At 33.1% G+C, this 72,089-nt stretch overlaps 5 protein-coding genes and 1 long non-coding RNA gene across 6 annotated transcripts; 3 read left to right on the forward strand and 3 right to left on the reverse strand.

Moving 5' to 3' along the window:
* Window positions 1-9,521: 9,521 nt before the first annotated feature.
* LOC110998306 (ERC protein 2-like) lies at window positions 9,522-12,857 on the forward strand. Its single transcript, XM_022266863.2, has 6 exons — window positions 9,522-9,664; window positions 9,767-9,884; window positions 11,569-11,704; window positions 11,875-11,938; window positions 12,151-12,305; window positions 12,725-12,857. Exons 1-6 carry the CDS (start codon window positions 9,581-9,583, stop codon window positions 12,855-12,857), a joined length of 690 nt encoding a protein of 229 aa, XP_022122555.2. The 5' UTR covers window positions 9,522-9,580.
* An 809-nt stretch (window positions 12,858-13,666) lies between these two features.
* Window positions 13,667-14,731, reverse strand: LOC123690704. The gene is made up of 2 exons (XR_006751308.1): window positions 14,595-14,731; window positions 13,667-13,765 (listed from the first exon to the last, which is right to left on the reverse strand). It is a non-coding gene; the product is annotated as an uncharacterized LOC123690704 (long non-coding RNA).
* An 11,295-nt stretch (window positions 14,732-26,026) lies between these two features.
* LOC123690696 (virescein-like) lies at window positions 26,027-26,622 on the forward strand. Its single transcript, XM_045634580.1, has 2 exons — window positions 26,027-26,206; window positions 26,468-26,622. Exons 1-2 carry the CDS (start codon window positions 26,090-26,092, stop codon window positions 26,546-26,548), a joined length of 198 nt encoding a protein of 65 aa, XP_045490536.1. The 5' UTR covers window positions 26,027-26,089; the 3' UTR covers window positions 26,549-26,622.
* Window positions 26,623-30,662: 4,040 nt separating this feature from the next.
* On the reverse strand, window positions 30,663-33,638 carry LOC110998300 (virescein). The gene is made up of 2 exons (XM_045634582.1): window positions 33,454-33,638; window positions 30,663-30,827 (listed from the first exon to the last, which is right to left on the reverse strand). The coding sequence occupies exons 1-2, from the start codon at window positions 33,565-33,567 to the stop codon at window positions 30,744-30,746; spliced, it is 198 nt and encodes a 65-aa protein (XP_045490538.1). The 5' UTR covers window positions 33,568-33,638; the 3' UTR covers window positions 30,663-30,743.
* A 6,034-nt stretch (window positions 33,639-39,672) lies between these two features.
* Window positions 39,673-42,041, forward strand: LOC110998298 (asparagine synthetase [glutamine-hydrolyzing]). The gene is made up of 2 exons (XM_022266854.2): window positions 39,673-39,931; window positions 40,319-42,041. The coding sequence occupies exon 2, from the start codon at window positions 40,323-40,325 to the stop codon at window positions 41,976-41,978; it is 1,656 nt and encodes a 551-aa protein (XP_022122546.2). The 5' UTR covers window positions 39,673-39,931; window positions 40,319-40,322; the 3' UTR covers window positions 41,979-42,041.
* Window positions 42,042-45,893: 3,852 nt separating this feature from the next.
* On the reverse strand, window positions 45,894-49,232 carry LOC110998297 (protein farnesyltransferase/geranylgeranyltransferase type-1 subunit alpha). Its single transcript, XM_022266853.2, has 5 exons — window positions 48,828-49,232; window positions 48,402-48,525; window positions 47,887-47,977; window positions 47,412-47,551; window positions 45,894-46,403 (listed from the first exon to the last, which is right to left on the reverse strand). The coding sequence occupies exons 1-5, from the start codon at window positions 48,955-48,957 to the stop codon at window positions 45,911-45,913; spliced, it is 978 nt and encodes a 325-aa protein (XP_022122545.1). The 5' UTR covers window positions 48,958-49,232; the 3' UTR covers window positions 45,894-45,910.
* Between the last annotated feature and the right edge of the window lie 22,857 nt (window positions 49,233-72,089).

Raw genomic sequence — 72,089 nt, forward strand, 5'->3', positions numbered from 1 at the left:
GCATGTGAATGTATATTATTTCAATATAACCTAATCAATTAAAGAATTTTGTTTGTGACGAATGAAGATATTGCGAATTTTACGAAACTCTCTTTTACATTTCTGCCATTTCCAATTCCTAATGTGGAATAAAATAATAAATCAGTGGCGCTACAACCTCTTTAGGTCTTGCCCTCAGATTTCAGAATCTGTTTCATGATCATTTTTTCAAATCTAATAGGCAAGGAGGTGAGCAGCCTCCAGTGCCTATGTGGAATAACTCATTATATTATGATTCTGTTGATTAATCTCTCATCTGCTCACAAATCTACCAGTCTGGTAGGTAAAATCCATAGATCTTATACTTAATGTGAGATTACAGATTTAACAAATGCGAGTAATACTTGGTTAAAACAGTCTAAATTTGGATTAGCGATTGGGCAGTATGGTTCAAGTTCACTTAAATTAAAAATTTAATTTGGCGCGTGTACATACAGGTGACTCCGGAACAGTCAAACATTTTTTAAATATTTCTATTAATGTATTTTTATTTATTTAATTTATATGTAAATATATGTGACCTAATATTTGAAACATTATGTATGCTGGAAAGACTGAGATTCTATTGATGGACTTAAAAGTAGAAATATCTGCCTAATACATTACCTAAACCTAACCTTAATATTACTATGAATTATAATAAAAATATTATTGATCATAGTAATATCAATTTTGCTGGAACGCTTTATTTCACTATAATATTGTATTTTAGTATAATAATGAGGTCTGTTAGATGTCTGTGATAATAATGAAAATGTCCGCTTCAGTAAAAGAGGACTTTGACATTTAAAATGTAATTTGTTACTTGGAAGATAGTGTAAGTATTTTGTATGTAAAATAAATTTCTTAACCCTTTACCCTTAAAAGGTTTATGTAGTTTAATTAAGTATCATTGTCGCCTGGTCCTATATATAACTTCTATGTATTCACATCTAAGTATATAACTGAAGACTCATAAGGGCTTTACTATTCAGCCAGTTGTGCAACTAGGTTTAAGCTTTGGTTCTAAAACTTTAGGACTAGTGTTTGTGTAGTTTATGAGTTATTAGTTTTCTATATTATAGAGGTTAATCGCCACAGCCAAAACTGGTGTATCGTCAGGGTCCCGTCTTAAACCCCTTTTGAAGAACGCATTAAATTTCTTAAATAATAATTATCCTATCAGAAATAGGTAGTAGGATAGGTCTGCGTCTACCATGCAAGCATGTGGAACTGGGAGCCAAAGAACAATAGGCTCCTACCCAGCCAGTTTTGACACTTTGACAGCTCTGCGAACCTGTGGGTAAGATAGGTAGAAGGTATAGTGGAAGAAGGTTTCTTCAACCTAAAGTCTTTAAGTTTATTCATAAGAGCAAAAGGGGATTATCATTCGGTATCTAAAGGTTTTCAGATATGATATTTATTTATTACCGATATACATACATTATCTTTATAGACTATGACATGATGACAAGATAATGTCAAGAAAAGTATCATAGTGTATATAATGTTAAATATATTACACAATATCGCTACTGTGAATTTACTTTGCGAACATATATATCGATAGTGTCAGAAACAGTATTCAGTACGCGCAATGTCTACGTCAACAGGTTCGCTAAGTCTAAATTAACATCTATGTTATCAAGGTCAACTTGCCAAATTGATTATCATTTTCCAGAAAACAATTGTAATTCTCCTTTAAACTGTGGAAATCCGCGCACATTACGGGAACATAAAACTTAGCACGGACGTGTACTAGAGCACTACGGTTTTATAGTTCTTCGAAATTTGTCTCTTTTCAACTATTAACGAACCGAATAGTAGGTTTCGTGTTCCGCAGTTTTCGACAAGTGCACTCAAGTGCGTTTAAAATATATGTAGGAATTTTCTAAAGCGACAGTGGAATTAAAACTATACAATATTACAATGTACTACTATTTGTGAAGATTTATAATTGGCCCATATTGTTATGTATATATTCATCTATTTTTGTATTGTGCTGTGAATCTTCTGAAAATATAAATAAATTGTTTCGTTACACTTGAATGATGCCTCGGATTCTTATTACGAATAGTTAATATAAAAACTGTATTTTTATTTAATGTAAAAATAACGAATTATTCGACAAATAATTGATATACGGTAATTAATTACATATTATTTGTCGTGTCGTGTATTAATACAACAATACAACCAACTAATAAAATGACCGCAAAACTTGAAGATGCCTGGATCAAATTGATAATTTATTTCCAGTGCTCTACCAAATGTTTATTTTTTTTGTCGTCCTTCAAGGAAAAAGCGTACCAATTCTTAAAAGGCCGTCAGCGCGCTTGCGAGCCTTCTGGCATTACGAATATCCTTGGGCAGCACTTAACATCAGGTAAACCTCCTGCCCATCTACCTCCTGTAATAAAAAAAGATTCACTATTTATTCTACTGAAGAGCTCAGATGAGCTTCTGTTGGGATTATTGAGAAAACAATTGGAAACACTACTACACTACACTACTGGAGTACAAATTTTTATTTCGTTTTACCTACTTAGGTATTCCGGAAAAGCGAACAGTCTGTATGAGGTAGCAATGCAAAGTAGACCATATGCTGGTATGCGACTACTAAAAAGAAGGATAATATAAAAATCACAAATAGACGAAACGAACTTTGCATTGGCGGCTTGAATTAAATAAAAAAAAACAATTTTTTCTTCCTAATTGTAAACAGAATATCCATCAGACAGACGGATATAGAATGTCCTGTATTTAGAACCTCCAGGTGCGATCTCTAAAAATATCTGCAATTTACTTTTTTACACATGTAACCCACATATTGTCTTTGTTTGAAAACGAAATGCAAAGAGAATTTCTACAAAATATTAATACGTTTATATACTATAATTTTCGAGAGCTTTGCTTTCTCTTGCTGACGTGGGGAAGGGGGAGGATAAATTGCAGTTAATCTGCTCACAGAATACTTGAACATCCCCTTTCCGCCGTAAAAGCCCAGAGCCTCACAAATTCACGATCCGCCCATGGGATTAAGCAATTTATAATCTACTTTGCAATAAACAGAACCTTTTTAATTTTATTAGCATCCCTTGAACACCCATAACACACTAGGTAATTCTACGTATAGTGCCTAACCACATACTGCGGCAACCACTAATTTTGTTTCACCCGTATTTAAATTGTTTTACTGAAAACCAATTTGAGAACAAATTACGATAGAAATGATATGATCATTAGTTCGCTAGTTTTATTTATAGATTTTAAAATTTGTAACACTTAAGCTTCATACTTAGCTAGGTAAGCCATTAAGTGAAACTTTTTTGTAAATTAATTATTACTAAGGTAAAAGCCCCAATAGATGATCATGTACCACTTTATGATCACTCCATGAATTTGTATATCTATATTCACACTATATATATATATAATATTAATAAGTTAAAGTTTACTGCAAAAGAGGTTATAGGACAGAATTCCTAATCTAAAGTTCTCATTAGTTAAAATAGCGTGTATTTTCTCTCGATCGCCCTTCTCTATATAGCTATATCTCTTTTCTTCTACAAAAACGCTGCACATCTTCGTGACGCTCTGTAATTTTTTTATCCTCATGCGCCTTAAGACGTTTCACTTCAATGAACTTTAACTATGAAAAATGCGAAGTGATGTCTCTCCAGTATAAAATACTTAAGATATGAAACTAAACTAGTCAGTAGTAGTTTGAGTATAGCCAAACTCCGCATAGGTTTCCTGTTTGTTCCGAAACTCTAGTTTGCGCAGCATATTGAGACGATTACAGATCCTGATTTAGGCGGTTAGGGTTTGTCCGGATTTAGGACAAAACCTCATTTTTAATATAAATTCTTGAAACCAGTTGCATAAATTGTTCTCATGGAAAAAACTTATTCGGAGAGTATTTAATTGAAATATCAAAATAGTATAAAATCAATTTTTAGCTTTAGCTTTAATCATAATTGATTTTAAAGATGAAAGGCGTATAGAAGGCATAACATATTTCCGATAATTATCGGCGCTGCCGGAAATGTTATATAAACAATTAGCTATGTATTTTACCCGTACAGCCCAGAGTCTGCAAGCCAATTTCCCAATTGCTCTCGAAGTTAAATAGTTTTCTCGACTCTTCGCCGGCTAGCGAACTTATTATTAATACGCTTAAAGGGGATCTAAAAACGTTCTAGAGAAGATTAATTTATACCAAGAAGTTTTCTGCTAACTGTATAAAATTTTATTTAACTGTAAAAAAAAATTTTGAATAATTTTTCTTAAAATTGTGTCAAAACTTTAATAATTCTCCAACGTTTTCTAAATCAAGTAAGAAGAGGTTGGCGTTTATTTTCTTACTTTCCTCTCGTTGACCTCTAGGGACTCGCCACAAAAAGAAAATAGAATTAAAAGTGATAAGACAGTTCCCGACGTTCTGTGTGATTTAAGCTGGTTTCAGATTGTTGTGTCGTGATGTGTTAGGGCGCTATGTGTCGTGACGCGTAGTGTTCATACTGGTGTGTCGTGGTGTGTTGCAATATGGCACAATTTTATACAACTAGTCATAATAAATCTTGAGACTGATTGCATTCTGTCGCGCCGCGACACACCCCGACACAGTAATACCTAGCTTTACGGCTAGCCGCAGCTGAATTTGGTCGTTAAGTCATTGCTATTAGGAAGTTTTAAAACGCGCAATTGTTTGATACCACCGCACCATCTTAACTAATATTAATAATTCAATATGAACGTTAGATTTAATATCTAAAACAATAACCGATGAATGATGAACGAATGATTAAGAATCTAAGAAAATGCTATTAATTTTCAATTAGTACACTGATTAGTTTGCAATATAACAATCGTGGAAGTAACAAAACTATTATTAAAACTGCTTACAGAAAATATCTAAGTTTTTGTAAACAACATAATAATGTTGTTTATATTAGCAGAATACAAATAAAAAGTTAATTAAGTTATGATTTTATAAAATCGTTTGCGTCTTTGTCTGTATGAGCTCAATTGAAATCAGTAACTTAGTCTTTCGAATTCCTCATATTTTATTTAAGACCAGTTTATATACCAAAAATACTAAGAAAACGCATGCAAAAATATTGATGGTAATCAGAATCCTTGTGTATCCGGTTTAAGCTATACTTTTTTCTTGAACAAGAGTGAATCTGGGTTTAAGATAATAATGATAATATATTTATTTATTTCTCACAAAAACTTACAAAACTTCATAACATGATATGTTGTGTGATAAATATCAATCTAACTAAACGATACATTTCCTAAACTTAGTTTATTTATGAACTAACTAACACATATAATGAAATTAATTATGTGCATTTGATACGAGATTGTTGATGTTAGGCAATCGTCTAAAATATTTAATGTTGTGAAACCATAACCTCAATTTGCACTATCGGTGGTGATTTAAAACTTTTTTGTAATTTTTCCACACCATTTTACCCTCTAAAACCTCATTCTAGCTTCCTCAGTCATAAACCCGGGCTCCGGAAGCGTTCGTTATAAATTAAAAGCATTGTTGATGTGCATAACGCGTTTTTCGTGTGCCAGAATAAAAGGACCGCTTTTATAAATGCGATTTCACTGTCGTGTTTTTATGATCAAAATATATTATTCCCCTACTAATATTTTTTAAGAGAAAAAACGAACAAGGCGCCTGCGCAGATCAGACGAAAAATAATAAACCGCTCAAATATAAGAGTCATTCCAACTTTTATTTTGTTCCCTTTGAGTAGAGACTCTTGGGCCATGGAGTTCAGGTACACGGGCGCTAATAAAAGATTTACTCACTAACTTCCTCGCTCCTCCTTGTAGAGGAAATCCTGCCAGCATTAAAGGTATACAAAATAAAACAGGGAGAAACTTTTAAAATTTGTGTATATTTAATATTTATTTACCTTATAAGTTAGTCAGTTAGGTAGTTATAGAGATTGTAAATAGTGTATATTTGTGAATTAGCAAATAGCTTTTTAAACAAACCATGTAAAATTATGTTATGTAAGCATAATATGTTTCGTCAGGAACTCAAACCACACGCAGCCTAATACGGCATATGTAAGAACATAGATTTTCCTTGTGTTTTTTGTTTAACTCATGCGGAGAAGAAAAACAACGTGTAGAAACTACCAAATTTCAAAACTCGAAGATGGGTGTCAATTTACTTAATAAATAGGGAAAGGACAAAATAGTCCTGGCAATGAAGCATCATAGCAGATGCAAGCAAAGCGGAATGATGTGAAGTGAAATTAAGAGAGCTGCGCAGTACCGATCGGGCTCGTTTTCTCCGCTGAATACCATCATTAATGATTTACTATGACTTTGTCTACGTTTGACACGTCCGTGGGTGGACAAAGATATGCTACGGATTCGTGGACAAAAAAAGAACGAGTGACACTTTTTATCAACTTATTATATTTATTCATTTGTTTTTATTATATATATATATTTATAGATATTAATTCAATCTACCACTCTAACACACTAGACTAACACGCCTATATATTCTCACTCTAACGTCTCCTCTAACCGGCAGCACCGGCCGCGCTTACGCCACGTCACCGATCTCACCAGAAAGAGATGTGAATACGCAGTATGCGTTCTGTCCCACTCTAACGCACATGCACTACGTCACCGATCACGCCAGACTGATGTGAGACGCAGTATGCGTTCAACGGTCCGTCAGATCTTGTATCAGCTGATGCAAACAATGGCAATATCAGCGAAAATGAGAAATCGCTCTGCAAAAGAAGCAATCAGCAATATTCAATCAATATTACCTGATTTAACAAATATCTACTATATTGTTAGTTAAAATAATTCAAACTTTTCTTGTTATTATTATTAATAAAATTTGTATCTATGGACATATTTTTTTATTAAATTATTAACCTATTAAATTTATTAGAATATTAAGCTACATTGGGTGCATAACTAATGTAAAAATAACTTTTTATACAATTTTTTTTCAAGGGACCTTTTTGTTTAATAGTAACACTGTACAAAATAATGAAGTTGTAAAGTGAAAATCACAAAATCGTTTTCCTGTTTCTTTTCTACCGCCCGTTACATTTAGAAAGTTCAGTGATTGAATTAACGTAAAAAGTTCTTGTTGAAAAGAGAGCTACTAGAAGCTAATTTAACTGTGAAATCATCAATTACGAAGAGACTCCAGTGTTGCTTTTGTGTTGTGATATCAACATTATTAATTTAATTAGTGTAGTTTAATAAAGTTGTAACACATGTACTCTCCTTGTTTTATTTCACAAAATGAAATAACTCCTTAAAATTCTATACTTGCATACTATTTTAAATTCTCGCACCATACGATAGTACCGATGCAGATGGCATTAACTGGAGCGCTGATGTAAACATTTTTTTACTGTATATACTATGTTGTTGCTCTTCTTCGCTAGAAGTAATAGTGTTCTGTGATGCGTTCTGTACCTCTCTAATGTATTGGCCGCATATATATTACTATTAAAATGTATGCAATAGCTTAAAAGTTCGGATGAGTTTAAAAAATATTTTAGCTTATATGGTTAAGTAAGTATTTCATCATAACCCTGCGCTAGTTTCAAAAACCTCACCATACATATAGTTTTAAATTAAAAAGACCGGATCTATTTCAATTTGTAGGTTGCATCTGAAAATGGCGATTTCAATTATAGATACACACTTGAAATGTGTTTGACATACACTGATAGCTCTTGTAAAAGAATTTCAAGTTTTGCAGCGTTTCAGTGCTTAAAAAGTACAGGATTAAATGTTAATTTCATGAGTTCATTAAAATATATCAGATGATCAGTCCAACAATATTTTAAATATCAAGCTTCATACTTCAATATATAATTAGTCGATTTAAAAAATACGTAGTAGACATACTGTACAAAAATTACCCTAACCGTAGCTGACACACCACAATTTTTAAACTGCATTTTTCTTCTAAAAAAAAAAAGGATAGTATTTAATTTTGTTTTTATGGAATTTCGCTGTTGGAGCCAAGGGACTTTACAACTCAGCTCAGCCGAAATGGGGTTTTTCTAGTGACTAGCGAAAACACAAAGCAAAACTTGGACTCTTACTAAAAAGAGAGACAAAAACTTTAAAAATATCTGCGCCAACTGATATTTTAATGCAATATCATCACTTTACCTTTTAAACTGGTTATATTACCCTAGGAATCAAACATATGTCCCATTAGAACCATTGAACACAGCACTTGACGTAATCCAGGATAATAATCACGCACAAAACATAATTTTAAAGCAACACATTGTGCTTTAAATCTCCTTTATTAAAAATATGCAAATTCCGTTTCATTATGAGCGTATTTCGTTGAATATTAATTTTCTAATTTTGGAAAATGTGTACTAGTTTAGTCATATATAGTGTTCATTTACTCCCTAGTTTTTTCATGGTTTTTAAGGCAGCGAGAAACGATAAAGATACACCCACGTTTGAGCACATCGTTTAATGGTCCTATTATCAGATTATGATGGGTGTACAATTAAACTGTGATGAGAAATGACTCGTGGGCATTTTCAACACCTCCAATATTCAGAAATCGGCAACGGCGTAAATAAATGTAAATTTATACATAATATAATATCTTAAAATTATAAGGCATGCAAAGCACACTTTTATCAATATTTGGATTAAGATCTCTCAGATGGTCAAAAATGGATTGAGATATGTTATAGGGTTTGGGCGTTAGTTTTGCGCGTCACCGACGTACGTATGTTTCAACAGATATAAGCGTAACAGTACATACATAGTACAATAGTATTACAGTTCTAACTTTTTGAAGTTACTAGTGGTAATATTTCATTAAGTTCCGAGACCAGCTTTTGCGTCGTATAGTCTGTGTAACTTGGATACTGATAGTTTCATTATTCATTAAACTAATAGTGTCTGATGCAAACTAAAACTACGAACATAATTTCTATTTAATAGTTGCCCAATTTATTGGCTCTACTTAATGTTAACAACTAGGGATCATTCACGTAGAAGTTTATAATTTATATGTATTACAAATACCAATGAATAAATTTCTAACTATTGTATACTTTTTAATACTTACTTGATATTTAATTTTATTTCGCTATATGCTATGATATATATATATATATCATAAGTTTCAACAAAAAAAAAATGTAAAAAAATCTCCACGACCAATTAGGTACTTTTGTGACATGAAACTTAATTTGAGAGTATGTATTTTAATTTTTTAATTATCATTCCTAGTTTTAGCCATGGGTACAATTTATTACAGATAATAATACCAGGGCATACAATTTTCAAAAAAACTGCAGACAACTCTACTCAATAATTATGTAAAGTATTGCCATAATTAAAAAAAATATTATGTCAAACAAAGAAAAAGAAAGATAAAAGGCGGGAAAGGTTCGACGGCCATGTTTGATTGTCATTTGTCAAACTAAAACATTTAAATTGAACGTAGTTAAAGACAACTGAATTTTTACTTCACTAACACGTTTCATTATATAAAAACTAATTAAACATGCTTTCTCCAGAGGATCAACAGTTTAAAATATACATGTTAAAAGCGGGCTTGGATGAAACTAAAAATGCGTTACTGTCGCAGGTACGCAAACCGAATATTATCATTTTTAATTTTATACGTGCACTTGTATAAGTAATTATTACTTCGTGTTTTTTTCGTAAGTAAAATGATATGCTTATTTAGACAGACGTTCTCCTTTCCATTGAGGAAGATAGTGAGCAACTGAGTGAAGAGAACAAAAAAGTTTTACGAGAATTGCATACCTTAAATGCTAAACTGGAAAGTATGAAACTAGAAAACGGTACGTATTATGGATTACATATAAACATGTACGCATTTATTATATTTTGTAGATAAAATGTAATAAATACTTTACAATTATTTTAGATACTGTTTATAAATGGTAACTTAACTCTTGTATGGTCACATTATCTGTCTAAGAGTGACGCGACACTAATTAAAATTTTATTTTTTTAATTTAATTTATTTTGAAGTACGATTTAAATAGCAGCCGTATTACGTATATATTATACTTTTTATTGCGAATAAAAACATGTTTTAAGTAGTTAAAGATAAACGCATAGGTGTATTTTATAATTGGACATGTTAGGTTTTCGTAGCTTCTTTTAATATGTAGTCGAGCTCAGAAGGTTTCGGTTTATTAACCGGAAAATAACAAGAATTATGAAAGTTATTTCATCTTCTTACGCTATATAAAACCGATCAAGTATGAAATAGCGTTTCTATACTGAAACAGATTATTTTGTCATTTATTTTCTAAGGCGGCCATTTAGGAAGAGCTAAGATAAATAGAAAATCCCCAGAATAAATGATATGTTTTCTTTTAGCACTATTATACAAAGCCTTACGATTAGTTCTATTTTTCTTGTTGTATTGTTACGTCATTTAAGTACGATATATATAATCTCGATATTAAATATGATTTTTTGTATATATAAATAAAATTACTCCAAACAAATAATACTTACATTAGATGGGTACACCGGTTCTCTTTTCGCTTACCTTTTCCACTTACCTTTATGTCGTGTTATATGTATTTAAAATGTGAAAGCTGTAGTTTTGCTGTTATATCCATATTTTAACAATGACAAACTTGTTGCCTTATTCCGTAAAGACAGATTCACGCAGGTCAAACTCGAGCCAGCAAACAATAAAATAATTATTATAGATAAGGTATACAAATTTACATTTTATTGCGAAGGCGTTTCATTTTCTAAAGTGATACTAAAGTATGTAATATCGCTAGTTGTTGTAAAGTTATGAAGGCAACATCAAACGGTGTTTGTATATTACAAAATAAACATATTTTTATTTCCTTTACTGGCCGTCCGCGCCGTATTAAAATGCAAACGCATCCAAATGTGCGTCATTATAGTGTAGTGGTAACTTTGATTTTCACTTGAATAAAAGTACAAACGCTTGTATCAGTAATTACTAATTACTAGTGAGACAGATTTCAAACGACTTTAATTTAGAGATAAACTTAGCTGGGTTAAAACTATTATACATAAGTTTATTATTTTATCATAGTGATGATGACGTCATATGGACCATAGTTTCAGTTCCTAACAGAGTGTCTTACGCTTTATATACGATTTATTTTTTAGCGTAAAATTATGCTCAAAATTTGTTCTTGTTACATATAAAGCAGAAATATTGGATTCATTAGCAGTATTTACACTGTAGCTTTTACGTGTAGCTTGTTTATTATGAGTCTACCATAAACAGATTATTTCGTATTCGACGTCTTATAATTAAATTACAAAGTACCCGTACAGGGGATGCTTAAATTACGTAACAATTAACTAAATAATTTTATCAAAATCAATGCTAATGAATGCTAATTATTATATTATAATAATATGACGCTTATTTTCAATTAAAAATTTCAACGACAATTTCTTATTTTTTTAAATCTAATCAATGTTGTTTGTACTATTAATTTTTAATTTATTTTGCTAAAGTCCGTCTCTCGGCCAAGAGGATCATAATTATGAAAGAGTGCGAAGAAGCTACAACTTGTCTGGAACGAACAAAAGAAAAGCGAGATTTGTTACTTCAACAGATAAAAGATGAGCTAACTAATTCGGAAATTATGTTGTAAGTGTCGATAACAGCGTAAAGGTTCTTGATTGCTTGATGCTTATTTGATAATACTTTAGTTTCTACTTGATGATACTTATTTACGATACTATACATATAGTGTTACTTCACTATATGTATAGTATCGTAAAACATTGTATTAATACTGATTTGTACACGGTTTTAAGACGCCAATATGAGGATCAACTCTTTGAGATTGCAGAGAAATACAGAAAGACCCCGGTATTTGGTGTAAGTATTAGAATTATAATTTAGGAACTTAATTTTTTTTTCATTACTTTGGTACTAAATTAAATATTTAAAGATTTATTGCTAGTATATTTACTAAATACATTTTGGAATTGTTATTATAAATTGTATCATAATGTGAAGGATAAAATTATCATGGCATATCACTATTGTGTAAACAAGTAGAACATGTATGTATAAATACAATATTACAGAATGAAGAAGCCATAAAAACAGAAACGGAGAAGATGAAAATAACTATATCTGAACTCGAGAACGAGGAAGCTAAGCATCAGAACATAGTCCAACTCTTGCAGCGTGAATTGGACAGTTTTGGGACTACTATACCTGAAGATATATTTGATATTGTGTAATTATATTTTTTTTCACAAAGATTTTGTCTATTGAAGTAATTATACACGCCTATTTCCCTGTCTTAGTCCCTATTCCTTTGGTTTGCCTAAGATCGTTACCTGGTAATTTATTATACATTTTCAGCATGATCATCCAGAATGCTACCGTGATTATTTTTCAACGCACGCCTGATCACCTACTTAAAAATATATATATATAAAAACAGACTTTATGCACTTATATTTCATGAAAATTGTTTGAACCTGATTTTAACCTGATTTTTAAACAGCATTTAAAGTGTAGTGATTTAATAAACTTCTAAAACATACTATTTAGCGATTTATGTACAACAAATTTTAATGTTTCCATAATTTATGAAATTGTATAAGAACTACATTGTTTATATTTTTATCTTAATTATTTATTTTTGTTTAGCGGCAAACGTGATTTGGAGGAGAAAATTAACGCATTAAACGCTGAAGTCGAGGCCTTGACAAAGAAGAATGATAATCTCTTACCTTGCCACGGCAACATTGCTCTATTCCTTGAACAAAACACCAATCAATAATAATATCGAAATTCAACTTTAATTAACGTTTCTTGGTATATTGTAGTTGTTAGAAAATAAAGTTATGAGCTACCTTGTTGTTTGTATTTCATTGAAACTATGTAATAACTAATACTCTAAGTGGTCTACATGTTCATTATTAATCAACACACTGGCTTTCAGTCAGGCAGATAATTGAAAGTTTTCGACGCTTCTTTATTTAAATCAAAATGCTAACAACTTGAATGAATCTTTAGTTACCTTTCTCGAGATTCAATTAACACTCTGATTTAAATACTTTACTGCGACATGACGTATATGTAGCCAAATGAATCCCAAAGTCAAAAATATTCATAAATTTTGAAACACATTCTTGTTTTCTCTTTGCGTGAGCCTATTAAAGGTATTAGAAGTAAAATAAAGACTTAAAGATCTTAGGAAATGTCATTTTCAACTATAGGCATGACCAAGTACTTGCCTATAAAGATCTGTAAGGCGCAAAAATGTGACCATCATACTATAAGTAGCTATGGATGCTTTTAAAACAATTTTAAAAAATCTGAATACAGACAAATACATAATACAGTTTCCAGATAGATCAGTTAATCATAAATGCAGTTTAAATAAAAAATCACATTGCTAGTTGGCAATATTTCAAAGTACATATCTTATTTCTACAAGTAGTGAATATGTCTGGCTTTACGCTAGGATATTCATTTTTCTGTTCACTGTCGCTGTTTCTGTTTCTGTGGCGCTCCTGCATTATTATTTCTCCAAAAATAGGGATAAATCAAGCATTTTATGTTTACACATATGTATATAAAACAAAAAATCATGCAAGTATTTATTGTCTTAAACTAATTATGTTTATGATTTTCGTAAAAGTCATGAGCTTGAGTCAAAAGGCCGACTGCACCAAGGCCGCGTTTCTAAAATGAAATAGAAAAGATTTATTATAAAATAATAAGTGCCAGAAATCCTACAAAAACATTGTAACTAATAATTCAACGAAACTAAATTCTTATTATGATATCCTTTTGTGTATTGTAAAAACAACTTTTCTGTTTATATATATTCGGTTTTCGCAACCTGTTGGTAAGAAAATATTTATAGTCCTAATTATCCGCTCTGTAAACATGGTCTATTTTGGAAATTCAACTAACTTAAACTTTAATTATATGACCAATTAATCCGCTGTACCCAACCGTGCCACGGTTAACTTTTAAAATAAGTTTATTTGCGAAGTTTCATTCAGAACGGCAAGACGTTCATTAACTAATGGTGTTTAATATACTAAAGACCGTTACATTTCATCTAAATAATCATCTATAGAGTATATACAGTCATACCATCAAACCGAACGAAGACAGATTTGGCTTGTACATGCAGATATTATTATTTACACAGATAAAGAAAGGAAAGTTACACACAGACAAATATCGAGAAGGAAAAGTGACGAACAACTGTACAAAGTATTTTGAAACCTTTTTTAAAAGAGTAAGTGTGGAATTTCTTGCTCATTCTTCTCCAAACAAAAGTACCGTTTGAAAGGGGCAACTAGAATCATTTTTATACTTTATTTAACGTCCAAAAATGCCATTTTAGGCAGTCTAATTGGAATAAATGATTTGAATTTTACTTAGATATAAATAAGTTTTTTAATCTACGCCATCTCGTTTCTTTGATAATAATTTTGCTTTCTTTTAAATATTTTGTATCGTAAAATAAAAACATAACCTTTTTTTATTTAATACTTACTGCATATTTCCCGCCTTTTTTGACTGCATTCCAATTTATTTTGGGATTTCCTTCACTGTGTCCAAAAATAAATACTAATACAATTAATGATAGTATATAGTTTAACAGTCTCATTTTAAGGTCGTCCTCTTGATGCAATATTCTATCAGAATAATGTAAAATTCAATAAAATCATGATATTTATAGGCAATATTGGGATTTCACCTCATTATAATTAATTGGTTGTTAAGTGGGTTTCAGAAAATATTAATAGCATTTATTAGAATAATATTTAATATATAACTTTGAAAATAAATACTCAATAGTTTTGACCTAGATTAATATATTTATTAATTTGATATAAGATACTTTGAACCAACTGTACAACAATGGAACCAATTGTAAATTGCCAGCTATTTTGGTATGATTTTGTATGAAGACACTTTTTATCTGTTCGATAGGATTTATGTACCAAACGTAGACCTTATTTCAACAAGATAAAGACTACAATTCTATATGGGGTGTCAGATAGCCTCTATTTTCTGAATGTCTATAAAAGAGAAGACTTCTGTCTGAAACATGTTGTCGATAAAAATTGTGTTTTCACACGATGTTTGCGTTCACTGTGGGATCAAGTGTTAATAGACCAGTGCCGAAGCCTTCAAAAATAGTAAAAAACGAAAAAAAATTACAGTAGGATGAAACCCATTAGAAATGCAGGGGAATATGATCAAAATGAAAGGAAAAATAAATTACGGTCGATCCGAGTTCGGGAAGTGGGAGGGGGGTGACTTTTAAGGGGGAAAAATTGTTTATCTTGATTTCCGGCAAAACTACCAGTCCTATGGAAAAAAGTTAAATGGCAAAGTTGTAGGTCATAAAAAGATCTACAACTTTGGTATTTACAATTTTTTCACATAACCTCAAAATTTAGGTGAAAAATTCAAAAAACCAAGTTTTTAGTTTTTTATTTATATCTTTTTTAAAAAGTTTTTTTTTTCTACGAAATTTGGTGAAAACTTACCTTATTATGTCCCAAATATACTGTAATTTATTTGATTAAAAATATTTATTTTTTCGCCTCATTTTAACTTAATATCAAAAAAGCACCCTAATTTTCAATCGAAAATTCTGACGTCAAAATTTCAGCTTTTTTCAAAAAGTTTGGGGGCTTTTTGTTCGTTGAAATATCTACTTTCTGATGGTGTAAAAAAAATATACATTACTATAGGAAATATTATTAGAAAATGCAAAAAATTGAAAAAACCTCAAATTCGAAAATTGTCTTTTAATTATGTACAATTTTGAGGTATTTATTAAAATTTACACTTTAATTACTCAAAAAACGTAAGATTTCATGCTTCATTGATAAACGAAAAAATTGCAAATTAAAATATACTTCTAACCTAAGGTCACTCAGGTATATAAATTATCTTAAAACAGCAATAAATAGGCATCTACAAATATTATTTACAGAAGATTCTACAACTTTTTCAAAATATTGTAGATGTCTTATTAAATATTAACTTTATTAACTTATTTGTTTGTTAATTATAGAAGTATATTTTAATTTGCATTTTTTTCGTTTATCAATGAAGCATGAAATCTTACGTTTTTTGAGTAATTAAAGTGTAAATTTTAATAAATACCTCAAAATTGTACATAATTAAAAGAACATTTTCGAATTTGAGGTTTTTTCAATTTTTTGCATTTTTTAATAATATTTCCTATAGTAATGTATATTTTTTTTTACACCATCAGAAAGTAGATATTTCAACGAACAAAAAGCCTCCAAACTTTTTGAAAAAAGCTGAAATTTTGACGTCAGAATTTTCGATTGAAAAGTAGGGTGCTTTTTTGATATTAAGTTAAAATGAGGCGAAAAAATAAATATTTTTAATCAAATAAATTACAGTATATTTGGGACATAATAAGGTAAGTTTTCACCAAATTTCGTAGAAAAAAAAAACTTTTTAAAAAAGATATAAATAAAAAACTAAAAACTTGGTTTTTTGAATTTTTCACCTAAATTTTGAGGTTATGTGAAAAAATTGTAAATACCAAAGTTGTAGATCTTTTTATGACCTACAACTTTGCCATTTAACTTTTTTCCATAGGACTGGTAGTTTCGCCGGAAATCAAGATAAACAATTTTTCCCCCTTAAAAGTCACCCCCCTCCCACTTCCCGAACTCGGATCGACCGTAATTTATTTTTCCTTTCATTTTGATCATATTCCCCTGCATTTCTAATGGGTTTCATCCTACTGTAATTTTTTTTGGTTTCAAAAATTATCGACACTGGTCTATAATTGGGTACACAGAAATAAAATTTATATGTTTGAAACGGTTAGGAATTTCAAACTTAAAATACTAGGCTAGCACTGCTCTTAAATTAAAATACTCATTCTGAATTTTCAGACAAATTGACCATTGACCATTTCCCATTCAGTGCTCAATTACTTCGACTCCTAACAATTTGTCTGTCACGTCCATGGTCACATCAGTTCAAATAGTGTTGCGTTACTATCATTTCTAAAGGACTATAATTTACTAAATTACTGATGTTTTGTTAACTTCCTTGTTGTTGTGTGTACGAGTGTAAGTGAAACTTCTTTATGACCTTATTATCAGTTTTTTTCTGATAAGATCAAATTTAACAATAGGCTTTTATTATCATAGACATACGAGGTTTAACAGCAGGCCGAGACTACTAATAGTATTTTAATTTGAACTAATTAACGATTCAAACCACATACTTCTATGTACCTATACATTTATCAATTTATATCCGCTTGAAGTCGAGAAATTCGCTCCATTAGGTACAGGGAACGTGAGCTGCATAACGAGACGCCATGAAGATGAAAATATTTAACATACTCTAAAGCCACTCTATTTTACTTTTTAGTATTTTATTGGGCTTCCATTGCCGGCGAAACAATTATTATGTTGTGGTAGGCTTAGAAGGTTTAATGGTTATTGCTAAATTATGTTTGGAAAAAAATATAAAATAAAACTAACTGACATTTACATCTACAGCACATGGACAAAAATAAACTATGCGATACATGCGCGATGCGAATGCTAGGTCCACACACACACACACACAGGTTGTACATATGTATGTTAAAAGGTAGGGATGTGAAAGCAATTTAAACTTCGGCGGAGTCCAGACGCTCCTAAAGCATTTCCTCTGTGATACTAGTGCATATAGCCGATCCGAACTACTACGTGTTTCTATAAGGATTTAGTTATGTTGGAGATGTAATAAAAATAAAATTAATGCACGCACAAATCAACTTGGCATCTGATTTGGCGATAATAACACTTGGTGTGGTGTTATGCGTATAGTTATGTTATTGGTGACATATTATATACTGCTCAAAACAATTAGCGGAACAAAACTTTAAAGTAGAACTAAACTTTTTACTTAAGGTTTTAATTATTACTGACCACTAGATACTGTTAAGGCATTGTCGAAGAAAATAAAAAACAAAAGAGCATCGGTGTTTTGGTTAGTAGTCCTATAATAAAGTGGCAGTGTGTCTAGAAACACCTAAAAACAAAGTGACGTCTTTGAATTTTCATTACTTTCTAATCACAGAAAACACATTTTAAGTAGTTTTTTCAATCTTTTGAGTATTAGTAGAAATTGAAGTGAGCCTTTTGAGTATTGTTATTCATTGAAGTGAGTGAGTTTAGGTCATAATGCCAGATCTGACTGAATTGCATGTCTCCCGAGCTATCGCTTTGCTTGAAGAGGGTCGAACTATGCGTTATGTAGGAAATGATCTAGGAGTAGCCCCTTCTGTTATCTACAGACTTTGGAAGCGATACCGTGAGACGGGAGAATACTCACGAAGGCGTGGTCAAGGTCGAAAGAGAAAAACTACACGTTTGCAAGATCGCTACATCGTCAACTGTGCTTTACGTAACCGCACCACACCTGCAAGAGATCTACAAAATACACTAAGGACGGCTACTGATGTAGAAATTGCCGGCCAGACGGTAAGAAATAGGTTGTTGGAAGCCAATTTGAGATCACGCCGACCAGTTCGGGCTGTGGGTCTAACAATTCAACATTGACAAGCTCGCCGACAGTTCGCGCAAAATCACGCTAATTGGCAACTTCGACATTGAAGGCCAGTGCTTTTTACTGTCGAATCACGATTCCGTCTAACACGTTGCGATGGTCGTCTGCGTGTTTACAGACGCCCAGGCGAGCGATACAGTGCAGCAGCAGTCCAGGAATATGACAAATTTGGATGTGGCTCTGTGATGGTTCGGGGCGGAGTTAGTTTGGACGAGCGCACAGATCTCGTCGTTGTTCCCGGGCGCTTGTGTCCTCAAACTTAAATTGAAAATGTGCTCGAAGATCGTGTTTAGTCCGCAGCATATGGTATGGGCCCAGATTTTCTTTTAATGCAAGATAATGCCAGGCCGCATACTGCAGCCATCAGATTACTTACGACAGCAGGAAATCCGTGTAATGGAGTGGCCTTCCATGAGCCCTGACCTAAATCCAATTGAACACATTTGGGACTTGCTTGACAGTCGCATCCGGAAGCGTCCGATTGCACCTCAAACACTGCAGCAGCTCACTGAAGCGTTGATTGAAGAATGGAAGCGAATTCCACAAGAAGATATTCGGAGGATCATACGAAGCATGCCGCGTCGTTGTCAAGCCGTGATTAGGGCTCATGGAGGCCACACACGTTACTGAAAGTCGCTAAAGACGAATATTCAAACGATATAAGAATATTTCTATGATGGACCTTTTTTATCACCAATTAGTTTTTCGTCTACAATGCACATTTTAATTTTTTTTTAATAAAAAAAATACAAATTGAATTTTTTTATTAATTGTAGTAATTAACAAGTTAACAAGGTAAAAAATAGCGTACAAGTTAATTTAAATCTAATTTTAGTTTAAGCAATAGAAAGGAAAAAAATCTTGTTCCGCTAATTGTTTTGAGCAGTATATTACGAGTCTAACAGGGTTCAGAATCGTTAATGACGGCTGTTAGAGAAATAAAAGCGTTTTAAACAAATCGAATTATAAAGGTAAGGTCATAGGTTCACGCTACTAATTTCTGTGTAACGACTTCAGACACAGGTGATCTAATTAATATAATGGGTCGTTCACCTTTTTGGTAACGAACCAAAAGTCAACCATAGAGTACAATCTTTTAAGAGAAAAATACACGCTTAGTACATCTGAATATTAGCAACTATTTAAATGTGAATTTTAAACAAATTTATTTATTTGATTTTGACATGAAGATAGAGTAGGTGACATTTAATATAACACTTTTGAGTCTGTGCGTGCACAAGTAATAGACAATTTCGATATAGAGTAATGTGCTTAGTTTTAAGAACTCTCAAACCATCCCTTAAGTCGTAGTTTCAAGCCCCGGCTGTGCACTATCTTTATCTGGATTCTCAATGTGCACATCTAACACTTGCGTACACATGAAAGTCACTATTGTAAGTAAACCGGCATGTTCAAATCCAAAAATCGGAGCCGTCCCTTAATCCGTCTAATACAGAAAATATTGATAATGTTAATAAAAGTAAATAAAAAGTAAAATGAAACTCCCGCACGTAGGCCAACACGGTTCTAATGTTAATTATACATATGATATTTTGATATGATATTTCATCCGGCATAATAAACATTAATTACGACCAATAATCTGTACGTCGGCATCAATTGGTTGTTTGCTATGTAATTTGTACCAGGGCTGAAAAGAAATGGGGTATAGGAATGAAGTTTCATCATGAATATATTAGAAAAAGTATTACCCAGTAGTAAGGTTATATTCTTATATACGTATGAATCAAATAGGCATTTACTGGTGAAGAAGGATCTAGAGTGTATGCGGTACATTTTTAAATATAAATATTTATTTATATTGTAACATAACCAGTTAAAAAATACTATTTAGGTTTTATATTTGATTCGAAATATTTTTTATTAGTTAGCCTTTCATGCGCCAGTGTTGAATCCGCTTGAATTCGCATAAAGAAACAAAAGTCTTTTAGTTCACAGTCGGTGTTCGAACCTGGAACCCCATGGGTCGAACGCTCAAGGCTGACACTGCTCTCTCATTTCATCGTCATTTATTGTACTTCGTTAGAAACTTCCTTGATCGGTTTTGCCAGCGTTCCTCTAAAAGGGACACCGGATATTAAATGGGCAATATAGAGAGAACGCGACCCTTTGGGGGGCTTCGAGTTTGTTTTAAAAGATTCGCAGTCTGTTGAAAAATAATAAATACAATACTATTTTACTTAACTTTTTTTTGTGGGTCGCGACATAAAAATGGTTGAGAAACGATACCCAACAGATATTATTGATCCAACTAAACCTATGTTTAATGTACTATAATATGTATTATTGTATTAAGACTAAGAAGGTTGATTATAGGGTTACGTCATAAGACATTACAGTATGGTATTAAACCGTTACTCGACAAAATAGTTTAATGAAAATCCAAAATCACTCGTTACCCTCGCATCATAATCGTTTTGGCATCTAATATCGTAACTACTTAGTGGGCGAGGCAGTTAAAAAATGATAATTGCGCCTAGCTAGGCATTTAACAAGTTCTCTCGTTATCAATGCAACAGATAGAAAAATATAACTCGGGTTTTCAGACTTTATACAAACACCAACAAAACATTTGTTAAACGAAGTATATTCAGTAAATCATTCATCTTTCTGTCATTTATTTCATCTGTTCCACCCATCTGGCTTGATTGGAGATAAATTTATTGGACATTGATAGATGTCAGTGTACAGATGCTGATTTAAAACCGACACCATAATGGCAAGAGTAGCGGAAATAATTATGAGCCTTATTTTTTAATACATTCATTATTTTAAATAAATTAAAATAAATAAAATAAAAAATCTACGGCATATTGAAAAAAACGATTTTCATATGTATGTAAATCTAATTCATTTTCATTCCATGAACTATAAATATGGAATGAAAGGGATTGAATAAGATCCTTAATATTTATGATGAATATTTTTGTAAGTCCATGGTAGAATCTTAGAAATTGTATTAAAATGACCAGCTTAAAGATGCCTAATTATAATTCAATCAACGCCACGTCGTAAAATGTATTTGGTGATTGTTGTAAATTGTCCTTTTGTCTTTTTCTATTACGATAAGGATAAAATGGGGGAGTAGTTAAGGAAACCAAGCTATGATCAGATTTCACCTTCGTTTTATTTTCTCGCAGACATGACAATACTTTTTTATTTTTATTTACTGACGCTAAGTAACGCCTACAATACAAGATCCAATGTGAAAAGCACTTATAGGAAAACAACCAAACACAAAAATCACAACATCTATTCATAAATAACCTAGCTCGTTTGTTGCTGAATCTTCAATCTGAATATAAGAGAGGCAAATGGGATTCCTATATATAAATCCCTATCCCTATCTAGAGAGTTCAAAAGGTTGTGGCAAACAACTTAATTCTAATAGGTATATTATAACGCTTCATGCACAGGCCCTATCATATAGCCCTATTATATCATCAAACGACATATATACTATTTTGTGTTTTCTTTAAACTAGGGATTTTTCTGTGCGATACAAAGCAATTCAAAGCTCACAGTTTACTTTAACTTATGGTAAAAAGTTTTTAAATCATTACTTAATGGATTTATTCTCCAAAGTAGAATTAATGTGACAGAAACAGGGAGTTGGCAAAAGTTTGCTTTTCCCAATGTAATTTAATGTTTACCTGTCTTCCGATATTACGTTTTATTGGTCAGATTTATAGATATACCCTATAGGTTATAGGAGGACTGAAAGCGTAAAAGCTCTTATTTACAAGTATTTTCGTAATTTTAGATTTCCTACTGATAATTATTTAAAAGATTACTTATACATGAATATATCAAGCGAAACACCTATTGTAATATATTGAACTAATATTACAATTGGTTCTATGGTCTCCGCCTACCCCTTTGATAAACAGGTGTGGATTATATAAAAAATATATTAATTTGATATGCATATTGTAATAATAGGCTCTATACGTCTTTAAGTAATTTTTCAGGCTATTGCAGTTTCAGAACTAATAAAATAAGGCTTTTACGAGAGTAAGCCTCGACGAACGTTATTACATAATTTTATCATCAACCTGTTAACACATAAAAACAAACAAAACAGTACATAGTAAACTTAATTATACAACTAATATAAATTACACTATTTTTTTACTTTCTTTATCTATACAATATAGTACTTAGATTATATGTCGGACCACCGTACATATAAATGTTGATGCGTATCAGTCGCAGTTCCTAGATTGGATTCGAATATCTAGTTTAAATGAAGTGATGCTTTTTATTATTTTAGTTCACATTTATTCACAATATCATATCACAGTTTAAGAGAGAATGAAGGTACTTTTACGGGAAATATAAAAATAAATTGTCTATATATAGACAGAAGAATGCTAAACATAATAATTGCGAAAACGTGGTGATTTGTTTAAAAACATTTAGATTTACTGTAAGCCTTACTTGAACATTGTGAAAATAATGTTCAAAGTTAATACACGAATAATGAGGATGCTTACCTTGTTTGAAAGTTTATAATTATGCTACTTATCTCAAGTGAAGGTTAGAATGCTTTTATAATTCAAAAAGGAAATTTTATTTATAGCCGCACCAACAAGACTACAAAACATAAAAAGAAAAGGACAATGGTAAAAGTTATAAAATTTATTACCTATGGCCTCGTATAAGGCGGTACGGGGTGCAGTATAACACAATACCGTAAATCTGTAACTATTCTGTACTGCTTTTTTTTATAGAACAGGGGGCATACGGGCAGGGGGCTCACCTGATGTTAAGTGATACCGCCGCCCATGGATACTCTCAATACCAGAGGGCTCGCGAGTGCGTTGCCGGCCTTTTAAGAATTGGTAAAATTGGTGGGTGGAGTCCCGTAGATAGACGATATTAGAAAATACTTCCATTGAAATAAACAAAAACGAACTCAATTCTTATAAAACCCGTGCTAATAAACAATTGGTATCCATTTAAATTACAAAAACTTGAACTTTTTCTATTTAACCACAGGAAAATGGAGGGGGCAAGAAGTTTTACTTGGGAGGAGGAGAATCAAGGAGTTTAACGAAATCGTGCAGTTCACCTGGGGATGTCAACAACGTAGAGATGAAACTTTAGCGTGCTTCTAGGTGAGCGATGTTAGAAAAGGGATGACGGTATCAGATTATGTCAAGTCATGATTGGCGAGTGGAGGTTGAAAGAAAATGTTAACAGCAGTTCCTCGCTCATCAGCTTCAAAGATTATGATAATATTAGAAACATAAAGTATTTACATCTGGGACCTCTTTTGAACTGACATGTGTCATTGCCCTAATTAATGACACACCCCGAACCCCGAATGGATAGTTTAGCAACTCCAAGTATGAAGAAGAAATTTGACTTCAACTGCAGTTAGAAAATAAAAGTACAAACATGTCTATAATACAGTCAGTTCTCTTCAGTGTAACGGTAGAGTTACAAGTAAATTAAGAAAAAAATCTCCAATAAATACTATTTGTATCATATTTAGACACTAATCACTTTTGGTTACTGTTGCCAGACTGAATGACTTGTGTGTTGTAAATCCTTTTGAATCACTGGCAACGATCCAACTCTACAATACGAGGAAAGAAGCGGGCGCGTTTCCACTAGTCATTAAATGAAATATGTTAACATATTTTTCCCTATAAAACGTAATGCTAGATCCTTCGCGTTATTGCGAGTCATCGCGATGCACTCACAGTTCGACCCTACGATCTCCAGGATGAAAGACGAACGTTCAAATTACGTATACAAGTAGTAAATTTGTAGTCCCTTGAAAATTTTTGTCTTTGTAAGTGACGGAAAGACTGCAACATACAGACATAAGATATAGCTTATTAAAAATATACAACTTGCAGCAATTACTGTAAAAACTGGACGTAAGGTAACACAGCACCAACAAGATTACAGCTACATTGCCGCGGGAACCAAACTTTTTAAATTTGTTTTAGTTTTCCATTTATCCATTTGTAATTATTATTATACTAGATTAAGAATATTGTAAATACTCTGGGTGTTCTCATTTACGTATATTATTTTATACATTTTTGTTAAGAAAAAATTCTTTATACAGAAGATTGAGTATTCAACATTTAAAAATAATTATGGGAGATTTTGCAGTTGTATAGCAGCTTTATTATAAAAGCACCAGCTTTTAAATCGGCTTTATGTTCGCAGGATGATTGCAATTAACAATATTGTTTCTCGATAATATGCATCTTTTTACTTATCAAGAGCTTTGTTATAAAATCGTTAATTATACGCCCCAGCATAAATACAGGTGACGCAATAGTGCATTTAGTGAGTTATTAACTATAGCCTAAAAAATTACAAAAGTATATTTTTTTAAATAAACTACATTTAAAAACCTTATCATCCTGATAACATAGAATTACATAATTAATTCCAGTTCTGAGAATTGTTTATATTTCATGATCAAAAAATCTTTTAAAACAAACAAGTACCTACTTTATAGTATGTATGTAGGAAAACTAATATGGGTGTGCAGTTATAAAATGAGATACATAATAAATGCAAATGATATCAAAGGACCGTACATCTGATTATAAGAAATATTTTTCTTTGCAATTTTCTTATTTACATTTTAATATCGCTATTTTATAAAAATGAGTCATTTATGACATCAAAATATTTAAAGTGCAGAAACTGTTTCGGTTTGGGAGATGCCAAAGGTGGAAAAACTGTCTGCTTTTTGGTGATAAGTAATACCAAATCTTCAGATGTGCCTGCACAGTTTTAGGCCGTATGACGTGTACTGGACATAGGTTGCTGTTCAGTACAGACTAGATCCTGTCAGGTCAGTTCATAATTAAAAGGATTTTTCAATATGGACCGTCATCGTTAGAGAATATATTCCCATGTTACTCTTTTACTCTTTTTACATCGATTAAAAAGAAATTTATTTTTGCCTACGAGCACCTTCTAAGACTGTAAAGCAAATTATCTTTTCGCTGTAATTCTTAGCTCTTTCTCTTAGCACGGGTTTGTAAGAGTTTGGTTAGAACCGAACTTTTGAATTTTGAAAACAAAACCGAGAATTTCTATGAACATAGTTCTTGGGGTGAACAAAGCATACTTGTTCCAGTACATTAAATCGCAACATACCTGAACTAAGGAACCCTCAATCTATTGCATGGTTTAACTTAAATTGCGTTTAACTGGAAAATTATTACCACAACTATGCCTTAAGCATTGGGAAAACAAGTTGGTTTTCCTCAATAAACTAACTCGTAACACGTGCTTTGAGAATAAATTCTATGGTAAAACCCACGTGCAAGAACTCATGAGCTTTTTCGTATATATACTACTTGCACGTTTATCAAATCATCATTTTTCAAACAACTTTAATCAAGACAAGTTTAATCTATTAAAATGAAATTGTTCAGTTTGCTCACTTTTGTGTTGGCAGTGATTGCCTTGTTCGCGGGTTTCACTGATGCAAACCCCAAAGTCAATGTGGGCGCAATTAAAAAAGGCGGAAGAGCTATTGTAAGTAATAGTTTTAGAAAATACTGTATATTCGTTATTGCTGTATATATTGAGAGAAATAAATAGTTCCAGGTTCTTATATAAATAAGCCGTTCTTATATAAATATAAATAAGCCGTATACGTTGCAAATTTATGCAGCACGTTATTAGATATTAGGGAAATAAATACCAAAATGTAAAATTATTGAATCAACTTTTTTGTCAAATGACAACGTTATTATTTTATTTTTATCATTATTTGATACATTTTTATATTTACAGAGAAAAGGCCTCGGTGTGCTTGGAGCAGCAGGCACAGCACATGAAGTGTACGAACAAGTAAAGAACAGAAGACAAGGCTAATTTAACCAAATAATTGAATAAGTATTTTGTTCATAAGCAATTGAAACGGGTACGAAATAAAATATTTAAATACACACAGATTTTTATTCATTAAATTTAATTATTTTGCATATTATTTATGATTAAATTTGGCTTTCATTAATTAAAACTGACTGTTGGTCAATATAACTCTTAATTAAGCATTATTCCAATATTTTGTGGTTGATATACATTAACGAGTATTATAGGTTATACAATGCTATACCTAACTCATGTTTCATTTAGGTAATTTCGTTTCGGCCTACTTGCCTACTTTGTGTCGAATTTATTTTCTAAGACGGTGCCAATTTTCTTACCGAACCAGAAACTGCACTGTATTGAATGTAAAAAATATAGATGCATAAACTGAGTAATTAATTAGTATACCTAATTATAAGTTTTGTCCTCGAGATAAAATTTATAAATTAATAGTATCCATTCGAACTTAAGAAAGCTTTTATTTGGCTAATTGGTTCATTATTAACTTTATAAATTAATATAAAAACATATCTAAAAGTATGTTTATTTTTTGGCTAAGGAACTTAATTTGCAAATAAATTACTGAGATCACTGATCCATCACAATTGTATTTACAGTTGATAAAAATATCAGTATTATTTCGTGGGCACTAACTAACCTGTGAATTCAGATATTCTTGGTTAGATTCTTAAGAGAACAATAACTATTCTGAGTTAGATTCAAGACTGACCGAAATCTGTGATATTCAATATTATCAGTAGACCATAAGCTATTGTTAAGATGTTCGTAGTTATAGCATAAATTTATTAAGTTTACAAATGATTTAACATCTGATCGAATTTTGTTAACAGGAATTTGAATAATTCCCATCGAATTTAATCGTAATACGTTTGGACACAAAACTAAGAGGATGTCTCAAATCATTATTAGCACTTTAAAAACTAATTTATTGCGTAATGGTCTAACGTTCTTTTACGACCCTCCAGATTTATTATCATTTTTATCACTGGTAAAATACTTAAAATTTTGCTTAACACGTAATAGTTGGGCGACATGGTTCTGAGAGTTTTTTATGATGCAACTTAATTGGGGAATTGTTATAACCCGTTTTATACAATATAGGATTGATTAAGTATAAGGATTAATTACTAAGACAAGCTGGTTTCATTGTGTTTTTTTTCTTCACTGTGATTTTTGCGCTCAGAGAAAAAAATAGAGTACAGTTAACAAATCTTGATTTGTATTTATCCAAATATAATATTTTACGTTTATTCATATTTAATTTCTATTTACTACAATTAGTTTCCAAATAAAGGGCTTAAACCGAACGAGAAGAAATGGATAGTAACTCTCCGTTAGTCTTTTCAATTGCCAAAGTTTTATGTACAAGGAACTGCAGTTTTTACGCCATGCTTTCTTGGCATATAAACACGGTCTTTTTGTGAGAACAAAGTCTCAGGAAGTACTTGGATGAGTCCCTTACGAAAACCTCACTGTGGCGCCATTATTTTGGACGGAGCCTGGCGTAAATAATAATAGCTGCTGTGGTCTCTGGCAACATGACCAGCGATGTGGAACACTCTGCTCCTCAGCATAATGCTGAGGTAGGGCCAACTACAACCCACGCATTACATACTTAAAACATACCTCGTTCTTTAAAAATAAATCTCATTATTTTTTGTTTTATTTAATTAGACTGGATCCTGACACTTAACCATTAAGATGTCCTGCAGTCAAACAGCGACTAATTGCCTATTAAGGAATATCACGAAACAAATATAGAAATCGATGAGGCCATGGTTGTTGACAATTCAGCACCCGCTGGCAGTATGTAATCATCTGAACATATATTTTATAAAATGTTGAAGATCTTATTTTGTTTGTGTGTTTATCTTAATATATATATTTCTTGTGTGCGTGTGTATGTGACTGAACTCCTCCTAAACGACTGGACCGATTTAGACGAAATTTTTTGTGTGTGTTCAAGGGGATCTGGGAATGGTTTAGAGTCACAATTTTGTCCGCTGGACAATGTTTTTTTAATTAATTTTCAATTTATTAGTTGTTGTTGATTTTGGAATGTTTTACATTGGATCCGACAGACGGCGCTACCATCGCAGTGTCAAATTTTAAATAATATTCGAATTTTAATTTTAGTCTGTCCCGGAATTTAAAAAAAGTTTTGTTATCATTGTGTTATATCGTGTGTGACCATGTGCTGGATCGTTAGATATTGTCATAACATTTGAATAATAATTTTCATCAAAATGGCTTATTAAAAATTGAAATTTTGAAATTAAAGACGTGTAGACAGGACAACGTCTGTCGGATCCGCTAGTTATATTATATAACCCTAGAAATACGTAACATCTAAATGAAAGTTGTAAATATAATGACATTCCTATCTAAAGGTCCACATGTGGTGAATAGTTTTCGTTCCACGCCCTACTGTGGTCTCCTCCACCATCACATATCCACTTCCACCAAGTGGCGTCTGGTGTGGTGATCGTAAATAAACTAGTTATAAACTAATGAGTTCTACATTGGAAATAATGTTTTCTTCCCAATAGCGTAATAAAAAAACATTAAATAATATTATTAATTTATTTTACGAGCTTTAGGATCAGTAATATGCTGTTTGGAGCTCTTTCCATTGTGAATAGCTTGTTGTAAAATACTCGCAGCTGCAGCACCTTGGAAGAATGTATCCTGTCAAAAATTTAGCTTTTTAAAAAGAACTCTTATCTGTTTGAATAACATATCCTATATTTGCAAATTAAATAATTACAAAAATCTTAAAAGGCCGGCAACGCACGCATGAGCCCTTTGGCATTGAGAGTGTCCATGGGCGGCGGTATCACTAAACATCAGGTGAACAGGTCAGGGGGCAAACGGGCAGGAGCCCGTTTGCCCCCTGTTCTATAAAAAAATATCTCTGAATATTGAAGATGAATCACTGAATCACTGCCCGAATATTTTTTTTCCACACACATGGCTTCTAAGATAGAGTATGAATATGATCACAGAAATCTGTCTGACTTTGCACAATAGCTTATTTTGGGCCAATCGCCAACTTACCAATCCATTTTTTATCTTAGTAGTCCAAGGCTTTTTTGTTGTTGTACTAGATGGGTCTATCCCAGGAATCAAGAGCGCCCCACCATATACATCTTTAAATGACAATCCTAACAAAACAAATATAAGAAAATACTTCATTTCGTCGCGATTAAAATAAAAATGAGGATAATACAAAAGCCGCCTGCCTTTTATAACAGGAAAAACTACCTATATTGTTCGTTTTCAAAGAATTTAAAACCCCGCCACATGCAACAATTTTAAGTGATGACAATTTTTGTAGGTTATTTTAAATGCGTTGACATTCAAGTACAAGTATTTGCAAAGCTAACTGCTAAGAGATGATCCTCTTATGTGCATACATTACATATACATGATATAGATAGAAAACATACTCATTGTATATCATTCATTATGTTAATATGAATGCCACGTTAATATAAATTTTAACATAAAAGCCACACTCAACCACAAAACTTTGCGTAATTTCAAAAAAATATTTAACATTATATCTCGCTTTGCTGCGAGTGCATCCGGACAAAACAAGAAAGTGTACTAAGACGAAAGACTACAAAACATAATAGATTAATACAATACTTTGTACTGCTGAAAACTGAACTAAATTCCCTTGAATAATTTAATAAGATTAAGAATAAAGATGGCTATCGGGGACAATGGTTAGTCTAGAATTGTTTTCTTTATATTTTTCCTCTTCACCTGCATGGAGGAAAAATATTCGTGCATGCGTTTAAGTTCCATATTTATCCGTTATTAAATATAAATTATTCATTAGAGTTGTGGTATCAAAGCACGTGTCGCACATAATAATTATATTTTAATAGGTTATCTATTGATCGGGGAATTTATTGTAATTATAGTTTCAATCGGATTTTAATTAGGAAATAATTAATGAAGGGTTAGGACTGAACGACAAAATTAATATTATTATTATTATTGTATAAAAAATTAAATGAATAGTATATAACTATTCATTTTTTTTGTATTTGTAACTCAATGATTTGAATAAAAACAAAAGTTTGAATAAAGATAAAATTTATTAGAAATGAAATACTGTGTCTAAGTTATTTTATAATAATATAATATATATCTTTTCTATAATATATTAATGTTTTTTCTTCTTGTGATGTAATGCGCTATAGATATCATGTACCGTGCTAGCCACGTTCAATGCTTTGAGTCCATTACCCTGAAAAGATAGAGAAAATAAGAAACATTAGAATTTCATCACAATCGTTTCAGTAAATAATACAATCGTCTACATTTATTTTACGGATTAAACAGTTGGTACTTATTAGGAGCTGGATATATTCGTTAGGGGACTGATTCGATAGGGGAATTTCAAAGAAGAATTGTGAATTTCTTACTTATAACCAAATTTTTCTGCTTAGTAAAAAAATCTGGTATTTCTTATCTTGTATTACGAGTATTATACATTTATTTTAATTGTAATTTTATTTATTGTTTTTGTAACATTTATGTTTAAATTGCCATACATTTTAGATAAAAGAGTTTGTAATATATAACGTTGATGTACTACTATGTATGATGTGGTAAACTTTATAAATAAATAAAGAGTAACTTTTGTTTGTATCTATATAATTCATGTTCAGTCAAATTTTATTTAATGACGAGTCAAGTCTTTAGTTGTTTTGTGCCCAGTAACATCTCGTGAAGAGGATGTTTGCACAATTCTTTAAACAAACTCCGTACAGAATGCCTGAACAAGTGACTAAGACAACCTATAATAATATAAATATAGGATTTCTTGGCGTAACATGAAGCTCCTGCCATTACGGCTTGTTAGTGCTCAACGTAATGTGGGAATGAGAGACGTAAAGAAAAAAAAATCGGTTACTAATCGTAGACCAACGAATGATCTTTCGTAAGATGAGTTACGCGCAGTTTTAATATTTACGTTAATATCACTTAATGCCTATATTGAATTACAATTTATTATAATCTTATACAATAGAACTGGTATTCATTTATGCTGTTAAGAAATTTTAGGAAGACTTAGATGGACACTGACAATACATGGTACCAGGCAGAACTATCTAAAGGTCCCTGTCACACAGATAGCCGAACTTAATTGCATGTTTATTATTACAGGAGGTTTTATTATTACTACAACAATATCAGTGTGATGGCTTTAGTAAATCAAACACAGGAGATCGTGTTTCAAAGTTTTTTAGGTTACATAATTTTATTTAAAATAAGGCTTTTATAAAACCTAACCATACCGGCGTGTCTTAGTAGATACCATTTCTGATATTTATCTTTTTCCCGACACAAATGGAGTTTCTCGCTCATCACGACCGCTGTTTATGAAATGTTTAGCTTTGCAATGTATCTCCAGGATCAAGAGCAAGCAGGTGACTTTATTCAAAGTCACCGGCTTGCTCTGTCTCCCGTCCTATAAAAAATAGGTTTTCAATTCACGAGTCGCAGCACAGATGGCGTTGCCTATTCGTTAGAACATAAGCGTCCCTACGAAGTGACCATTTCGCTCATAAAATCATTTAATTTTTCACCCTGCCCATGTTTGCATAAATAGATAATATACTCCTAGACAGTCGCAGATGTGGGTCTATTGCAAAATGTGTAAAATCAATGAATTGATCGGCGATATCACGTAACATCAGATGAGCCTCCGGCCCGTTTGTCTTCTTACACAAAAGAAAAAGTAAACACAATCATAATACATAAATTGAATTACGCTAAAGTTCAGAAAGCAGGTATTTCATATACATATAATATATACAGCTTCCAATGTGGTGTGTCAGAAACCAATGATTTATTACCCTAATAATGGCATACATGAAATTCATAAGTAGGTCATGTATACCTAAAACATAAGATGTAGTCTTAAGTGCTAAACAGTGGTAAGTAACAATTTAGGACATAAGAACAGAGCGTCTCTCGTTATATACTAATAGAGACTGTAGAGTATTTGAGAGAGATCTTATTTTAAATATCCAAAGTTTTTCCAGTTTAATATAGTTTTTGTAATTTTAATTGTTTGGTTTAATATTTTTTTGTGTTTAATAATTGTTTTATTTTATATTCGTATGATCTCTTCTAGTATGTCATGTTTGTCCATAAGTGCTAGTCATTAGAGACATTAGAAATTGTATTTTTTGGTTCTTTTACCAATGTATTAGTGTGCCGAGCGTTGGCAAGCTTTTAAAATAAAATAAAAAATGTCCTTATAATAAATAGATTTTAATGTTCCCTGATGCCTCAGTAAAGAGGCAACGTTCTAAAGTGACGTGAGAACACAAAACAAAAGAGGAAACGATTGTTCGTTTCGCTTCATTGTGATTGGTCAATCGGGAAGAGGGGTTGTGTCGTGAACCACGAACTACTGTTGTTTTGTTTTGTGTAACTTGCTGTTACAAATACTGTTGAAGAATCAAAACCAAACAAAATGCGTCAACAATATAAAATAATATCCGTGGCGCTACAAACTTTTTTAGGTCTGGGCCCCAGATTTCTATATCTGTTTCATGATCATCTGTCAATCTATCTATCTATCTAATAGGTGATCTGCCTTCTGTACCTGACACTGCAGTCGACTTTTTGAGTCTAAGGCAAGCCGGTTTCCGCACGCTGTTTTCCTTCGCCGTTCAAACGAATGTTAAATGCACATAGAAAGAAAGTTCCGCTACCGGGAATCGAACTTCCGACCTTCATACGCTAAGCTGTTTTTAATATTCCACTACTGAGCATTAAATTATTAAGATGCTGCATTAATATATAAATAAAATATAATTATTAATAACATATTAAAAAATAAACAATATACTTACGACAAGTTTCGCGCCTTTTTTGATGACAGCTTTCGGTATTTTCCCTGGTCTAGCTTCAGAGCCAAATATGGCGAAGACACTTAGAACTATTAAGAGAAATATTTTTCTGAAATCCATTATCACAGTTCGTAATAGATTGAATGAAGTACCCAGTGCTTATATACATGAGTTTATCTTAGTTTTCTTTGTACAGAGTCTTTGAAGGGGACTCACCGGATCCCGAAGTACCGGTCATCCTAAAGTAGTATAGGAGCTAAATATAATTCATGAAAAACTTGATTGAATGTTCTGTAACTTTGAGGCTACTCATAATTATATTTTTTTAACAAATAAAAGGTAAAAATTTACGTTAAAATCATATTAATCATACGTTAGGATGTAATAAAGGAGAATTTTAACACTTTATTAGATTATTTACAAATCTGGATGCAGGGTTATTAAAAATGAGAGTAGCTGAAACAAAAAATAAATGATTTATTTGATTAAGATTTTTATTTGACTGGAGGCAAGGGAGCAAATCGTCGCCAGCAACGCCCGAAGATGCGAGTTTTTTTATGTGACGTTAATGTAGAACATAAAACAGAAAAGCAAATTATTTTTTTAATTAATTGAAAATAACAGCAGCTCATGAGCTTGTTGTGATACGAGAAGCCGACCCGCGTGACGATTAACCAAACAGAAGATAACAGCCGCAAGTGTAATTAATGATTAATCTCTATAATATGTGCTAGTTGTACTAATATTGCAAAGCATAAAATGGCACCTATCAATCTCGGGGCAAAATGATTAATTCGAGATCTCGGGGGATAAAGAATTAGCATCTCACGAGATCACGTATAAGATCGTAAGCGATCTGCAAGCTAAAGAACCTTGCTCATCTACTTCTTTTTTGAAAATTGAGTGGATCAGTTTAATCTCGCAGAAATAAGTGAATGACTTTTAGCTCTCACAATCTCTTATAGAAACCTGGGGGTCATATTACGATTAGCTTGTGGCTTCTCAAACATCGGTGCAATAAATATTGTATGGACCCGGTATGAGGCTAAATACAGGCTCATGTTGAGCGAGTACGAAATATAATCACCTCTACATGAGACTGTATGGAGTGTATCCCTTGTATCCGCTTATGTACCCGACCCTGTTGGACTGGGTTTGGTGGGATAGGACCAGTTACTACAGGATATACATAGGAAAAACTGGGTCTACAGATACCAAGTAAAACCTGAGGCAGAAGTGTAAACTTTTGGATGTACCGCCCGCACATTCCAACTTGGTTAGCGAAGCGCCATTCATGCGAGTAATACAAATAGTAAACAGAATTTATATCGAAATAGACCTATTTGTTTGTACACTGGCTAGTTCTAAGATTTAGGTATATATTAAAGTTTTTAAGTAGGTTAAACGGTGTGGCTATTATTGCGTCGTTCTATTGCATTGAAGAGTCGTGTTGGTTTTTAAAGAACGTAATTCAAATCGTCTGCGATCTTTGAAAGAGCCAATTCACTTTCTTTTCTTTGAATTACAAGTACTTTTAAAAGCGCTGTAGTTGCATTTATTCGACGTTCAGAGATTAGTTTATTCATCTTAGATATTCATTGGAGCTCGTTTTGTTTCGTGGCAGCAAAATAATGTTATGCTTCGGAGTTCGAAACCGTCATAGGCCAACATACGCATGCCCATAGCCCATGGGTTAAACATTTTTTGTAGCTATTGATACGATCTATGATACTGTACAATTCTTTTTGTTCTATCATCAATAGTTTCCACAACGCATGTGATGACAGATTTTTTATGGATATATTTTTCAGTTATACTATTGCATTTTTGTTAGAGATCCTCTTTATGATATTAGTATAGATTTTTCTAATTTCAATTCAATTCAAAAATCATGTACTTTTTCATTAAGGTAACATAATGTACACTTATGAACGTCAAACATAAAAAATATACATTAAATTTTACATGTACTGCCAGTTCTCAAATCACGGGCGTAAAACGGAAGAGAAGAACTGGCAATAAACTCCCCGCCATTATTTTTAATCGCCATATTTTTTGAGACAATGAAAAATGTATTTTTATTATGACTGCAAAAATAAGTCGTTTAATCTAGTGATCGGCTTTGTCCGCGGCTCAGTAGCCGAAGGTTTTGGTTTTGATTCTCATTGAAATAAATGAAATATATTTATTTTTGTAAATAAAACACTTAATTTTTTGCTGAAATATAATATTAAAATAAAAACATATACATGTTCATTTCTACTTCGTACCACCCAATATTTCGTGAGCAGCCCCGGCAGCACTGGCGACGCCGGCAGCACCTTTCTACAATGAAAGATGATGAATGAGAATGATTTTATATAAGTTAGAAAGATTTCCAATTCTATTTGACCAAATAAATAAAATAAATCAGTGGCGCTACAACCTCTTTAGGTCTTGGCCTCAGATTTCTGAATCTTTTCCATGATCCTTTTTCCATCTAATAGGCAAGTAGGTGATCATCCTCCAGTGCCTTGCACACGTCGCGTCGTCGACCGTTTCTGTCTAAGTTTCCTCACGATGTTTTCCTTCACCGTTCGAGCAATTGTTAAATGCGCACATAGAAAGAAAATGCATTGATGCACAGCCGGGGATCGAACGTACGACCTCAGGTATGAGAATCACACGCTGAAGCAACTAGGCCAACACTACTCAAATGAATGGTTCGAAATTATATTATTACAAGAGATGCTTAAAGAAACTATTTTCTTATTTAATAAAAACATTGCCAATTTTATTTTAATTCAATTAAAGTAAACTATAAATCTCTCTCAAACTGTTTTACAAATCTTGTACAATATGGAAAAAGGTTGATTATCAATTAAATTCTATATTCGCATAACTTACAATCACATTAACGCCAGTTTTCACTGCTTTTCCAAGTGAACAATCACCGTGACCCACAAAAATGGCTAAAACAGCCACCAATATGAAGAAGAAACCTGTCAATTTCATTTTTAAATAATGAACTACAATTGTAAACAATTCTTTTTAATTTAAATGCACTCATGCCTTTTATTATCAGGTGCAATAAAAGGCAGATTGCACATTATTTTAAATGGCAATAGTTTTAACTTTAGGCCAGTTTCAAATAAATGATAGTGAAACTACACGCGAGAAAAAAATAAAGGAACACATCAAAATAAAGTACACAACAACAGGGACCTAACTATTAAATTTTTTTGTGATTTTCTTTGTAACAAATTTTTAATATTGTTAAAAACCAAATATTTACCTAAATAATTAATTTTAAAATGTTTATTATTTATGAAATAAGTAAGTATATTTTAATTCAACAAATAATAAATCAAAAGGCAAGAGATTTTAGTCGGAAACGGAACATATAGTAATTGTAAGGAAGTCAGAAAGGAGGTGCGGTCATATTAGGAAAAAGAAAAGAAAATGTGGTCGACGTCACCAATATCTTCACACTCATAAATATTGTACATCATTTTTCGCCACAAAACATGATAGGCGTATAATTTATAAGACAATACCAGCTTAACCTAACAATGTTGTGTAGTTACGCTTAACCCATAAGCTAATTTTCGATTTCGCATGCACAGGACGCATTTTCACTCGCTGTAACTCTGGAATTGACTGAGGGGATTAAGAGAAGTTTATAGCGGATTATACCTTGTGTTGTTTGCTTTCGAAGAAATTCAGTTAGGCCATTATACCAGAAAGAAGAATATAAGAAGCAGCGGAAAGTTGCGTACCTGGGCCACGTGTTGCGTCATGACCGCTACCACCTCCTTCAACTAATTATAATGGGTAAAATCCAGGGTAAACGGCGTATTGGTAGAAGGAAGAAGTCATGGCTTCGCAACGTTAGAGAGTGGACGGGTATTGCAAATGCGGAAGAGTTGCTACATCTGGCGCAGGACGAGACGCGTTTCAGAAAACTGACGGCCAACCTCCAGTAATGGAGAGGCACTTGAAGAAGAAGATTATACCAGAAAAATGTGTATGCCAGTTCCGATTTCCTACTGTTAACTCATCTGGGAAAATCCTACTGCAGATTGTGTAAAACTGCCTTTACAAGTATATTTTCGTGATTCGTGATTTATTTACGGTCTAATAAAAGGTGAAAACACGATGTTTGCATTATTTAAATGTATAATAATATAGTATAAACGTTCTTTAATGACGTCAATAGCCTTTGTTAATAAACGATTCACGTTTAAGAAGGTAAAGTCAAGTATTAATGTTCTTAACTCAAGTTTTGGTAAAACTTTTACGAACAAAAACCGTTCCAACGTTATCTATTATTTAAAGAAACAAGCTGCTATTCATTTGCTTTTATATATGTTTTAAAATAAAAATATTAATAGCTCGCAAAACCTACATCACCATCAAACAATTTGGCATAACTAGAAAAGAATCGAAAATATTTGTCTCTAAGAGTTTGAACACTACGAAAATTATGTAAAATTCATAATTCTCAGTAAACAAATTTCTATTTCAAACAAAAACTAATATTATTTTGACTGAAGTTTTATAAAAATTTGGTATTTTCCATTGAGACCCCACAAGGTTTTATTCCATGACAATGAAATAAAAATACTACAATTATTAGATAAAATATTTTTTAATATAAGACCTTTTAAAACAGGAAGTTAGTTAACTTACATACAATTATTAGTTTTTTTAGTAATGAGGTTTTGATCTTAATTTAACTTGTGTTAGTTTTTCCTTAACCATATTGTCCTATTATTCTTTATTCTGTGAGAGCTCCATTGTAGGTGAAGGCCTCCTACAAAAATAGCCAGTTCTCTCTAGATTGGGCTACTGGAATGCAGTTGGGGCGAGATGCTCTTGATAACCTCTTTCCAGTTAGCTACAGGTCTACCTCTCTTTCTTTACCCGTGTGGACACATGTGGTCACAGTTTTCGTGCATCTCTTGTCACGTAGACACGCCACAAAGCCATCCCACCTCCCTTTTATTGACTGAGGATGTGCTAATCCATCCCTTACCATGGTTATGCTTCTAATTATGGTGTGCCTTATTTTGTAATTATTTTGTCCTTTCTTTATAGTTAAATATCCATGATTATGCCTCACGTATGCTGGTTTTTAATATGTCCTTCAGTGTCCAGTATTTTTCCTGGTAGGTTATGTCCTGCGTTCTACTTCTTGATCATTGCTATTGTGGTGTAAGCTAATTTATTTCTGTTTTCGCTGGTAGTCAACATTGTTTTGGACAAGTTCATTCTTAGACTCATTTTTAGTTTATAATACATACATATAAAAGCTTTACTATAGAATATTAAAAAAATATTTCGTTCTTACTCAAATTTAATTAGCTTAATTAATTTAGCTTGTTTTATTATTATTGTTTTATTAAATTTAAAGATTTTAGCTTTAAAATTAATCTTTTGGAAGCTATTATCACTGTACTTGAATGAGGTTTACTTTAGATTTGCAATATTTAGAGTTAATTATTGCTAATTAGTGTAAACTTATGTTCATAATCTAGAATCGCAATCAAATGTAAATGTTGTTTCTGAAGCTGCTAAATATGTTGAAATTATTCGTCATAACCAGAAACCCCAAAATTATTGACTTCAGAAAAGAAAAATTAAATACACAAACCTTACAAAACTACAAAGCAATGTGTTCGTACGTAGCGTTGCTATATATTTTAATGCGGAAATTTTATTATTTTTGTCATACGACTATGATTTCCAACACCTACTACTAAAGAAAAGAAAGAGAATCAGCTATCACATTTAGCATTGCGGTATAGAAGTACTAAATACTAATAAAAGACCTTTCCGAAAAACTATAGTATGATTCGCAGTTTCGTTATTAAACTACTTAAAAACCAAAGTTTTTCAAACAGTCAATAATATGAAAATATAGCAATTAATATAAATTGCTATATTTTCATATTTATTTGATCCCTATAACTTGCTAAAAAATATATTTTCTAAGTAATAAAATCTACTAAATTATAATTTAAGTAATTTTTCTTTTGATAAAGAATTCGTGAAAAAAACTCTGCTCCAGTTGCTTCCTGGTCTTACAAACTTGAATTTTGCCTATGGGGTTCAGGCGTTAACGTCCTCCGTGAACTTGACATGAGTGAAGGATGATGCAATCCACACGTTCTATGTCAAATATTCGCTTAACCGCTTGCACACGCTGTTGGTAATATTTTCAACTCTGTCTGTCGCGAAAAGTATCATCAGTCGTGCCGAATATTCACCACGTTGTAGACTGCTATAAATAAAGTCGAGTTTCCCGCGTTCAACCTCAATTTCAACCACGAACATTATCACTATGGGAAACTCGTATTATAATTTAGCACGCTTACATCGACCGGCTAGTATTGTGTTCGCGTTTCGCGGTAGTAAATCTTTGACTATTATACTGATTGGTTGTGAATGGTTGTATTAGAATCGGCAACGTGTTATAATTGTCAGATAACTAAATACAAAGGTATTTCTATTTTATTACTAATAAACATTAACGCTGAAAAATTATATATGAAAAAGAAATGTATAGAAAGAAGTTGTCTAGAAATTTTACGAAAAATAGAACCTTAAATAATTTGTATACGTAAGCTCATGTTAATGTGAATGTGAAATATTAATAAGAAAATGATACCTTTAAACATAGTTTTGGTTTTTATTATTACTTCGTCGGTAGGTAATTTATTTAATAGATTGATTGATATGACCATGACTTGAATGTATTTTTAAACATAATGAATTACACATCAAAATTTTAACCAGCTGTTTAAAGAGTTCGCGTTAGTTTCTATTTTTTTCGTCTATTACATGTGTAAAGCCATAAATTGTAATACTTGTTTTTCTTGAATTTCAGGAAAATGTGTGGAATCTGGGCAACATTTGGTATAGACGGTGGTCTTTCACCAGTATGCATCAAATGTTTCGCGGCTATTTTACACCGCGGTCCCGACGCTTGGAGAATTGAACAGGATTCCAGGGAGCAATTGGCTATCCTTGGTTTTCAAAGACTGGCAATTGTCGATGGCCTTCATGGAATGCAGCCGATGCGCCTCCATCTCTACCCCCGCATCACTCTTATTTGTAACGGAGAAATATACAACTGCAACAGGCTCCGAGACGAATTCAAATTCACCTACGAAACCAACTGCGATGTAGAAGCTATTATCCACTGTTACAAAAACTTTGGAATCGCTGAAACAGTCCGAAAATTAGATGGAGTGTTCGCGTTTTGTCTAGTCGATGGTGACGCCAGAAAAGTCTTCATTGCGAGGGATCCCTACGGAGTTCGCCCTCTGTTTAAACTTAGTGACGAAAAGAACGGCGTATTAGGAGTATGTTCAGAGGGCAAAGGCTTAATGGGCTTAAAAGAAAAAGCTTCCGAAGTTGCAACACTTGGACAATTCCCACCGGGACATTTTGAAGAGTACGATATAGCAGACAACAACAAAGTAACATTAAACAAAACTGAACAATATTTTAAACCTGGATCACCGCCTAGATTTACACCGTTTGTTCCTATAGCTGATCTTGAAGAACTTGATATGTACGGAAAAACAGCTGCACTATTAGAAGCGGCCTGCAAAAAGCGTTTAATGTCTGACAGGCGAATAGGTTGTATGTTAAGTGGAGGTTTGGACTCGTCACTCATAACTGCTTTAGTTGTCAAGCTTGCTAAAGAACAGAATCTTCCATACAAGATACAGACATTTGCAATAGGTATGGGAGACTCTCCTGATCTTATCGCAGCACGAACAGTTGCTGATTATCTAGGAACAGAACATCATGAAATAATTTTTGATGAAAATGATGTCAGGCAGGCATTAGATAACGTAATTTATCATCTGGAATCCTATGACATCACTACTGTTCGAGCCAGCTTGCCTATGTATCTTCTATCAAAATATATTAAAGAAAACACTGACACAACTGTCATATTTAGCGGCGAAGGCGCCGATGAATTAGCCCAAGGCTACATTTACTTCAGGGACGCTCCATCAGCTAAAGATGGCCATGAAGAGAGTATAAGATTACTTTCAGACATTTATTTATATGATGGCTTACGAGCAGATCGAACAACTAGTGCTTGGAGCCTGGAACTTCGTGTGCCATTTTTAGATATACAGTTTACTAGTCATTACCTAAGTCTAGATCAAAACTTAAGGCAGCCGCAAGATGGCGTTGAAAAGTATCTTCTAAGAAATAGCTTCTCTAAAAGTGGTTTATTGCCGGATTCAATTTTATGGAGACATAAAGAGGCTTTCAGTGATGGCGTGGCGTCGGTAAAGAAGTCTTTATTCACAACAATATCAGAGATTGTAACGGAACGGCTGCCATCAGAGGAACATAAATACAAAGGTGTACAGCCCACAACGCAAGAATCAAAATATTATCGGTACATTTTCGAAAAGTCCTTCCCTGGACAAGATAACTTTACACCGTATTACTGGATGCCTAAGTGGGTTTCAGTTTCCGATCCATCGGCGAGATTTATAAAACATTATGCTGCCAAGTAATTATTTTCTAATATGTATAAAAATGTATTAATTATATATATTAGTAAAACAAATACTAACTACCAGCTACCTACTTTCATTTACAAGCATTACCGAAAGGTTAGGTATAAATTCTTATACAAATAGTTGATTGTCTCTTTATCTCAGTTCAAAAGATTGTGTGCTAAAGTGTAACCTTACCAGGGTTATGGAATGTATCTACATCATGCTATACTAGTGGTTACAAGACTAGAACGTATTGAACTTGAATTCAAAAACAAAAAAATATCAAACCGGTGTATTTTAATTAAAACTTCAATATTGGGAGTACTTAAGAGGGGGCCTTATAGAATCAATGAAGTTTTCCAAACACAGACAGTTGCCAATATTTTGATGTCTGATGTGGTTAGGTTCCTCAATGTGTTTATGGTTTTCTTCAAATAAACTAGGTTCATTAAGAAAGTCAGTAAGAAGAGACTCCGAATATGTGACAGATTTCTTTGTCACAGATGTGGTTCTGTCAAGGCCTGATATAGTTTTTTGTACACTTTTATCCGATGAAAACTTAGCTATATTAGCATTTGTCTCTTCATCTTTAAAAGTTCTGTCTATTCGTTTGAGTAAATTGTAGGCGACGAAGCATCCAGGACAAGGTATTTGAGCAGATTTTGTGGTTTCTTCAACCGGTGGACACGGTTCATTAGATTTCTTTGTAATACACAGATTTTTGTGGAATGAAGTTACATTGTATTTTTCACAAATCTTACACTTGCAGGAAATGCTGGCTAATTGATTCTTAAGCCGTTCTAGGATATGGTCGTCGCCATGACAAATTGAAAGTGAACTCCACATCTTGGTTTTATGAAAATACACCGACTGTATTATCTACATTTTGAATTAATACAGTTTGAATTTAATATGCGAATCTTTAAAGGAATAATTTTATAATGCACATAAGATGATATTTATCTATTTATAGATTAAGCCACAGACTACAGAATGCAGAAGCGCCTGTAATAATTCAAATCTGCATAAATAAGAAATTCAATCCCTTTGAAATGTTAAAAAATCTCTCATGAAAAGTACACATTTTTCTCATCTAATAGTGTCTCCTTTTATTATTTTCAAAATTTTTTGACCTATATTTTTTAATTTATAACAATGATCGCTCAGTAGGATATAATGATGCTATGATGATATCTCTTGGCGATGCTTGGTGCGGTTTATGTGTACAAAAAGGTAACAAATTCTGGTTTAGGTAATTATTACGATGTTCAAACCTAGAATACTAAAAGAAATTTTTATTAATATTCTACATATAATGTTTACTATTGAGATAATATTCTGTTTGTCTTTCTTTGTCTAATGTATTTCTAAGTCATATTAAAATATCAAATTTGACATAATTTTCTAAAATATAAATACAAATTATTTCAAAATTCTTTAGTATAATGTGCTCTATTCGTATAATTAAAAGAATGATGAAATGTTCCAATTTATCGTAAATATAACAACTGTTTAAACATAAAATGAAGAGAAACAAAGAAAATAAAACACCCGGCTCGAGTAAGGTAAGGTAAATACCTTTTAACATAGTCTAAAATCGTAAGATTTTTTATGTAACAATTTACTATAAGCCTAATAAAAATCACCAAGGGAGAGATCTATTTAGAAATCATTACAATTTGGGCAATTCCATTTATATATTATGAGTAAAAAGGATGCACTAGCGCCACGAAAGCTGGGATTTGCCAAACTCCAGTAGAGATTTCGGGCATGCTTATATCTAAATCTAGAAGCCTTTGATATTTAGATGTATTAATTAGACTCCTTTGCAAGTTACGCATCCAGACTCATCTTTCGTGATGCAAGTTATGAGTTGTATAGAAAGTTCTTAAATCTCGCACACACTCCTCTGGGTAGGTAATGAGTATATACTGTATATTATACTTATATAAAGATTAATTTGCATCTCATTAGACGACAGGAAATACTGGAATCACAGTAGTCACTGACCTAAAAAATATAGACGAGTGAGTTCGCGTTCTTTGTTGATAAGTAACTAATTTTAACCCAAATGTCCTTAAAAATCTAGTCTCATTGTTTGATTGTGTCATTAGGGTAAAAAAGCAAAATCCAAAAAGCAACCAGAACCCGCTCCGAGACCAAGCATTCTCGACGTGATGAGGAAGACGAGTGACTGCGACTGCGAGGTCGTTGCGAGGGCTGTGCGGTCGCACGTTCATACGAACCTTAGCTTGGCAGATAAGAGAGTCGAATTAGGCAAAGACAAACCTGAAACTGAAGACAAAAATGATTCTGTAACTTAAGAATTATGATGGCATGCCAACTACTAACTCCATCGATATCATATCTTAACAATAATTAGTTACTGTTCACTTATGAAAATTATGTAGTACCTTTAACTTTTATGTTATCAATAAATAAATAGCCAGTTAATACGGCAACAGCAAAACTCAAAAGCATCGAATTCAATCTATAATCTAAGTTTTACAATTTAAAAATTCCGTTTTGATTGTGTAAGGACGATTTTTATTGCGAATAATGTTTTAGGCGTCAACAAACTTGTATGATTTTTCATTTTAAACTGAAAGGCTTATTAATCAAATTAACTTATATTTACTTTCAAAGCGACAAGCACGTAGAAATCAAGGCCTCGGCAACAATACGTAAACGATAGACACTGGATCAGCGCAGTGTGTTCGTATAAGTAAAAGGTATAATAAATAATCGTATTTAAATGGAATCTAAGACTGTCAAAAACTGACTTCTTTTTAACCTGGACAGAACCATCAATTTATTCTCTTAGACAACAAGTAAGAAACAGTATATTTTCTGTTTTAACTCCAGTAACAGAGTCCTCCTAAAATAAAATACGTTTATTTTGGAACATAAGATCATCATCAAAATTACATAATATTTTCATAAATATATTGCGAGAGAAAGGTAAGTATACTAATTTCCTTGAATTTATCTCTCAGAGAGACAATGTAGGGACATTTTAAATTATAGATTGCACGAATAGCTCTCTTCTGCAGAATGAAAATAGATCAACATCAGAAGCATGACCCCATAATAATAAGCCATAAGTCATTAAGCTGTGAAAGTAACTAAAATAAACAAGTTTAGCTGTATCGACATCAGTCAGTGAGCGAATTTTTTTAACCGAGTAAGCTGCAGAACTAAATCTCTTCGCCAATCGATTAAACAATTTGGCAGGACACGAAGGAACTTTGCAAAGTATTATTATTGCAATTAGCCTGATTTCATTTGATTAATTAAGGGATTTTTTATTATAGTTATATATTTGTTGTTTTGGTTATAAGCTTTATTGGAATCTTCAAAAGAACAGAGGGGTAATATTACTTTAATTCGATATAGGAGCATGGCAGTTAAAAGTATTTTGTTTAACATGAATTGTTTCTATAAGAACTTAGACCTGTAGTTTTTCTTTATTATAAAAAAATACTCACAAACACTGACTGTAGGAGTCTAACAATACCATTTTGGCTTTTTAAAAATTAACTTACGTTAACCGCACTGTGATACATCTTAATATATATAAATCTCCTGTCACGATGTTTGTCCGCGATGGACTCCTAAACTACTTAACCGATTTTAAAAATAGGCACACCGTTAGCAGTCTGGTCCAACTTAAGAAATAGGATAGCTTAGATCTTTTATTATAGTCGCAATTTGATTTTATTGCAAATTATTTATTTATTATTTGATACAATTCTAACAGATGGCGCTGTGTTAAAAGTACCAACGTTTCACATAAGCTATCTACCTTTCACATCAGTTCTCCTACAGTTTCCCTTGAATAGCTTACTGCTATGTAATATAATAAAAAACTTAGCCACAGCAACGCTTGGCCGAGTCTGCTAGTTTATTATGAAAAAGGACATTCAAACACTTGATATAACAATATTTTATTGTGAATTCTCCCCATTAACACTGACATATTTCTCGAATCGATCCCTCAAATACGTCCAATACTTCACCCTAATCTTATCATATTTCGTCGCAAGCGCATCGCACAATTCCTTCGCCCTCTCGACATTATGGAGGCCATTTGTCTCATTTTTCTTAATGGCCTCCTCGCACATGTCGATAATAAACGCCAACAAATATGGCGACCGACACCTGTTCTTGTACAATTCCTCGCAAAACGACGTAACCACGCCGTTTCCATTGATTCCGCGTTTGTCGTGAAGCAATATTCCGCGCAGGTAATTCCAAGCGCTCTCGTTGTTTTTGACGAATTTAATTTTTTCTAACGTATAGCAAATCTCCTTTTGCACGTTCAAATCGGACCAGCCCGTGTGATTGTTGTGGATGAAGTAGCGCTGATTCCACGCGGAATTGTTCCGCACATCTTCGGATAGGAGGCTGTCGACGAATTCGATCTCGTTGTCGTAAAGGCTGAAATTTTTTTAAATATGTAATTCTTATGTTTTATATCTCTAACTTTGTAATATGTTAATAAATTTAAGTTGGATTGGCTAAAAATTCTCGATTCATCTAGAATTAATCAATTAACCAAGCCTACAGGATATAAAAGGCAGCAAAAGCAGCTTATATACATAGACATAATACATACTTAAAACACACACACAGAAACATAAAAAATAACAATAATCAAAGAAAATAAAAATAATAATTAATAAATAATGAGAGATAATATTTTTTTTTAAAGAAAAATGTATGTTTTAAGAATATCATGACACCCATGCCTTTGTCAAATAGCTTTAACAAAGGCATAAACTTATTTTGTCCATGTCAATGAATAATTTAAATAATTTTTCGCTATTATAGTGCAAACAATTAATTTAACTGGGGTAATAAACTATATTCTAATATGTTTTTATTATATGAACTTTAATTAGTTGAAATATTATTAAATTACATAATTTGAAGTTTAATAATAAGGCTCACCTGATGTTAAGAGATACCCGCCACCCATGGACACTCTCAATGCCAGAGGGCTCGCGAGTGCGTTGCCGGACTTTTAAGAATTTACTTTTTTCTCGAAGATATTGTACCACAAATTGTGCCATACTTTAAACCATTTGAAGGAAATATTTTTTTTAAATCAGTTCAGTACCTAGTGCCAGAGATAACATGCTTAACATTTATCTCTTATATTAGTATGTCTAAACAATATTCTTATCTAAATTAACAAACAATACGTGAGTCGATCTGTTAACAAGATACGCTTTATTGGCTACAATAAAGTCACTAGCGTAAACAAAATACAGCACAGCCGTTAAACTACTGGTTAAGTTTGTGAAATCAAATTCCGGCTTTACACTAATAGTTTTTATGAGCTAAGAAAACATTTGTCAAAAATATTTGTCAACTCTTATAAGAAGATTGAGACTAAGAGATTGATGAGACTTAACTTGTAGACAGTAACAGAGGTTAAAATACCTGAAAGTCTTAATGGCCCATTGTCGGTGTTGCCAGGCATGATAATTCTTTGGATCATGTAGCAGTGCATCACCAGTCAGATCTAATTCTTGGGACGGATCTTGCAGCCATTCAACCAACACCCGTCGATGATGCCACACCTGAAAAATTGTGATAAGAAACTTTAAATCTGGGATTTCTATTTTTTTTTATAGAACAGGGGGCAAACGGGCAGGAGGCTCACCTGATGTTAAGTGATACCGCCGCCCATGGACACTCTCAATGCCAGAGGGCTCGCGAGTGCGTTGCCGGCCTTTTAATAATTGGTACTTGAAGGACCCTAAGTCACATTAGTTTGGAAATACTTCAGTCGGCAATAATAATATCCAGGAAAACAGAGATATGATGTTGCCACTCCAGAGATTCTGAGAGTACATTATTTTTATAAAAAACTAGCAACGATTAAACATTCCCCAAAATCATGAGAAAAACTTACTTGATAGTTTTTAGGTGATATTTTGATAACAGATTCAACATAGTCCAATTCAGATCTGAGATCCGTGCCCAATTCCTTTAATAGCTCTCGTCTGAAATATATAATAGAATTTTAAGCAATTTCAAACAGACAGGCTAATAATATTAATAATAAATTAAAATCAAATTGTTAACCTTGAGATATACAAATCATTCATATGTTTGGACTAACACCATTTTATTATGGGTATGTTACTTCAAACCAACACTAACTTATAATTTCTTAATTGTTTAAAGACTAAAATATAACATTTATCAGAGAGGTTTTCATCAATTTAGTACATAATAATTTCAGTTTTCAGACAATTTTAAGCCACTTAACCTTCAGTGTAATATTAAATGACTCTCATTAAAACTATTATTGATTACATACTAAAATTATTCTATATTTTCTTTTATTTTTTTATTCTATTTTAATTCAAATTTTAATTACTTTTATCACTATAAACATTTTTATTGATTTTTACATGATTATACCTGTACTGCCAAACTGTATAATTAGCAGAATTCAGTTCCACTGCATCTTTAGTTAACTCTAAGGCACGCTGTGATTTCTCGTCTTTTTGTAGTATGGCACGGAAGTAGTCATAGACATCTTCAACTGAAATACATAATAATTTAATTTATATTGTTTTATTTTGTTGTCAATGTTTGGTGAACTTTGTGATAGTGTTTACAATTATTAAAGATCAACGAATGTAATTATAATGTGACAATATTGTTATTATCTGTATCCTAAAATAGCTAGCAAAGCTAAAGATTATATTATTTTTTATTTACCCCTGATGAGATGGATGATATAAGCAAAGATAACCAACTATGTGGTTATCTTTGCTTATATATATATCATTTTTTTTAGCTTTTACTATAATAACCAAAAACCTTATAGCATGAACTACTTACATTTTTCTGAATGTGCAATCACAACAACTGGCGTTAGTCCATCATCTTCTGGCACTGGTTTAATGTCACTCCAATCTGGTCTATCCTTGTAGAAAATCCAACCAGCGTCACTGTCTCCGCAATCAGACATTATCACGAACTTAACTAATTCAGATGGCGTACAGTTCTTAAATGTATATAATTATTTATGACATACAAAAGTATTACTACAAAACTATTTATTCAATGTTATCTTTATGGTAAGCTTTGTATAAGTAAATATTAAATTAAGTGTACTTTCGCAGTGAAACTAGAGATTTAAAAAAATAATAATACAGAAAGTATTTTTATTTTATTTTAAGGTGTACTATTCTAAAAAATAAAGGGGAGTCGGGACTAGGTATTGAGATTTGAGATGAGTCCTAATGACAAGAATGTTCAATGTTATTGATTATTGACATTTGACGTTTAATAATTGATTTGACATTTTTTTTATGATTACTAACTCTACTTAGAACTATACTATAACTTTTTACTTTCTTAAATATTTTTCTCTTGTAAATTTGAAATTCTGCTGTATGTAAATTCTGTTGGACAGGGACAGTAAATATTAAGTAAAATACTAATTTAATGACCTAGTGGGGTTTGAATTTTTATAAAATCTAACTTTGTCATTAATTGACATCATAATATATTTTACAAATATTAAAAAGATATTGTTACTAGTATGGTATAGTCAAGAGTCGCTATTATAAAATAAGTTGTATGGACTGTAGTGAGTGAATATAAATATAATATGAGTAAATGTATATAACTTAATATACTGCCATCTGTACAACTTCTTTTACAACTTAAGTACAATGTAATACGTAAATGTTATAAATATTTCATGATAGCTCAAAAGATGTCGTTATGTACCTAATTATTATATGACATAATAATATTATGTACATAATATTGAGTAAAAATAATGAGCGGTAAAATAAATTTTTGTAAATGCTCATGTGTGTATAATTAATTAATGACAACGAAAATTTAAGTTTTAGTATTAAACGAACATATGGCATACCTTCAATATACAATGATGCAATTTCGTCTTTGTCCATTGTTTAGCTAGTGTATGCCCATAACTTTCAGTTTAGGGAGCGTGTTAAAGGAATGGACAGAGGGACGCTCCCCTAGTACTCCCATTAGTATTGCATGAATTTGTTTTGTTTGTTCTTGAGTATGTACGTATAGAGTGACGTAATGTTTTTATAAAAAAATTAAGTGCTTTAAAATGCTATAGGTTTAGCTTAAATTGTTGATCATTACATAACGATTGTATTTCTATTAGCTAATCAAGAAAGGTAAAATCATAATGACTGGCAAGTACAAAAAAGGATTGTCCTGTCCTCAAACCATCAGTAATCACTACATATTATAAAACAAAGTCGCTTTCTCTGTCCCTATGTCCCTTTGTATGCTTAAATCTCTGAAACTACGCAACAGATTTTGATGCGGTTTTTTTATTAGAGTGATTCGTGTATTTTCATTTATCTTTATTTTTCGATTACTTTTGAGTATCTTTGTTTACCTTTCTTTATTTTCGTGTATTTTCATTTATATTTACTTTCGTGTATTTTCGTTTATATTTATTTTCGTGTATTTTCGTTTATCTTCGTTTATTTTCGTGTATTTAACTCGTAGGGTTCAGCCTGCGTTTGCAATGTTAGCGGAAAACATGTAATTATTTACGATATCACAGTAGAAACCTCAAAAATAACAGTACTTCTCCACTATTTAATGGATGTTATTAAACCTTCCTCTTGAATCACTCTATCTATTAAAAAAAGCAACATCAAAATATGTTGCGTAGTTTCAGAGATTTAAGCATACAAAGGGACATAGGGACAGAGAAAGCGACTTTGTTTTATAATATCTACATATTGATATGTATAGCAAAAGTTCAGCCTAGTTCGAAAGACGTTGAAAGAATTTCTATTTAATTTTTTAATTATGTAAAGTTAACTTTGCGAATAAAACAGAGGCACTATTTCTACCGGACACTTATGTGCTAACTTTGTTTAAACTTAATATTGTTAAGTCGTTCATTACGAGAACAACATGTAGTAGAAACTAAACGTAATGGGATCACCACATTTGACAGCAATTTCGAGATAATCAAAGAAAAACTTCACAAAAACTAGATAATTATAAATGCAGTTAGTAACATATTATATTTATGGTGTATAACAAAATAAGCATGAAAACAGTAATTATGAAACGTGATTAAATAAAAATGATCTGAAAATGATCAAAGACAGTAAGTTTGCTTTCAAGTCAGAAAGAAATTCATTTTTTATGAATTGTTTTCCGACTTTATAATATCATGTACCTGTTTTTCATTTATCATTCTCGCTCGTAAGTACCTGTTTAATAAAGTATATTACATTTAATGCTATAACAATACGCGCTGAGCCTATCTCTGATTAATTTCAAAGAAAAACGTGTAAACATGGTCACCCTACTGTCGGCCATTCCATTCATTTCCCCCGTTCTCCCTATCCACCCTCGCATCGGCTTCGGGTTTACACGCAATCGGCACAGTGTTGCCACTTTAAGGCCTTCCTCACAAGATTAAGTAAATTTTCAGGTTAGGTAGGTATAATTTGCAAATATTTCGGAACATTACGTTTTTTCAAGGATTGTTTCAACTTCCAATTTAAACAAGAAGCGATAACAAAAGTCACTTTCAGTTGATCTAATTGCTAATAACAAATCACATTTGAAACCAACGGATTTCAATTCAACTTGCTCATTGGTGTATCCTAATTTTTTACTTATTTATTACTGGATAATCTTAGTGAAATGTTCAAATTTTGTATGATTTTTTTATTTATACAGATGCCTACGAATTTATAGAATCGAGAAAAGCATTTTCTGTAACCCAGGAAAATTTTGATAACATAATATATTATAAGGTCTTAATTTTTGGAAAGCTGGCAACATTGAACCGGCAATTTTGAATTTCAGTTCGTTGTCGTCCGTTTGACGAGATGTGTGTGTCGCGAACGGGGTTGTAATCCTTCGATCTTTTGAAACTAGTGCAATTTCGTAATTTGTGTTCACATTTCCCATGTTTTTTTAATTAGTTTTGAATTCGTGATTATAGAAGTTTTTTATATTTAGTTTAGTGAATTTCTTGTCGAGTTGGCACGTTTGGAAAAACTTACGTAAGTAACTGCAATGCGATACTATGTTATTTAGATAATTTGGGTTCATTAAAATGATAATGAGGATCTCCTATAACTTATTTAGATTTAGGAATAACTTTCATATTTCTTCAGGAGACTTTTTGTTGTTACTTTTACAAATTTAAGTGATAAAATAATTGTTGCCTTAAAGATAGCAAACTTGGGTTGACAGTAGACTGGACTACTGCACCTACTGAACGTAGTAAGATAGACTTCTCACTCTAACTTCATTAGATCGTGTAATTTTTTCCAAGATATTTAAAAGAGATATTTGTATCTGTATTTTTATTAATATTACATAATATTATTTTTTACATTTAATGTGTTTGGCTAAAGTTGCTGTTTTTTTTAATTAAGAAACATTGACGCCTACATACAATGGTTTACAAACGCTCTGAAATTTCTATACCTGGGCCTATTTACAATTAATTACAAAGGTCCTTCGTTCATTACAGGTACTGTAAGTACATTGTATTCTAAACGAGTTGGATAGCTTTACGCTGATTAAATTCGCACAAAGCTTGTGAACTAGACTGTAACGGTTCGTTTTCATGTCGACAAGCTTTGTATTGTGGGCCTTCGATTTCTGGCCCGGTAGAATGCGAAAGTGTCCCTAAGGCCTATGCGGCAGAATGGACACCCAAAGTAATTTTATGGGTATAGCCTATGCGTAGGTTGGCCAGTAGTTTCAGACTAGTAGTAAATTTTAAAGATATAGATTATATAATAGGTATATATATATGTAATATGAATGCAGGTTTTTTTTTAATACAGGTCAACATATTTGCCTACAGACAGATAATTATTAGCCTTTCCGCGGACCCCGGAATCGAAAAAATCAGGTTATCATCACAATTGCCATTAATTTTTGTGATAATTAATTGGTACTTTCGTCAGATTTTTTAGTTTGATAAAACAAATGAGGATTCCGTACGTTTCACAGCTTATTTAAAGTGGTTTTGATAAAACCGCACTTTCCATTTTTTGACAAAGCTGTTCTAGCATATCTTTCATGATCACAATATGAAGGCATTCGCTCACTACCTATCGACGCGAATCAGTGAATCTCTAAGGATTGAACCAAAGGCCCATGCTATAAACGTTTGCGTTAACCACTGAGTCACGGGCGTACATACAATTCCAGTTTTACGCCAAGTAGTGAAGATAAAACTTAAATAATTCATCTGGTTAAGAAGCGTACTGTGAATAATAAGCGAGTTTTCTTTTAAATCATTGTTTCCCTTCCGTATTTTCCTTCTCGGGAAGCGTTCATTTCTCTATTTTAATAATGTAAGTAAATAAATTATAAAGAAAAGTTGCTTGTTTATTTAACCATACGATAATATAGTGGTACAATACTATGTAATTAGGAGGGAACACGACTATGTGATATAAAAATACAGATCAATTGTATTCAAGTATTATGAGACAAGACAAGAACTATTAGCATAAATTTAGTATTAAGTTCCATACTAAGAGAGAGAGAGAGAGTATAATAAAATATAAATGACTCTAAGTAATTAAGTTGTGTGTGAATGCGGCTTCTTTGCGTCAAAGTCTTGTGTCCGCTTTTCTTTAACATGTCAAGCATTTCAAGGAAAGATCTCTTGCGAACTTGATGTGGTTTTATTTTTATTCACACTCTAAACAAAACTCATTTCCCAGATGTATACGAAAGACGAGAAACTTTATTCAATTCTATTTTCTCTGGCGAAGGAAATAAATTTATCCATTGTTTTCAATATATTTTAAAGCATAAATCTAAAATAGACGAACAAAGTTTAATTTATTTTTTTAATTGGATATTTATAGTTGTTAATAAGTAACTTTTTATCGATTTCAAAGGCCGGCAACGCATTTGCGAGCCTTCTGACAATGTGAGTGTCCATCAGCGGAGGTGTTACTTACCGTCAGGTGAGCTTCCTGCTGGTTTGCCTCCTATTAAAAACATCTACCCAAATTTAGTAAAGTAGTATAGTTTCATATTAGTCTCAATCAGAATTCAGCTATTTAAATACTTATAATAATTATTAATCCAGTAATCTGTGTTTAGAATTGTTATTTCATAAAGGTTTTTTCTTATATAATCATTCAAAACAGTTACAGAGGCGAGGAGTTTGAATTCAATTAGCCTTTGACGATTGAAAGCTTCTACAAAGTTTTTGATTTAACAATAAAATGTTATTTGATCAATTAGTACGCAGACATTTGATTGTGACCGAAGGGCGAAGCAGACACCAATTAAACGTGGATGCAGTAGACCAGAAAACGATGGCATGTTGTATTTTTCATACAATTTTCAAATCATATTTCAATACAATTCATTTCTGTGAATTGATTCATCACGTGTTTTTTATGGTATAATATAAAGTTGTTTTTTGCTGTAATTTGTCTTTTAAACTACTTAAATTTTAGTTATTAACTATTAGCTAGACAGCTATCTCTCTATAGGTGTTATCTATCTCTATATATCTCTATATATACATGTCCATAGTTACCAGTTTCAAGTATTAGTTGTTTCGACTACGTCTTAACGAATATTTGCGTGTTGTTTTTACGAGTATGTAAGCGCGTGCTCCTATTTCACCATGCCTCTTGCTGATAGAGGACAAATCGTTGCTTTTAATTTATTTTATTATCCTTTATTCCCTACGTATCATATGGAACATAGTGTTATGGTTGCAGCTCCTAACAAATGTTGTGTAAAAGAAAAAAAACTTGGCAATTAAAAAGAGTGCCGGAGAGTTTATTGCCAATTCTTCCCTTTCGTTCTACGCCCTTTATTTGAGAACTGGCGAAATGTACACTTATAGTGTACATTGTGCTACCTACATAAATCAATGATTTTTGATTTGATTTTAATGAAGCTACTCTTTTTTACTTCAATTTTAATATTTATATTCAAGTTTTAAGGAATTTCTACAGATTACAACATGGATGATCATGTAAGGCTAATTTTGTATATTTTTTCTGGTGTATAATACCTGTGAGGTTTGGTGTTCACATCCCTAATAGATGAACTCATTTTGGTTAGTGATGGATCCAGCGACAGAATTTGAGACCTTACTGATAATTGTAATACGATGCCATACATATTCTAAGATATGTTCCAACTTTTTGATAAGGAGATTATAAGAGAAGACGAGAAAACTTTTCTCAATTCTCCCGAAAATCAAATTAAATTTGCAAATGATCTTGTCATGTACATGACGAATACAATCTGATGACATATCTAAAACAGAGATAATGAATACTTAATTTATTTTTGCTCGTGTCCTTATGTAGTTACCACCAGTAAAATATTTTATTAAATATATGTGAGATATTTATTTCACTTTGTTATTTATTAATGTAACACAAATTATACATATATTCAATTTCTCGTATTAGTGGCTAGCTTATTGCTAAGTATTGTAGGAATTCTACACCCAACTTGGGGTTCCAATAAAATTAGAACAACAACAAAAAAACTTTATAAAATATTAACTTAATAATTATATAAAAATTTAGGCACACATACAAATCAAGTAAAGGAAAGAGAAATTATACTAACATAGATTAAACTACATGAACTAACACTAAAAATAAATTGTAAGAAGTGTAAACTTTAAATACTGGAAATAAAATGCTTTTTATTTATGTATTTATTATTGTAGCAATTGAGAAGGATCTCAAGACGAAATCGTCACGGTAAAAAATATTGTTATAACTAATACAACAATGTTTTTTCGGGATAACAAAGATCACTCTCGTGTTTCAATGATTTTAAAATACCACATTGGTATATAGCGTTTACATAGTCTTTAAACTTATAGTTGGTATAGTGATAGACTAAGATACTTGGTCACGTTGGGTTATTGATGTTAAGGGCTTTTGAAGGGGCGCTGTTTTCTTTGAAACCATTTACTAACGAGTCCCCGACACTGCCAATTACTATAGTCAATCGCTTCTGATTGCATTAGCCACTCAGATATTCTAAGCTTTGTTTAAACAAATGAATTGAAATCAAATTTATTAGTGAACGTTTTAGTTCAAATTCTCCAGTTTAACATCTAACTAAGAAGAATATACTGTGAATGGGAATTCGTTTCGTGGCACGTTAAATTGAAACGATGTTGTATGCTCATCTAAAAGACATATATAAAAAAAAATAGACCATTCGATTTGGCACTTGACAACATTTATTTATTTATTAAATTCATCAAATCAGATATAAATCTATATCTGTTGTATAGGTATGTTACATGCTATACAATTACAAACACACACTTACACACTTAAAACGTACCTTGTTCTTTAAAAGAAACAAAATGTTGTCTCTCATTTTTATATTTTTTTTTTTTTTTTTTTTTTAATAGAACAGGGGGCAAACGGGCAGGAGGCTCACCTGATGTTAAGTGATACCGCCGCCCATGGACACCCTCAATGCCAGAGGGCTCGCGAGTGCGTTGCCGGCCTTTTAAGAATTGGTACGCTCTTTTCTTGAAGGACCCTAAGTCGAATTGGTTCGGAAATACTTCAGTTGGCAGCTGGTTCCACAGAGTGGTGGTGCGCGGCAAAAACTGCCTGGAAAAACGCGCAGTTGTGGAACGGCGGACGTCGAGGTGATACGGGTGGAATTTCGTATTCTGCCTCGACGTCCGATGATGAAACTCAGCTGCAGGTATTAATCCGAACAACTCCTCTGAACACTCTCCATGGTAAATGCGGTAGAAGATGCAGAGAGACCCCACATCTCTACGCAACGCCAAAGGATCAAGCCGCTTGGAGAGATTTTGGTCGTCAACGATTCGAACCGCTCTTCGTTGAATACGGTCAAGTGGAAGAAGCTGGTACTGGGGAGCACCCGCCCAAAGGTGGGAACAGTACTCCATGTGGGGCCGAATTTGCGCTTTATATAGTTGCAAGCGGTGGCCCGGAGTGAAGTACCGTCTCGCCCTGCTGAGCACACCGAGCTTTTTGGAGGCTAATTTTGCCTTTCCCTCCAAGTGACCGCGAAACTGAACGTCGTTCGATATGTCAACGCCAAGTATTCCAATGCTGGCTGTGGCTTTAAGGAGAGTGTTTTCGAAAAGAGGAGTAGCGACAAAGGGTGTTTTTTTAGCGGAAAACTTGTGTCTTTTTGGGGTTAAATTGGACTAGGTTTAGTCTGCCCCAGTCAGAGACTCCACGTAGTAGGGTTTCTACTTCAGACACAAGTTTGTTCCGGTACTCATCGACATCTGCCCGAGAAATACTTGCCCGGCCAGTGTAAAGAGTGTCCCCAGTGCTGTCATCCGCATAGCAGTGAATGTTGCTAAGTTGCAACATATCATTGATATGCAGAAGAAACAGGGTCGGGGATAAAACACAGCCTTGTGGGACCCCAGCGTTCACGGGTTTAAGGTCGGAACATGCTCCGTCGATGACGACCTTGATGCTCCGATCGGCCAGAAAGCTGGAGATCCAATCGCATAATTTCTCGGGAAGCCCATAGGCTGGAAGCTTCGAGAGCAGTGCTCTGTGCCACACCCGATCGAAGGCTTTCGCTATGTCCAAACTAACCGCTAGAGCCTCCCCCTTGGACTCAATTGCCTCCGCCCATCTATGCGTAAGGTATACAAGAAGGTCACCAGCCGAACGACCACGACGAAAGCCGTACTGAGAGTCCCTTATCAGCTGGTGGCCCTCCAGATACTCCAGGAGCTGGCAATTAATAATGGATTCCATTATTTTGGAGAACAAGGAGGTTATCGCTATTGGGCGATAGTTGGACGGATCGGAGCGATCGCCTTTTTAGGGATCGGATGTATCGATGCGATCTTCCAGCACTCCGGGACAGTGCCAAGCGAGTACAGGTACCGGAAAAGGCGCGTTAAGACCGGAGCCAACTCAGGAGCACAAGTACGCAGCACAATTGGAGGAATACCATCCGGCCCGCTCGACTTATGTATGTCCAAGGAAGACAATGCTTTACGGACAGCACGTTGCCGGAATGTAACTTCCGGCATCGATGAATCACACCGTGAAATGCTTGGTGGTGATCTCCCTCGGTCATCCAAAGTCGAGTTGGACGCGAAGAGACAGCCTAAAAGGTCGGCCTTCTCCTTCGCAGTGTGGGCCAGCGAGTCATCCTCCCTGTGCAATGGTGGAATGGAGGGCTGACAAAAATTCCCTTGGACAGCTTTGGCTAGAGACCAGAAGGCTCGAGTCCCCGAAGGGAGTTGGGCCAATCTCTCGCCAAATCTGGCAATGTGCTCTGACTTTGCTTTAGTGATTTCCCGTTTGAAGGACCTGGAGGCTGAGTTATATGCTTTTTTGAGTTCGCTGGTATTAGCATCACGAGATTTCGCCGCTTCTGCCCATGCCTTAAAGCATTCTCGCTTTCGACGCGAGGCTGTCTTGCAAGAACGCTTAAACCAGGGCTGAGACTTGCCACCGATCGGCACCGCAGAAAAAGGAATAAAGAGTTCCATTCCCTGCAGAACCACTTCGGCGACAGAGGCAGCGACGGAATCTGGAGCTTCAGACGAAAAGCAAATAGGCCCCCAAGGGTAGGACGCAAAGAAAGACCGCATCCCGTCCCAATCTGCTGACTTGTAGTGCCAAATACGGCGAAAACCCAAAAAGCGCGACCGCGAAGGGCGCGTAGATGGCACAGTACTCCGGACCACACAATGATCCGATGAACCCAATGGCGGGTCAACGGAGACTTGATAGTTCTCCGGATGCGAAGTCAGCAGAAGGTCCAACAAAGAGGGTTTATGACCGTCCACATCTGGTATTCGCGTAATCGCAGGGACCATTTGTGTCAGGTCGTAGGCTAAAGCAAAGTCGTGAAAGGATCTTCCCGCGTGATCGGTGGTTTCAGAGCAGAGCCAATCGGCATGGTGGGCGTTAAAATCGCCAAGTATCACGATTTCGGCGGTAGGAACCCTTTCAAGCAGGGAATCTGTAGCCATTTGGATGTGCTCGATGAGTCGGTCAGTTTCGTCATTTCCGCTATGGGACCTATACAGGCACGCATAGAATCGCGGATGGTCATCGCAGTCTATGCGGAGCCAGAGGTTAGATAGGTCCCTTCCTTCAAGCGTCCCAAGGCGACGAGAACAGATATCCTCTCTGACGTACACGCAAACTCCCGCCCGCGGCACAAATGAATGTTCCAATTTGTACCCCGGGTAGGAGAGGTAAGAAGTATCAGCCGGGGAGGATATCTGAGTCTCAGTGAGGAAGAATAAGGCCGGCTTCGCAGATTCAAGGTGAAAGTGAACCGCGTTTAGGTTTGAGTTGAGCCCCCTAACATTGGTGAAGTCCACTGTGAGCGTGGAAGGGGTTGCCTTCGGCGAATTCTTCCGTTTGCCCCGAGATCGAAACCTAAAACTAGAACTGGATGTTTTGTTTAGAGCGCAGTTTTTGCCCACCCCAGAATACGAAGGGCAGCCTGTGCATCCACCACCGGATACTGATTGTTCCGATGATGGACGCCCAGAGGGGGATTCTCCACGTGTGGTACCCCCCTGGGGTAATCTTTCTTTAAACTGCACCGTCATACTCTGGGGAAGGGGGGGGGATGGGCTCCGGGAGTCTCACTCACCGAACGAAACGCGAGTACAATAAGATAAACCTATTGCATCACTTCACGCCGGTTTTCTGTGAGACAGTGGTACTGCCCCGGTCGTGCCTGCCCATTTGGCTGAAGCCCGAAAGCAACAGCATGGCACTCCCACTAGGAAGGGGGTTGACTGATTGCACTGGTGAAATAACCTCTTTCACAGGTTATTTCACCAGTGGGCGATGGGGTCGTCAGGTCCCTACGCCAATTTTGATTATTGTTATTTGTGTGTTCCTCTGTGTGTGTGTTATGCTACTTGCAAATGTTATGTCTATGTCTAAGTCTATATTTTCTTAATAACCTGACATTTCTGAACATAAATGTTACAATAAATTAAACAAGTAATAAGTATTGATTACTCGGTTAGACTCTAGGTTGGTTTTTGCAGATTTGGACAATTCTGCTGATTTTAAACCTTGGTTATGAATAAGGGACGACAATGTAATGGTAATGTTCATATAAAATACAAAGTCAGGAAAACAGAAATCAAACCAAAAATTATCATAATATACTAATTAATACTTATCATATACATTTTCATCTCAACCTTGAGGGCAAACTAAGGTTATTCAATTGTGGAATTTTCTTGTGAGCGCAATGATGACTTGCTCATAAGTGTCACAATCCATGGAACAGATGTAAAAAAATATATATGGTCCATGACTCAGGATACACATAAATAAATGTATGTAATTAACTTTGATAGAACATTTAGTATTTCAAAAAACTATAATGAACTTGTTGCAATTTAGATCGCGGTTAATCTATATAAAATTTAAGCGTGATATTGGCTCGTTTCGCAAGGGTAGATAATTCACCCTTATCTGTTCAGCCACACGTCTGGCACGATAAAAGTAAAAGTAAAAGTAAAGATATGTTATAAACTTAAACTTTTTTTATGATAGTTCTCGGTAACTACAGCTCTTGGATCAAGTTTTTATATATTTAAGTTTGATTGCAATGTTAGTTTAGAATAAACATATATATATATATATATATATTTAGCAGTGTAAACAAAAAAAATGTAGAAATTTTCAAGTTTATTTTGTACAATTACTTACATTTATTCTCATTTTTTTCTTACTATATGCGTCGATGATAAGATGCATTTTAATAAATTTATATTATTTTAAAATTATCTTTAATAATTAAATGTTCAGCCTAAAAAAGGGTTTCTGATTTTTGTTACCTTCAAAAACTCTGTGGTTTAAATAAAACACAAATAATACCTAGGTGAAAAAACCCCACGGTTATTCACTCCTAAGTTCAGTCAAAAATAGAGATACAAATTGCTGAATCAAGACAAGTGATACAAGATGAAACTTCGCATTTTACGACTTATAATAAATTGAATAGCCCCTTAATTTAGGATGAATCAATATTTTGCCCCTTCGCTTCTCCGACTTGACGCAATACCTAAGTGTGTGTGTGTGTGTGTAAATGCAATGGGGTGACTAAAAACTGAATGAGTTGGTGTAGGTCACTGTACTATCGATTAGAAATGGCACTTTTCGTTGTCAAAATATTTTGAAAATTTATGTATTTAAATTTATTATATAATATATTTAAAAGGGCAGTAAGAATTTGCAAATTAGACTTAAAACCAACACTTGCCGATTGAACGCCTCTGCAAATGTCTTAATAAATAAGCAATCAATCTTATTTGGTTCTTTACTTTATGATAACTAGTCTGGCCCTAAATACATACTATTACATAAAAACTTTTCTATTTTTCAACTTTTTAATTATTTTGAATTTGGAACAAGTTGCGGCAATTCACATATTTTCCCGTGTTCATTATCAAGTTACAATATGTAATGGGGTCTCAAAGAAAATAGGATTGCAGTGATCGTCTTGCAGAATGGGTATGGAGCCGTCGGTCATATTCCAGCCACTTCGAAAGCTTGCCATCAGTCGTATGTTGTATATTGTCGTATATTGCACTATCAACAGATAAAACATCACTTCATCTGTCGAAGAACAGAAAAGATCAGACACTACAAAGGCTCTAGTGCGTATTATAAATAAGTTCGGTGCTTATCGTCGATATACAGCACAATCTTTACAATTAATGAGAGTGGATCGATCAAAAGGCCGTCTGTCGCGATACACAGGTGAAAAGCACAGAAATCTCCTCTTTACTGATGAAAAAATATTCACCACACACAATAAGCAAAATGATAAAGTGTACGCTCACAGTTTTAAAGAAGCTTCTTAAGTGGTCGGAAAAGTATAACGTGGTCATCATCCTGTGTCGGCTATGGTTTGTTGGGACGTGTCTTATAAAGGAATTACTACATTTTTGTGAAAAAGGACTGAAAACTCTGGGCAAGTGTATCAAGATACAGTCTTAGATCATTTGAAACCTCTCAGCAATACACTTTTTAAAAATATGTCGTGGAGCAGGATTGTGCACCTGGTCACAAACTACCCAATACATGAACTACCCAAGCCTGTCTTGAAACCAACATTCCGGACTTTATAGGAGTTGAAGGCTGGTCCTCATCTAGCCCAGAACTCAACCCTTTAGACTTCAAATTATGGTAGTTTTAGCTGACATAGCCTGTTCTAAACGACAAAGCGACAAGTAGAGTCTCTTTAAAAATCTTTGTCTGAAGTATAAGTATAACTAATAATAAAATGTTCCGTGTAGCATATATTTATAGTGTACGTTTCAGTAGTTATAGAAGCATCTGATAATATTACAAACTACTTTAAAGGTTACCGAACTATACAAAAAAATGCATGGGTTTACAGGAACATTCTTGCATTATCCATTTTCTTAAAAAAGAGATTCAATTAAATCTGTGAAAATGAGTGACATTAACGCGTGTTAAGTGGTGAATAAGCCAGCCTTCAATGACGCATTATAAAAAATGTCTTATATCCTCGGAAATTTTCACAGAAAGAGCCTAAACGGTTTTGTACGGTAAAAATGTTTATGCGCTTTGTTTATAAGGGAAAGTGACAAAGGCTTTTATGTTGTGACACGCGACAACTTTGTTTGCCGGCGTCACCCTTCCTTCGGGTCCTCTTATACGATTAATTTTATATACACCGAGTAAAAACCAGAAAAGTAACAATAAGCTTTTGACTTTTCAAAACTAATTTATATATAAATCAAGTGCCACAACCTCTCAGCTCTTATCCCTTTAGATATATTATTATATAGCTAAGTACGTACTATACAAGTAGGTAATTGGTTAAGGCTAAAATTACCTTCTGGAAGGGGCAACTAGAATCATCTTTATATTTTATTTAAAGTTCAAAAGTGCCATAAGGTGGTTTAATTGGAATAAATGATTTGATATTGATATAGTGCTTTCATGACACTATATATCTTTAGATTGGGCAGTGTTGGCCTAGTGGCTCCAATATGTCGAATTAAACATATGCCTTTGTAACAGTGAACCCTTAACAATTTTTAAGTCGTTTACAGTAAAATTTTAATCTATATGTCACCTTATTGATGTCTGTTAAAGATTTTTTTAATTTATTGAGCGTTTATTATTCGCACATAAGCTTATCATTCACCTGTTATTACTTACGGCTTCGCATTAAACAAGCTGCGCCCGAAATTTCGTAATAAAATCACCCCTGGGCCGGCCCTTGCAGACGGCCATAGGGCTGTCGCGTGACGAATGCATTTTACAAATAACTAATTTTTTATTAGTGGGGGAGATAATGGATAGGAAATTGAGTTTTTGTTGAGATTGTTCGAGCTATAGTTGAAACAACACATTCACAACTGTTAACGAATAATTTCCTAACCTAATAACCCCTAATTTTACTCTTACATTTGCGAACACATTTTTTCTCATTACACGTTGCACGACATTTTTTACTCTGTCAAAATATTCTCCTCACGATTAGGCTCATATGAGGCTGCTATTTTTTTAATTGAATTGAAAAAAATAATAATTGAAAAAGCGCTCTGTGTGGACGCGCCTATTTACGTTAAATGATAAACATAAAAACTCACATTAAAAATAGCAGACACAAGTAGTAATACATATATACACTCATGATGTATCCGTGAATATTCCATAATAAGAATTGTTATTTCTCTTCTGCACATCATATTTCTCGGGAAGGGCGAGGATGAGCTCTGGGAATCTCACTCAACGCACGTTGTATCTGTATGTATCACGTCCATGGACCGTTTTGAGATGAAGGACCGCAGTTTTGGTTAATCTATTAAAGTCTCTGTCGAGGAATATTTGAAGTAAAACATCTCGTCGAAATGATTTCTGTAAACCGCTTCTTCACCGTTTTTCGCCTCTTCAAAGATATAAATCAAAAATATTTTTTTATCTATACTAAAAAAATATCAACAATTGTAAGAAAAAGATCATACGGTATTTTTAATTGCTTAATGCATTTAAATAATGAATTTTGTGGTGACCCTAATAACGGCGTCTGCGTAATTTCCGTGTTCCCCAACAGTAAGGGTTGCAGGCTTACTTCATTATGTACAAGAGGCGCCCCCTAGCGTCAATATGCGAAATGCACGATCTTAGATTGAAGCTTAATTTGTATAGTAAAATTAGCATACCTAGGAGAATAAGTGATGTATTTCTCCGATTCGTAATGTTAAGAACATTTCAAAATAACCTTACCGTTATTGAGAATTAATGTTATTTTTATTGCCTTATTTAGTAAGTCTGTCTCCATGGCCGATGGTGCTAATATATTTTTCGTATTTTCTGCACAATTTTTTTTTCGTTTAGCTAAGTAACGACACCTGTTTTTATAGATTTGTCTTAAGTTGTTTTTGATTCAACTTTCGCCCATATTCATTAAATTTTTCGTTTTTTTTATAGAACAGGGCGCAAATGGGCAGCAGGCTCACCTTCGCCCTTGGACACTCCATGAGCGGCGGTATCAACATCAGGTCAGGCATCATCTATGCCAGAGGGCTCGGGAGTCCGTTGCCGGCCTTTTAAGTCTTTATCAAGGTTGACCTGGAAAATGTCCTACTAATCTTTTAAGATGCCTTAGTAGATTTATTCATCATACATATATACGATCAATAAGAAAACTCGAGAAAACATCAATGTTTATGACTATTCGTCAAAATGGCGCTTTTATTACAGATTTGCTCCCCTACAAATGTGAAAATATAAGTATTTATTGCTTAATGAATACTTTTTTATACATAAGCGTGACAGACCGTAAATAATACGCAATCTACCATAATGGAGCCTGCTCGAAAATTTATAGCAATACACGGCGTTTTATGAGAAATTCTACTAGGCGTCTCCTTGTAGGGTTTTTTAATCATGCAGATTCTGTATGATCCTTGTGTATGTGAAAATATTATATACTAAAATAAAAAACTCTATCTCTTGGCCTTAGGGATTTATTAGCCTTTAGTCCCCGCAGACCGTCGTTGATTTTCGAGTATAATAATTTTTCAATGTATATCAAAAAGAAAGTGATGCCAATGATTCTTAAAAAAAACTTAAAATGAACACACGTCTCTGATTATATACGAATATCGTTTTGCGTAGCACAGGTGTACAATGCACAAACATTTGTGCATCTTCTCCGTAAAAGGCCAGTCTCTATAGAACTTTTTTCTTTACTGCCGTGACTCAACCGATAGAAAGAAGTATAATAAAATCTACGATGTATGAAGCGTTAACCTCAAAAAATCAGTTTTACTTATCTCTAATGGGCTATATGAGGAGACAAAGGGTGTGAGCTTGACCCTATCGTTCGTGAATCAACCATTTATTTTAAATGTCCCCAACGGGAATACACAGAATCACCACAAAATAACGGAGATATGCTTTAAATTATTCGCGTTTTAATTAAGTTTCGTGTACAATTTAGGAGAAATTCAAACAAAGTTCATATATTATGAGTGTAACAACTAGACTTTATTAACATGAGTGGTACCAATAAATTATCTCTAATGATACATTAACGAATAACTTTTATTCTTCTATTAAACTCAAATCGTATTGAAAATTTTAAAATTAATGTTCGCCTGGTAGAAGAATCTGGTGCTTTCCTTGCTTAACGAATAAGTAGCGACATACTTAATACACGTGGAAATTCCACCATTAGAGATACACTTCCACAAGCTTTTAAAATTTGTTAATTTTATATTTATTAATTTTTAATTATTATAACTGTGTACTTTGTAAAACACTCCCGATTTGAGTTTATCTTGAATATGAATAATTTAATAGGAAAATGTCTAAGTTTGGAAATGTAATTACGCGGAAAATAATTATTTAAATTGCTTTTTCAAAATAAACCGAATCAAAGCTTGACATTTTGATAAATTGAATTTCATTGTTGAGAATTTGGTTTGGATATTCGTAATTAAAATGAATTGTATTCGAAATTCAATATTTTTAATAAAAAGGTGTTTATCAACATTTCTTGGAAACTGTCTTTTGTTGTTTCGAGTCATATTCCACTGAATTTCAGTCATTATAATCAAATATTTGCTACCGGAAATTATGTAACAAACTACTGTGCGTGAGGCTTACACAATATTGATCCCCCGAAATTGACACGCGATGACCGCACTTGACCTTTAATATACAAAAATTAACATTCCAGGCGTAGAGTACCACACACAACATCATTTTATGTTGAATATCAGCAAGCTACAGTGTGGACATTTAAAACCCCGTTTTGCAGCAATTATTTTCGTCTATTTACTGTTGTACCGTTTTGTGAAAAAAAACATAACTCCCCGGATGCTAAAATCCATTTTTGAAGTACAAGACTCATGGTTGTCAAACTTAACGCTAAGGGAAACGAGACGAGACAAACTTAACGAGTCTTACCTAAAATGTATCAACAAGTGTCGATGACGCGTGCCAGGTACAGAAAGAAGGCTCTAAGAAATATTTAAAAAAAAGATGTTATTAGATTGCAGTCAACTCATGTATAGTTATGTTTTTTATTATATATTAAAAGCAGTTAAAACCAGTTATAAAAATATGTTGCACTAGAAGTTGGTGAATAACTTGTTTAGAGACGCTTTTAATGCGGTTACAAATCAATGAATTCTCCAAACAGAAACGCAGAAACTTTGTCTTATAAAAAATTGAGTGTATTTGATTTAAAGCTCAGGTTGAAGTTGTCAATAATTATTAACACTTTTCTACTTTGTTACCCTTACATCGCTGAAATTTCTTAATGTACATATTATTATAAGTAATGTTTTTCTTAACCGAGATCGAAATTCGTTGCGCTTCTCCGGTGCAGTGGTGTATGAAGGGTCCAAGTTACTTCAGGCTGACGGAAATCTCTGCGGGATCACATAAAATTGGAGCCAGGAGGCTCCTTTTTGTTCTCTATACCAAGCAATGCTAGTTATATTATTAACACAATTTTGTCGTTGTTTGAACTTTCCCTATATGTAAAAATCCTTTCATCGAAAACAAAGTCTTAATGTAACATTTTTATGTATGATAATTATTTGACAGCAGTAAAAGCTATTATTATTATATCTATCTATCTCTGAATCATTCAAGATGTTGATGTTATCGAAAATTTTGGTTTATTATAACCAGCTGATGAGCGAAGGGGATTTAGTATACCTAATTAAAATCTACTCGATCACTTGTACTGCTTCAAGCTCTATTGCTAAGCTGTTGTGAGCAGGTCAATGACATGAGAATCAGCTGTTTGCAGCCTAATGATAAAACTTTAAACCTATTAGGTATCTATTCTATAGGTAATTAAAATATAATATTGCATGAATAATTTATAACCATTCTTAAAACATAAATGATTTTAAGACATTGCCAAGAACTAGTATTAATTAATTAATAATTATTTATGTACCCTGGGAGCTACAATTTCTTAGGTCTGGGCTTCAGATTCTAGACATAACCGTAATATACCGAGTTCATTTGTAATTCAAATTTACCAATTCTTGCAAGGCCGGCAAAGCACTCGCGAGCCCTCTGGCATTGAGCGTGTCCATGGGCGGCGGTATCACTTAACATAACATAACACACTTAACTCCCAAGCTAAATTAAAGAATTTCTACTGACTAAATTCAAAACTCACGTTTTACGTAAATAAATCAACAAAACTTTTTATAAATTTGACAATTATTTAAATGATCCTACTCTTTGAGATTGATTTGCTACAGTTCAAATGGCTGCTTTGCTTTACAAACAATTTGTATGACTCAAAACTTGGCGGTTAAAAAAAACAGTGGCGGAGTGTTTTTTGCCAGTTATGACTTGCGAGTTTGGGTTTGCTTACCTAATACTAGGCATTCACCGATTACCTTTAGAAAAAAAATCGGAGTGATCGGATCTGAGGCAGAGTTACTGCAGCTGCCATTCGGAACAATATTTTAGTTGCAGAAAATCATGAACATAGTCTCAGTCTCTATATTAGATAGAAATAGCACTCGGTGTCCGAGATATTTTGACACTTGCAATGGCGTAGCGAAGTGTCCAAGGCGTGGGTTTCATGATATCATATGCGATAATTTGAAGTTGATTTTACTATTATCCTAATTGGTTGAATTTTGATAACTATAGTTTGACATTTGAATTTTGTTTTGGTTAATTATCTGACCAAAATTCCTGTAAAGTTTTGAGTAACTTCGAGTTAAGTAAATATTAATTCGCGTTTAAATTAAAGAAAGGTTTACTATGCAGTATATAAATAATCTGTATTTTTTTTATATATACAATGTTTATACGTTAATATTTCATAAGAATAATTTAATGTTAACAAAGGATGATAAATAGTCAGTTTTAAGGGAGAGGCCGTTTGACACTCAGAAATGTATAAAATGTAATTTGAGCCCAAGAGATCATTTATCATTTCTACTACCTATTTATCATTTTTTATTCATTTTAGGTATTTAATTACTCACGTAAAGTACAAAGACGTTACATCGAAAGCACTTACGTATTATACAAAAATAATTTAGATTTATTACAACCTTTTTAGATCTGTTTCATATAATTTGTAATTTGATAATTTGTAAATCTAATAGACAAGTAGATTATCAGCCTCCTAAGCTTGACAAACGCCGTCGACTTTTTGTTTGGCCTTGATTTAGGGTGACGATCGGGGCTCAAACATCCCACGAAATCTATTTTTAAATCCGCCCATAAATATTTATTTATCTATTTCTTAAAAATAATTTTTAATTTATATTTATTTTATATACACTGTTATACAAGAACACACGCATTACACACTTTAAAAGGTACCTTATACTTTAAAAGAAAAAAATCTCTCATTCTTTAATATTTTTTTATTATCTTATGTGTGTGTGTTTTGTTAGTACTTAATGTTAAAAACACACGACCTTAAAACTAACTAACCACTGTGTTACCACTCTTGCTTGCTGAATATAGCAAGAATATTTGAAAGCACTAGGAACTCGTGCTTAACAATTCTGTCCTCGAATAAGCGAGATGAAATCTCAAAACAAAAATTCGCACCAGTTTTTCATTTTCGGTGACGTCAAAAGGAATTGGGAAAGGCTTTTCGTCAAACGTCATATCCTTCTATAATCGGATTCCGGACCGTTATAATTAAGGAACATCGGATTAATCGGATACCTGTCCGATGGTAAACATAAATGTATATTTACGCCACGTTTTAATTATCAAATCGTAGTTTGGAATTTTTTATACCAAATGCATATGAGAAAGCGGTTTTTGTAGTTAGTTCCTTGAAAAATAAATCCAAGCATGTGATTAATAGAAATGATATTAAAAAAAGTGTTTATATATTTTTTAATAGATTATTGCAGCAGTATATTTGGTCCTTAAAAGTGAAAAATTAAGCACTTAAAATTTTATTTACTTGAAGCCTAAATTTGCGGTTGGAATGCAAACAAGACGTCCCAAATTAGTAAACAAACAAAACATATTTCTAAAAGAGCATTGTAAAGGGTTTTAATGAAAAGGACAAATAATCCTTTCTGTTTTAGTAGATTTAAGCCGTCTGGAATACGTTATTGTTAGAATGTATGTGGATGTTGTAATAAAAGGAACAATTACAACATTTTGTGCAAAAAGAAAAGAAGTAATCAAAGGACCTATAGTTACATAATTAGGAACTAAAACTAATTTGTTCGCGTTCCAAAATACATATATATATATATTATAGTATATATATATTCGAACAAATATCCTAATAAATTAATAAATGTAACGCGAAAGTAAGTTCTATTTTGTTTTTCTCGTGTATTCTTTTGCTTGACGGCTCTATAAGTTTGACACCAATTCTAACTTACCTATTATTACACATTTACATTGACATTATATTACTGTTTGTATTATATAACATTAAAAAATTAACATGACATTTGCATGCCTTTTTATGCCGCGGAGTGTGCGGATTTTTATAATTAATGTATCTAATTGTACCACTGTCTTAGCAAATGAACGATTTCATTTCTGTATCGGTATCAGGCATCTAGAGCATCAGTCAAATTTAAATCTAGTTCCAAGAGCTGCCAAACCAATTTTTCGATTTATATAATGCAGAGTAGTGAGCCTATTAGAAAACTATACGAACTAAAACTATCTACTTACTTCAAATCGTCGAGATCTCAGAAAAACGTTTGCATATAATATTTAAGATGTTTTAGAAAGCTACACTATTCTAACAAATTATGTGACATAGTACCTACTATGTCACATATTAACAGCGAAAATCTTTGACTCACAGTAGTACAAAATTAAATGTACTTTGTGTACTATTTGTATTACAATAACACAAGCCACTGAAATCGATCTTACTTGACGGATTGATATTTGAGGTGAATTAAAAGTAGAACAAATATTTTGTATCAATAGAGTATTTCAACAAACCACAGAAACTCAAATCTCTGCGGTTTTCGCGTACTCGTTTTGCACAATGCACATTCAAGTTTATTAAATGATTCCAATTTTTATTTTTTTACGGAATATTTGTTTTCACAGTCTTTAGCGATTCCCAATTATTTAACATGTAAACGTAATAAAAAGATATTATATTAGGACAAGATCCTTAAACATGGCTCTAGGCTACCTGGTACCGAGGCACATTTGCCATTTTAAGTACCAACCGTTAGTACCCGCCATGGGAAAGGACTGACCATTCCATCAGGCCGTCGATGATGGAGATCATATTTTATTATAATTTTCACGCCCATCGTTTCTAATACTTAGAATATACAACAATCTTATCTTTACGATGTTTATGATTTATCAATCTGTTGATTACGTGATTGTCTTATCACAGATAGTGTTTTATCAGTGTTATTATTCCTGCACCCACTTATTACCGAAAGCATAAGATCTAAGAGTAAGTTCTAAAAAGCTTTATAGGAACGAATTAGAATTTAAAACTTAAATTCAGTTGAATCCATATTTCTGCATCGGTTTTGTTTGAAAGATTTGACACGAAACCTTCCTTAAAAAAGGATTTTATAGATTTTGTAGAAATTTCCAAAACTTACCATATTAAAATAGATACTTACAAACTGAAACAATATTTTCATGACATATACTCCAAAACAGGAAATAGTCTACCAGAAGTAAGTTTTCCTCAATACATTCTCGTACCTTAAGGTAAAGTTCAATAACCCTATAATGCAACTTGAAATTGCAAAACAAAATAGTACAAAAACAGTCTTTATTTTGTTGTGTTAAGGGTGTGAACTTTAATGTTCTAAGAAGTCAATTCTCTTGAGAGGAGGGAACAAATTGAGCAAACAATGTACGTATTAGAAAGGTTTTGGTGAGGACAGAGAAACTTTTAAATGCTATATACACATTTACATAGGCGTTTACACGTTATTTTCTAAAACCAATGCCGACTGACTAAATAATTGATAAGTGGCTTATAATGACACTTCGTAAAAAACGAAGAAAGTCATCTAAAGAAGACAACTTCCATAGGTTTTTTAAATTTAATATCGTCGTATATTTAAATCCATAACTATTATACATAAATAAATAAATAACTAAGACAGACGCTCTTAAGTATTTGGTAAGAGTTACAGAATTGCGATAGTTGTTGCTATTCAAGAAGCTGGCTCCGATTCGATGGAGAATATGCCCTTTACCAGACCTGGCAATGTCTATGTCATACACACATGGCACACGATTTTTGAGGCAGGATTTTTTTAAAATAAGATTTTTAAAATCAATTACAAGATAACTGCGTCATACTTTACTTTTTACCTAAGCTCTCGATGCTGTCGCTAATAAAATATTTAACGAACATAGCGATTTATAAAACAAAAGTCGATAAGCCTTTTGAAGTATTTTCAAACAACTTACGAAGTAACTTTTCGAAAAAAATATTGTATTCAAAGGCAAGAACAAGATTTGAGTTCCGGCTCAAAGGGATTATAATTTAATTATAAGTTGAGCAAACGCTGAGCTATTTCACAGGCTAAGCGATATTACTATAAGTGTGGAGCTTGTTTGTGAATGAATAATTCAAGCGCTG

The sequence above is a fragment of the Pieris rapae genome, chromosome 3 (assembly GCF_905147795.1).
Source record: "Pieris rapae chromosome 3, ilPieRapa1.1, whole genome shotgun sequence".
NCBI classification, from domain to species: Eukaryota; Metazoa; Arthropoda; class Insecta; order Lepidoptera; family Pieridae; genus Pieris; species Pieris rapae.

What these genes read in the sequence shown, in the direction of transcription:
- LOC110998306 (XM_022266863.2), top strand. Translation starts at nt 9,581, where the DNA reads ATGCTTTCTCCAGAGGATCAACAGTTTAAAATATACATGTTAAAAGCG. An exon ending in AAAATGCGTTACTGTCGCAG is followed by an intron (nt 9,665 to 9,766) that starts GTACGCAAACCG and finishes ATGCTTATTTAG; the next exon opens with ACAGACGTTCTCCTTTCCAT. An exon ending in GAAGATATATTTGATATTGT is followed by an intron (nt 12,306 to 12,724) that starts GTAATTATATTT and finishes ATTTTTGTTTAG; the next exon opens with CGGCAAACGTGATTTGGAGG.
- LOC123690696 (XM_045634580.1), top strand. Translation starts at nt 26,090, where the DNA reads ATGAAATTGTTCAGTTTGCTCACTTTTGTGTTGGCAGTGATTGCCTTG. An exon ending in AAAAAGGCGGAAGAGCTATT is followed by an intron (nt 26,207 to 26,467) that starts GTAAGTAATAGT and finishes TTATATTTACAG; the next exon opens with AGAAAAGGCCTCGGTGTGCT.
- LOC110998300 (XM_045634582.1), bottom strand. Translation starts at nt 33,567, where the DNA reads ATGGATTTCAGAAAAATATTTCTCTTAATAGTTCTAAGTGTCTTCGCC. An exon ending in TCAAAAAAGGCGCGAAACTT is followed by an intron (nt 30,828 to 33,453) that starts GTCGTAAGTATA and finishes CTATCTTTTCAG; the next exon opens with GGTAATGGACTCAAAGCATT.
- LOC110998298 (XM_022266854.2), top strand. Translation starts at nt 40,323, where the DNA reads ATGTGTGGAATCTGGGCAACATTTGGTATAGACGGTGGTCTTTCACCA.
- LOC110998297 (XM_022266853.2), bottom strand. Translation starts at nt 48,957, where the DNA reads ATGTCTGATTGCGGAGACAGTGACGCTGGTTGGATTTTCTACAAGGAT. An exon ending in TATACAGTTTGGCAGTACAG is followed by an intron (nt 47,978 to 48,401) that starts GTATAATCATGT and finishes TATATATTTCAG; the next exon opens with ACGAGAGCTATTAAAGGAAT. An exon ending in TGGGCCATTAAGACTTTCAG is followed by an intron (nt 46,404 to 47,411) that starts GTATTTTAACCT and finishes AAAAAATTTCAG; the next exon opens with CCTTTACGACAACGAGATCG.